This window comes from Oncorhynchus nerka, linkage group LG28, assembly GCF_034236695.1.
Source record: "Oncorhynchus nerka isolate Pitt River linkage group LG28, Oner_Uvic_2.0, whole genome shotgun sequence".
NCBI classification, from domain to species: domain Eukaryota; kingdom Metazoa; phylum Chordata; class Actinopteri; order Salmoniformes; family Salmonidae; genus Oncorhynchus; species Oncorhynchus nerka.
The window spans coordinates 52,231,496-52,292,242 of record NC_088423.1 but is presented as its reverse complement, the minus strand read 5'-3'; the positions used below and the strand labels follow the sequence as shown (position 1 = coordinate 52,292,242).

The window sequence follows — 60,747 nt, the reverse complement described above, 5'->3', positions numbered from 1 at the left end:
CAACAGGCCCTCCGATTTGACATACTCAACTCTATTGGAGGGGTAGTTGTTGAACCAGGTGAGGCAATCACTTGAGAAACCAATGCTGTTGAGTCTGCCAATAAGAATGTTGTGCGTGACAGAGTCGAAAGCCTTAGCCAGGTCGATGAATACGGCTGCACAGTAATGTCTCTTATTGATGGTGGTTATGATATCGTTTAGGACCTTGAGCGTGGCTGAGGTGCACCCATGACCAGCTCTGAAACCAGATTGCGTAGCGGAGAAGGTACTGTGAGATTCAAAATGGTTGGAAATCTGTTTGTTAACTTGGCTTTCAAAGACCTTAGAAAGGCAGGGTAGAATAGATATAGGTCTGTAGCAGTTTGGGTCTAGAGTGTCTCCCCCTTTGAAGAGGGGGATGACCGCGGCATCTTTCCGGCTGTTGACCCGGGGTAGGGGTAGCCAGGTGGAAAGCATGGCCAGCCGTAGAAAAATGCTTATTGAAGTTCTTAATTATTGTGGATTTATCGGTGGTAACAGTGTTTCCTAGCCTCAGTGCAGTGGGCAGCTGGGAGGAGGTGCTCTTATTCTCCATGGACTTTACAGTGTCCCAGAACTTTTTTGAGTTTGTGCTACAGGATGCAAATTTCTGCTTGAAAAAGCTAGCCTTAGCTTTCCTAACTGCCTGTGTATATTTGTTCCCAACTTCTATCATAGCGTTGCCCTCTTTGCGTACAGCAAACCCCATCCCCCTCTCCCTGCCTCCTTCAACTAGTTGGCTGTGGTCAGAGAGAGGTCGTAAATTCCTGAGGAGAGGATCTCCTCATGCACACAGTATAGAGACAGAGTGAATTTTCATAGAGAACAAAGGAATTTCTTCCACCTCACAGAACTTGAGGTCCGAACAAATTTCATGTTCCGGACAAGGTATAAAAGATCGGTGAAGAATCCAGCTACGAACTGGTCCATTTGTTACATTTTGGGGAAGCTCATGGGAGACGTTGTGGCCACATTACCATAAGGCTGTTTATATAATAGCCTCAGATATGAGGTTTACATCTAATTGTTGTATAAGATGAATGAGTGAGTATGATACTGGTTGTAAAATTGTGTAATGTGATTTTGGACTGTTTAATGAAGGAAATTCCCTTTTGAGTTGAACTAAATCAGAGGACCGCCTATGAGCCCAGTTAGGGTCAGGCATCCTGGGACAGCCCCTTTTCTGCAATTCCGAATAAAACCCAACTTTGAGAAATTCTCAAGTAGACCATGTTTCTCTCAATCACGGGAGTACAAAGGCTGTAGACCATTGCTGAATATTTTAACATGTGGTTAAACTCTTAGACTATCGATACCAACAGAATAAGAACAAGTCTTTGATATTAATTACTAGTCTGCAGCTAGGAATTCGGTATCATTGAACGCGAAGAATGACAACCAACCTCCATTCTATTACGAATGAAGGAATGTCACTCTAAACAATCCACTCTAACCACAACAGAGAGAGAGAGCGAGGGAGAGAGACAATTCTACAAAAGAAACAAACTTTTCACCAGCGATCAAGATGACACACTGAGCGTATATATATATATATATGTTGATTGCAAATGAGTGAGCGTTCATGTGCAAAGGATTATCATTTCAATTGTTATAATTATCAACTCTGTAGTGACTTCTCAGCTGACCCCCACTCCCCATTGTGTGCACCAAGCCGCGATGCCGGTTTAGCCCACTAGGGCACGTTCTCCTATCATTCCTTGTAACCATATTTACTTTGTTGTTTTGTTTATGCATTTCTGTGAATTACTTAGTTATTAATAAATACATTATTTAAGACAATTGATGTATGGATGACCCATAGTGAAGAGTGGGTTCGTGCAGATAACCAACAATTTACAACATTTGGAATGAGACTAACGTGAGGTAAAATAAATAATTCATTAAATCAGAAGACTATTGATCAGATATGAAAATATCTGAAAAGTTATATTGGGAAATTATAACTTTGTTATCTGAATATTTTCCTTGGTGCCCTGACTTCCTAGTTAATTACGGTTACATGATTAATCAGTCTAATCACGTAATACTAATTACAGAGAATCTTTGATAAAAACTAAGTCTTCAATTTAATGATAGTAAAGACACAACACTTCCCTGAAAAGTTGCATATCACGGGGGCTGTTCAATGCTAATGCAGACCGCCACAGGATGTTTTTGTGCTGGTCAAGGGCAGTCAGGTCTGGAGAGAACCAGGGGCTATATCTGTTCCTGGTTCTAAATGTTTTGAAGGGGGCATGCTTATTTAAGAATAACCAGGCATCCTCCACTGACGCTACTGACGGGATGAGGTCAACATTCATCCAAGACACCCAGGCCAGATCGATTAGAAAGGCCTGCTCGCTGAAGTGTTTTAGGGAGCCTTTGACAGTGATGAGGGGTGGTTGTTTGACCACAGACCCATTACGGATGCATCAATGAGGCAGTGATCGCTGAGATCTTGGTTGAAAACAGCAGAGGTGTATTTTGAGGGCAAGTTAGTTAGGATGATATCTATGAGGGTCCCTGTGTTTACGGATTTGGGGTTGTACCTGGTGGGTTCATTGATAATTTGTGTGTGATTGAGGGCATCAAGCTTAGATTGTAGGATGGCCGGGGTGTTAAGCACGTCATAGTTTAGGTCACCTCAGAAGATAGATGGGGGGCAATCAATTCACATATGGTGTCCAGGTCATAGCTGGGAGCAGAGGGTGGTCTATAGCAAGCGGAAACAGTGAGAGACTTTTTTCAGGAAAGATGGATTTTTAAAAGTAGAAGTTTGAATTGTTTGGGTACAGACCTGGATAATAAGACAGAACTCTGTAGGGTATCTCTGCAATAGATTGCAACACCGCCCCATTTGGCAGTTCTATCTTGTCAGAAAATGTTATAGTAAGGGATGGAAATTTCAGGGGTTTTGGTGGACTTCCTAAGCCATGATTCAGACACGGCTAGGACATCCGGCTAGGCAGAGCGTGCTAAAGCAGTGAATAAAACTAGCTTAGGGAGGAGGCTTCTAATGTTAACATGCATGAAACCAAGGCTTTTACGATTACAGAAGTCAACAAATGAGAGCACATGGGGAGTAGGAGTGGAGCTAGGCACTGCAGGGCCTGGATTAACCTCTACATCACCAGAGGAACAGAGGAGGAGTAGGATGAGGGTACGGCTAAAGTTTTCTGGGCGTGAGAGAATAGATTCAAGGCATAATGTACAGACAGAGGTATGGTAGGATGTGAGTACATTGGAGGTAAACCTAGGCATTGAGTAATGATGAGAGTGATATTGTCTCTAGAGACGTTTAAGCCAGGTGATGTCACCGCATATGTGGGAGGTGGAACTAAATGGTAGGTTAAGGCATTTGAGCAGGGCTAGAGGCTCTACAGTGAAATAAGACAATAATCACTAACCAGGACAGTAATGTTGATATTAGGGAGAGGCATGTGTAGCCGGGTGATCAATAGGGGTCCAGTGAGTGGTTGGGCTGGCTGGAGCTACGGCAATTCAGGCAGCTAGCAGGCAGGGGCTACAAGCTAGCAGACCAGGGCTACAAGCTAGCAGACCGGGACTAGCAAGCTAGCAGAAGGGCCTTAGAGGGACGTCTCGACGGAGTAAAGTCTGTTTTGGCCTCCGCGTTGGTGACGTTGATAGACCAGTTGTGATGGATTAGTATGATTCTGAGTAGCAGAGGGGTCCAAGTCCAATTGGCGAAATATGTATTGTTGCCCAAGAAATTGGCCGATGGATCTCTACAGCTAACAGTCCAATATGCTTGGGTGGTCGCGATGTAGAGGCCAGTTGAGTACCCCTTCGAGCAGATTAAGTCGTAGTCCAGTCGTGAAAGATTGGCGGGGTTCCATGCCCCGTACCGGCAGTAGAACGGGTCCGGGTATTGTATCCCAGGAGTGGCTGATGGGCCTCTTTAGTAAGCCGGGAGAAAGGGCCTAGCATGGGCTAGCTCCAGGCTAATTGGTGCTTGCTCCGGGACCGATGTTAACCAGTACTCGGATAGCAGCTAGCTAGCTATGAAGATCCAGGTGAAAATGTCCAGAGCTTGCGGTAGGAATTACATTTACATTACATTTAAGTCATTTAGCAGACGCTCTTATCCAGAGCGACTTACAAATTGGTGCGTTCACCTTAAGACATCCAGTGGAACAGCCACTTTACAATAGTGCATCTAAATATTTTAAGGGGGGTGAGAAGGATTACTTTATCCTCTCCTAGGTATTCCTGAAAGAGGTGGGGTTTCAGGTGTCTCCGGAAGGTGGTGATTGACTCCGCTGTCCTGGCGTCGTGAGGGAGTTTGTTCCACCATTGGGGGGCCAGAGCAGCGAACAGTTTTGACTGGGCTGCGCAGGAACTGTACTTCCTCAGTGGTAGGGAGGCGAGCAGGCCAGAGGTGGATGAACGCAGTGCCCTTGTTTGGGTGTAGGGCCTGATCAGAGCCTGGAGGTACTGAGGTGCCGTTCCCCTCACAGCTCCGTAGGCAAGCACCATGGTCTTGTAGCGGATGCGAGCTTCAACTGGAAGCCAGTGGAGAGAGCGGAGGAGCGGGGTGACGTGAGAGAACTTGGGAAGGTTGAACACCAGACGGGCTGCGGCGTTCTGGATGAGTTGTAGGGGTTTAATGGCACAGGCAGGGAGCCCAGCCAACAGCGAGTTGCAGTAATCCAGACGGGAGATGACAAGTGCCTGGATTAGGACCTGCGCTGCTTCCTGTGTGAGGCAGGGTCGTACTCTGCGGATGTTGTAGAGCATGAACCTACAAGAACGGGCCACCGCCTTGATGTTAGTTGAGAACGACAGGGTGTTGTCCAGGATCACGCCAAGGTTCTTAGCGCTCTGGGAGGAGGACACAATGGAGTTGTCAACCGTGATGGCGAGATCATGGAATGGGCAGTCCTTCCCGGGAGGAAGAGCAGCTCCGTCTTGCCGAGGTTCAGCTTGAGGTGGTGATCCGTCATCCACACTGATATGTCTGCCAGACATGCAGAGATGCGATTCGCCACCTGGTCATCAGAAGGGGGAAAGGAGAAGATTAATTGTGTGTCGTCTGCATAGCAATGATAGGAGAGACCATGTGAGGTTATGACAGAGCCAAGTGACTTGGTGTATAGCGAGAATAGGAGAGGGCCTAGAACAGAGCCCTGGGGACGCCAGTGGTGAGAGCGCGTGGTGAGGAGACAGATTCTCGCCACGCCACCTGGTAGGAGCGACCTGTCAGGTAGGACGCAATCAAGCGTGGGCCGCGCCGGAGATGCCCAACTCGGAGAGGGTGGAGAGGAGGATCTGATGGTTCACAGTATCGAAGGCAGCCGATAGGTCTAGAAGGATGAGAGCAGAGGAGAGAGAGTTAGCTTTAGCAGTGCGGAGGGCCTCCGTGATACAGAGAAGAGCAGTCTCAGTTGAATGACTAGTCTTGAAACCTGACTGATTTGGATCAAGAAGGTCATTCTGAGAGAGATAGCGGGAGAGCTGGCCAAGGACGGCACGTTCAAGAGTTTTGGAGAGAAAAGAAAGAAGGGATACTGGTCTGTAGTTGTTGACATCGGAGGGATCGAGTGTAGGTTTTTTCAGAAGGGGTGCAACTCTCGCTCTCTTGAAGACAGAAGGGACGTAGCCAGCGGTCAGGGATGAGTTGATGAGCAATCCGGGGATATGGAGAGAAAATAGGTCCAGTATGCTCTGGTTTGACATGCGTTGTACAAACTGGCGAGAGCGTTCTGAGCTAAAGGTTAGCTGATGACCGCTAGCAGTAATTAGCTGAATGCTAGCTAGTAGCTAGTGAGCTGGCTAGCTTCTGTTGGGACATTCCGGATTCGAGGTGAATAAATAATAATAATAGAAAAACAGATCCACACCATATTGAGTGAGGCGGGTTGCAGGAGGGTGTTTTGAAGTTGAGTTTTAGAAAATATATTTTTCAAGAAGTGTTTTCATGCTAATCGCGAGCTAGTAGCACTAGGTAGCACTGAAATTATAGCTAGCCAGTCAGCCTGCCTGAAGTTTTAGACCTTCAACTGTTGTTTTGCCTAAAAATACAAAAACATGTTTGACATCAGTACTTCTCGATAATAAGTCACCTTTAAATAGCTTAAAGCATAGCCATGCCATGTTTCAGTGGTTGTAAAAGTTAATTGACATGTTTTTTCATGCAGGCTGTAAAAAAGTCACAAGACGGCGCCGGTGTTTGTGGCTAAGGAACTTTAGCAAGCTAACTAGTTACTAATTTAGTAATCCAGCCATTTAAATACCAGCATATATATATATATATATACTAGCTACATATATAAAATACTCCCTTGGCCTAATCAGACTTACAATATTAGCAACACATAGACCTAAGTTACTTGCTGTCAAGGTGTGTAAGAATCCCTGGCACTGTGCTGCCGTACCATCATACTCCCTGGGAAGGTAGAGCCGTACCCCCCCGGAATTCCCTCCGGATGGAAAGGGTGGAGACAACCCCGGTTGTGCTGGTCGAGGCACTGGAGAGACCTCCTGTCTCTCCCAGCGGTCCGTGGTCTGGACAACACGATCCATCATGGCACCAAGATGATGTAGCATGGCCGAATGTTCCTGGACGCGTTCTTCGACTCCTCTAACCGGGGTACCTGTTCCTGCTGACTCTATATTCTCTGTGATTAATTCTGTCAAGGTGTGTCTTTAGGCGAAGTCAGGTGCAGGAGAGCAGAGTATGATAAATAAAGCACACTTTATTAAAGTTCCAAAACGGGAGCACAACAAACCAAACGCGCTCAAAAACATGGAACAATAAAGTAAAGCGCTAAAGAGCATCGTATGACATGGAAACAATTACACACAAAACATGATGGGAAACAGAGGGTTAAATACAATTCGATTGATTGGGGAAATGAAAACTAAGACAAATGGATATATGAAAAATGCCCGAACAAGGAGAGGAGCCGACTTCGGTGGAAGTCCTGACACTTGCACTGCTGTCTCAGTGTCTGAGCCTCCAACATAGCTGCAGAGCCATAAACAGATCCATCCTCTGTGTTAGCTAGCTGATCAACTTTATGATTAAGTAATAATACTATTTAAAAAGAATCAACCTTGTTAACGTGGACTGAAGAGCATCAACTCCAGGATTATCGGAGAGCAGAAGGAGAGTGCAGTCATTTAGGGTCTCTTTGCTGTGGATAAGGAAGTCTTTCTCGCCATTTTCAATTATGGTGTTGTTGCTTCAAACTGACTGTACACCGATTAATGAAATCTGGTTGAAAGGAGGAGCTAGAGAAATTGGCTTGTAAACTTAGCATATTAAAGAATGCATTAATTTAGCGTGTGTAGGTGTATATTTAGCAGCTGTAGGCGTTAATTTGATGCTTGCAGGACCGCTTGTTTAGCAGTTGGACCACGTTGGACCACGCCTGCAAGCACATTTGCGCATTCTTATTTGACTCAGCCTTCTGGCAACAATATGCATCTGACTCCGGTAGGGCTAAAGAAATCAACGTAGCGATAGCAAAATTCATAGCGGCAGATATGAGCCCCTTCTCTGTGGCAGAGAATGCGGGGTTCAGAAACCTGTGGTCGAGCCGCGCTTCACGATTCCTTCCCGTACACATTTTCCCCAGACATTATTACCTGCCTTATACAAAAGAACACCTTGAGAGCGAGTTTTCAGAAACACAGTCTGTTGCTCTAACAACAGACAGTTGGAAGTCTAGAGCTACAGAGAGCTACCTTACTGTAACGGATCATTTCATTACGGCAGAGTGGGAGATAAAAAGCCATGTCCTTCAAACACGTCCCCTTGAGAGGAGTCACACCAGTGTAAACTTGGGGGTAAAGTTATTAATCTAAGCAATGTCAATTAATCCAATCTCTCGCCTCCCAGCGAAGATCAGGAAGGTGGTATTCTTCTTTCATAAAAGCACAACTGCTGCACATGTTTTCAAGACAAAACAGGAGATGCCAAACCACAAACTAATCCAATATGTCCCTACAAGATGGAATTCAAGCCATGACATGTTTGAGAGATAGCTTGAGTAGAAAGTTGTGGTGTATTCTACACTGACTGATCAAGCTGTGAGGAAGAATATCAAAGATATTGTAACTTTGTCTGAAAATGACTCAAGACTAGCAGAGGAAGTTATCCAAGTGTGCAAACCTCTCTAAACAATCACAACACTAATATGCACTGAGAGCATCCCATTAGTTTCCATGGTCCTGCCTATGAAATCAATGGTGGCATCTGATGAAGATGAACCCACAGTTGTCAAGGGATGACAAGACTGCTATCAGATTAAACCTGGAGCCTAGATATGCTGACCCTGGTGTCCAAGACTTCTTACACAAGAGCCCCGCTTTGAACCTCCGGTTCAAGTCCCTGCTGCTCCTGGATGCTGCTGCTCGTCTGAGAGTCTACATTGAACTCACAGCAGAGATTGTGAACAATATACAACAGGTATTTTATAATGTGACATTTTTTATTTGATTAATTAGTGATTTAAGCCACAGATACCACAGGAGCCAACCCCTCTTCAGAGACAGCAGACGACAAGGGTTCTCCTCCAGAAAAGAAGTCTGCCATGGCTGAGCTTTTTGGGGAGTTGTTCACGACCCAGGAGCAGGGAACCAAATCAAAGGTCAAGGTCATAGAGGAGGAGGTGACCTCATACAGGGACGTGGACTGTATTCCCCTGGATGCTGATTCACTTACATGGTGGAAGACCAAATAGTTAATATATCCTCGTGTTGCCATGTTAGCAAGGCGCTACCTGGCTGTGCCTGGGACCTCTGTCCCTAGCGAGAGGGTATTCTCCTAAGCGGCTGACATTGTCACAGTAAGCCGATCTGTGCTCACTACAGATAATGTGGATAGACTCATCTTCGTAAAGAAAAACTTGAAAATCTGATAAAAAAATTTTTTCAAGTAACTAGTCTCAAGGGGTCCTATTTTGTTTAAGGCACTGCTATGTGACTTCATTTTGATATATGGTGTTGGACTATGCACTCTTGTTGAAGTTCTGTTTTAAATGACTATTTAATTTCATGTTATATGGCAGGCACTGCTGTTTTTTTGTTGTCCCTTTGTTTCCATATGCTACTGGGAATTCAAGCTAGTTTACTATTATAAGTGAAATGGAAAATCTAAATACAAATGACATATTTCTCAGGCATTTATTTTGTCGACGTATCGAAACCGTACTGAACCATGACACCACTGTACCGTGAGTTTTGTGAACCGTTTCACCCCTAGTGAATATGTATGTTATTGCCTCTGCAGTATAATATTCTTAGGGTTTTATTAGTGTACTTTGTTTTAAAGACGAGATGGGTCCGTACCAAAAAAGGTATCTATTATATGTATAAAGTATATTCTGACTTTATTTACCCAGCACTTAATCTATTATTTTACACTATTTATGAATGTAACGTTTGTTTTTGTGTCATATACAGTACCAGTCAAAAGTTTATACACTCATGAAAGTTTATTTTTATTTTTTATTTTTTTTTACTATTTTCTACATTGTAGTATAATAGTGAAGACATCAAAACTATGTAATAACACATGGAATCACGTAGTAATCAAAAAAGTGTTAAACAAATCAAAATATATTTTATTTGAGAAGGCCTAACAAACAGCAAAAGCACTAGCCTATGTCAATCTACTATCCCCCATAGTCCTAATATTAAAGAGAATCTATGTGCTTTATATTATGAAGGTTGAGAAATATAGTAGGCCTAGCTTATAGAAAGCTGATGGGATCTTTCTCTTTTTAATAGAGGCCATCACACTGTTTTCAAAAACGCGATTGCATAGCCTAAAGAGATGTTGCTCAACATGAGCTCATGGACTCTCGGAGTGTTTGATTAGATTTTGGAATACATTTGCATTGATGTTAGAGTGAGTAGAGGGACAATAGAGTGCTGAGTACCAGGCAGTTAGCAAATTTGGTAGGTTGCTAATGACCAGCAGCAGCATCAGAGTTTGGAGAAGCCTAATTACCATGACTAAACGGTCACATGGAATTTGACTGCCATCATGACATACCACTGGTGTGGCGTTAATACGGCCACCGTAACAGCCCTAGTTCACAACAGTGTAGCCTACTGTTGAGAGTGAACCAGAGCTACGCTACGCAAACACAGGGGAGACGTTGCCTTGGTGGTTGAGTCAAATTTAGTAACTCAGACAAAACATTTAATTAATGCTTCAAAACCTAGTCATTGTGTCAGTAAATTGGCCAAGACATAAAAATTGAGAAAAAAATAATAATTTGTGAGCCATACTGGTCAAAATGTTTTGATGTTTTTTCACCATGGCAGTCAAACTGGAAATGTTTGTTTTATACAAATGTCTGTTTTGTTCTACTTTGTTGACACTGACTGCTTACTGTACTATATAACAATGTCAGTTTTGTCTAGCTGAATGCTATTGTGTATCACACCGAGATTTTTAGATACTGATTTCAACAGTAGGTAAAAGTTTACTGGGAAAAGTCATTACTGTAGTACACAGAAAAATGATATGCACATTTGTATGTACAGTTGAAGTCGGAAGTTTACATACACTTAGGTTGGAGTCATTAAAAGTTGTTTTTCAACCACTCCACAAATTTCTTGTTAACAACCTATAGTTTTGGCAAGTCAGTTAGGACATCTACTTTGTGCATGACACAATTCATTTATCCAACAATTGTTTACAGCCAGATATTTAACTTATAATTCACTGTTTCACAATTCCATTGGGTCAGAAGTTTGCATACACTAAGTTGACTGTGCCTTCAAACAGCTTGGAAAATTCCAGAAAATTATGTCACGGCTTTAGAAGCTTCTGATAGGCTAATTGACATCATTTGAGTCAATTGGAGATGTACCTGTGGATATATTTCAAGGCCTACCTTCAAACTCAGTGCCTCTTTACTTGACATCATGGGAAAATCAAATGAAATCAGCCAAGACCTCAGAAAAACAATTGTAGACATCCACAAGTCTGATTCATCCTTGGAAGCAATTTCCAAACACCCGAAGGTACCACATTCATTTGTACAAACAATAGTACACAAGTATAAACACCATGGAACCACGCAGCCGTCATACCGCTCAGGAAGGAGACGCATTCTGTCTCCTAGAGATGAACATACTTTGCGAAAAGTTGCAGTCAATCCCAGAACAACAGCAAAGGACCTTGTGAAGATGCTGGAGGAAACAGGTACAAAAGTATCTATATCCACAGTAAAACGTGTCCTATATCGACATAACCTGAAAGGCCGCTCAGCAAGGAAGAAGCCACTGCTCCAAACAGCAATAAAAAAAAAGCCAGACTACAGTTTGCAACTGCACATGTGGACAAAGATACTTTTTGTAGAAATGTCCTCTGGTCTGATGAAACAAAAATAGAACTGTTTGCCCATAATGACCATCGTTATGTTTGGAGGAAAAAGGGGGAGGCGTGCAAGCCAAAAAACACCATCCCAACCATGAAGCATGGGGGTGGCAGCATCATGTTGTGGGGGTGCTTTGGAGGAGGAGGGAATGGTGCACTTCACAAAATAGATGGCATCATGAGACAGGAAATTATGTGGATATATTGAAGCAACATCTCAAGACATCAGTCAGGAAGTTAAAGCTTGGTCGCAAATGGGTCTTCCAAATGGACAATGACCCCAAGCATACTTCCAAAGTTGTGGCAAAATGGCTTAAGGACAACAAAGTCAAGGTATTGATGTGGCCATCAAATCCCTGACCTCAAACCTATAGAACATTTGTGGGCAGAACTGAAAAAGCATGTGCGAGCAAGGAGGCCTACAAACCTGACTCAGTTATACCAGCTCTGTCAGGAGGAATGGGCCCAAATTCACCCAACTTATTATGGGAAGCTTGTGGAAGGCTACCCAAAACGTTTGACCCAAGTTAAACAAACAATTTAAAAGCAACGCTACCAAATACTAATTGAGTGTATGTGAACTTTTGACCTACTGGGAATGTGATGAAAGAAATAAAAGCTGATATAAATAATTCTCGGCAATTATTCTGACATTTCACATTCTTAAAATAAAGTGGTGATCCTACCTGACCTAAGACAGGGAATTCTTACTACGATTAAATGTCAGGAATTGTGAAAATGTAGTTTAGATGTATTTGGCTAAGTTGTATGTAACTTTCGACTTCAACTGTATACAGTACATTTCTTTTTGTAACAATGTGTTACATGTAAACAGAATTCACATTTACATGTCCATTTTTTACATATAAAGTCATATAGTGAACAGAATTTGCCACAAAATAATATCCATGCAATTAAAAAAAAAAAAAAAACCTGCAACAATGAAAATACCTGCAACAATGAAAAAACCTGCGGTAGTCCTGTAAAAACAATAAATTGTACCTCCTCACAGTACGTAACACTACAAATTCCCATCTTCTTGGTGGACATCCTGTCGCTCTTGTTGGTCTGGCCAGAGATTTTTGACCACATCACATCTGATGTTTTCCCTTGTGATGCACCGGGGGGGAAATCTCCTTGCGTGGCACATCCATCCCCTGCAATAATTGCCTGTGATGTCCTCACAAGCAGCATTCATGGCATCTAACAGAGACATCTGATCTTGTGCCTGATAGTCATATACTTTCCACCTCCATGCTGAAAAAAACCTCTTCTTTCGGATTCAGGAATGGGGAGTGTGGTGGATGAACTCCATTGTTATCTTTTCATGTGGAGCAAACCATTCCCTAACAATGTTGATTCGGTGGAAGCTGACATTATCCCACACAATTACATGATTTGGCAAATCTGGTCTAACTTCATTTAACCTCTTTCGTATTCTGGTATTAGTTCTCTGTAAAGTGCATTTAGGAAGGTCAAGAGAAGTTGGGTGTTATAGGGCCCAATGTGTGGAAAATGTGTGCTCACACCATTCTCAGAAATGGCAGCACACATTGTAGTACTGCCCACACGTTGGCCTGGTGTGCCCATTTTGATTCGGTGTCCAATGAGATTACAGCCACGTCTCCTGCCTTTGGCCAGATTGAACCCAGCCTCGTCCACAAAAACAAGAATGTGGGTCATTTCATGTCCTTCCAGCTCCATTATTCTCTATATAGTAACACAGAAACAAAATATAGAGTTAGTTTTACATAGTCTATTCTAGAATCAGACAGTTTAGTAAAGTAGAAATGCTTTCTGTTCTTATGGGTATCTACAACTTGAAGAAGTATATACAGGCATCATTGAAGTACAGGAAAACTCCCTGTACAATATACCATGTGCACACCAATGGTTTACCTGGACATACTTGTACCGCAGCTCCTTCAATCGGTCACTATTCCTCTCAAATGGCACCTTGTCGAGTTGTTTCATAGTGAGTCGATTTTTTTCTCAAAACTGTCTAGTGGAAATGCTGACAGAATTGATATTTGCAAAGCTATTGTTGTCATTTATGATTGCACTTTGGATCTTTCTTAGCCTGATTGAATTGTTGGCTATGACCATGTTGCAAATTTCTTGTTGATGGCTGAATACTGCTGCTCTGCCACCAGCATGAGGTCGTTGTGCAGTCCCATATATATGACATGTATAATTCACAATTAGATACTGTTGCAGATAGTATATTGTATTCAAATTGTGCGGTATTACTGTATATTCCTCATACATGATTTTCAGACTTGTGTGTACCTTTACAATAGTTGCTGTATTGTTGTGAATTAAATGCTGTAACAAAAGTAAAGAACGAGTACATATTTATCTGTTTTCACTACGGAATGTTTGCACAATTGATGACACTGTGGACCTGTTTACATTAGGCTGTACTCTCCGACCAGCCTCTTCCATTGTAAGACCATGGTTTATGATATGGAACAATTGTGACTCTGATTTCATCAGGGACTCTTATTATTTGCCTCTACCTCTTCCTCTATTATGTCTTCCTCTGACACCACCACCACGCATTCTTACACATCTTCTTATTTCTCTTCCACGAGCATGTAGCTGCTGTTCAGGGTTGTGATGTTCTGCCATGTTCAAAAATGGTAGTGATTGTGCTGTGGGCAAGCTCCATATATATGCTTCCAAACTTGATTGGTTGATTGTTAAGATTGTGATTCCTATTTCATTACTATGTCACCTGGCAGGTGCCAATTTAGCAGACATCACAAACATTCCATGTCATAGATATTTATGGAATATACATGTATGTCTGACAGATTTTGATAATTGAATGGATCATTTTGTGATGGCTCACACGATGAAAGAATGTTTAGAAGTTGTGAAGAGTATGACAATTTCACTGAGAATCAACTCATCAGTTTTGATCAGCAAGCCATGTGCATGTAGGTATTGTGCAAATTGTAGACAATTGTACTTACTCTTTTGCCCACGTGCCGAAACATACGCAATTTACTTAAATTAATAAGAAATTCAAATCTGGTGTAAACAAGAAACAAATTGTTCAGAATTTTGAAATTTGAGAATTTGAGAATTGAGCCAAAGCGATTTGAGAAAAACTGTAATACTTCTAACATTTTTCAACATGATTGCAAGGTTTGCATTTGATTACATGCCCTGTACCTTACTCTGCATATGTTGGCAAATGACCACACTATGGTTTGACTGAAAGTATTACCTGGTACACTGAGTCCTGGTACATGGGATGAGACATAGAACAAATCGACAAGAGGTTGCTTGCCATAAAACCACCAGTAAATGTCACAAGACCTCCACGCTCAATACGTTCACGCCAATTCTGGAAAGCCTCAGACACTTCCTCTTGTTTTACAGTCTTCCTTGCTTAAAATGAATTATACCGTGGCAGTATCTAGAACACTTACTGCTCCTTGTACAAGGAAGCTGCTGTTTCCTGATAGAGTTCCCCTCCTGCCATTGATGAAGCTGAAATGCTCCTCAAGATATTTATTTGTTGGTCGTTTTGAAAAATTGTATGAGAAGTGTCATGTTTCTTTCAACATCTACATACTTCTACAAACTGCATCATCAGTAAGAAATTGGGATCCTTTAAGGTGTCAGTGCCTTCATGTTTGAGAGCCACAATGGGAACTTTCTGAAACTCTTCCATGGCACAACCTCAGGAGGCTGAAGAAATTCGGCTTGTCACCAAAAGCACTCACAAACTTCTACAGATGCACAATCGAGAGCATCCTGTCGGGCTGTATCACCGCCTGGTACGGCAACTGCTCCGCCCACAACCGTAAGGTCCCAGAGGGTAGTGAGGTCTGCACAACGCATCACCGGGGGCAAACTACCTGCCCTCCAGGACACCTACACCACCCGATGTCACAGGAAGGCCATAAAGATCATCAAGGACAACAACCACCCGAGCCACTGCCTGTTCACCCCGCTATCATCCAGAAGGCGAGGTCAGTACAGGTGCATCCAAGCAGGGACCGAGAGACTGAAAAACAGCTTCTATCTCAAGGCCATCAGACTGTTAAACAGCCACCACTAACATTGAGTGGCTGCTGCCAACACACTGACTCAACTCCAGCCACTTTAATAATGGGAATTGATGGGAAATGATGTAAAATATATCACTAGCCACTTTAAACAATGCTACCTAATATAATGTTTACATACCCTACATTATTCATCTCATATGTATATGTATATACTGTACTCTATATCATCTACTGCATCTTTATGTAATACATGTATCACTAGCCACTTTAACTATGCCACTTTGTTTACATACTCATCTCATATGTATATACTGCACTCAATACCATCTACTGTATCTTGCCTATGCCGCTCTGTACCATCACTCACTCATATATCTTTATGTACATATTCTTATCCCCTTACACTTGTGTCTATAAGGTAGTAGTTTTGGAATTGTTAGCTAGATTACTTGTTGGTTATTACTGCATTGTCGGAACTAGAAGCACAAGCATTTCGCTACACTCGCATTAACATCTGCTAACCATGTGTATGTGACAAATCAAATTTGATTTGATTTGAATGGTTGAGATGCCCTGTCTTTACCAACATGCACCAAGGCTTGTCACAGTTGTTTATGCCAGTAGTTCCAACCAGCAAAGTAAAAGCTTTGTAGAAAGAATGCTGAGAGACTATAAGCTAACAACAAAGTGTGCAATGAAAAATTATGTGAGAATGCCAACACCAAGGGAGGCTTCTCTCCTTGGAGAATCAGGCTTAGTGAATGACCAGCCTTGCCGATTTCATCTGAGAGCAATAGTGCATGGCAATCACATTCATGCAAAATCTAGCACCACACTATCAAAACAGGTCAAACATGCAGTTGTCACAAACGAATGGTCAGTGGTTCTGATAAGGAGTTTTGCAGGCGTGGGTCATAGCTGTGACGTGGGGTATGTATTCAATGACCCCTTTAATACAAACAACTACACAGCAGAAGACAGAGACACAGGGGCTACTGCTTCAGGAATAAAAAGAGAGCGGTGTCTCCAACAATGTGCAGTTAATAAAATGCTCAGACATCCGCACAACCTGTGTCAACATAAAAGACATCCCGGGTCTTGAGAGCAACTTGTTATGTATTCAGCCCAACAGATGGGAGGTAGATAAGGGTTGGGAATTTGAGGGTTATACTACATTAAAGCCAGGTTAATAGTTTGTTCTGACTGTGCAGTACGCAATAAGTTGGTGCTAGGGGGGGGGGGGCTGTAGGTGGGGGTAGGAAAGGTGACAGGGGTGGATAATGGCAGTTTTAGATGGCAGTTGTGTAAGCATAGCACACTCATCCTTTTTATAAACAGCTTTGTTACTGAGGGCATGGCCTGACACTTCAAGACTTTCAAATACAAAATGGTTGAGACTCTTCACAAAACTTGGTATAATAATGACATAGTATTTGCCTCTAGGGTCGATGGCCTCACCATGATGGATCATATGGCATTTTGGCCTGCTGAACCAATTTCCGTGAAACTTCAGCATCTATAGACCAGGATCTTATTAATACGTTCCAAAAACTAAGATGATATTAAATGTCATGGTCGCTGTGAGCCAATGAATTTGAGTGAATGCGTGGCCTGACACCTCAAGTCTTTCAAAATGGTTGAGAATTTTCACAAAACATGGTAAAACAATTATATAGGAGCCCAAATGTAAAAGTTCATATGATGGTAATATTGGAGGCATATATTCTGCCGTTCATACATACATGTGTCATCGTCCATGGTTTTCAAACACGATATGTTCTATGAGGCATGCGTTGTGAATAAGGTTAGTGTCCTTTTCTGGTAATACATACTGAGTTCAAATCTGTTTTTTTTTCCTTCAGATTTTCACAAAACTTTTAATAACAATTACATAGAGAGGTCACAAATGATCCCAAATGCTAAATATTAATAAGATGTCAATATAGGAAGTATATTCTGCAATTCATGCATGCGCTTCCATGGTTTTCGAGCCTCAGACTTGCCTGAGGTGCTCATCTAGCAATTACATACAGACCCATGGTGGGCCAGGTTTGAATCATGTCACTGCTGCTTTCAGAAAGGGATCCATTGACAGTGAGGGATTGTTGATGTTGTGCCTAAACCAAGTTTGATGACAAAATAATAAATGGCTTAAAATAAGGGTGTTATAAGAAAGCAAAAAGGGTAAAAGAACCCTGGGTCATCACTGCTTGTAGCTTTATTTATAGTTTTTTTTGTTGGATAATTTATTTGTTCACAAACACTTAATTGCCTACACATAAATACGGTCACTCACTTCACGGTGGTGGGCTTGGGACAGGGAGTTGAACTACGCAGTGACCCAGACCCTCCACTGTCGGAGACAACACACTCCTATTCATATGTTTTGTATATGTAATTTATTTAGAGTATTTGGAAAATATATACTGTATATAATAATGTTGTTCTATAAATTGTAACTTTGTTAAAATGAAAATTAATAAACTGAAATTGCTATTTGTCTCCCGAGTGGCGCAGCGGTTGAAGGCACTACATCCCAGTGCTAGAGGTGTCACTACAGACCCTGGTTCAATTCCAGCTGGATCACAACTGGTTGTGATCGGGAGTCCCATGGGTGGTGCACAGCGTTATCCGGGTTAGGGGAGGGTTTGGCCGGAGTAGGCCGCCATTGTAAAATAAGAATGTGTTCTTAACTTACTTGCCTAGTTAAATAAAGGAAACATTTTTGAATGTTTTCATTTTTTTTTAAATAATCTGGTGTACAAGGTGTACAGTCCCTCACAAATGTCCAGTTTATGTGTGTGGACACAATACATGAGTCAAACATGCTTTTGAAAATAAAAAAGGATACACTGTACACCTGGCGACCGTGTCAGCATGCATTGACATTATACAGGATTATTAAAAATACTGCATGAATTTTCCATGAATTCATCTAGTCCTAGAAATAATTGTACATTGCCTCTGCCTATTAACTTAATTTGACCTTTCCCTGCACGAATTTGCTTTGTCTTGCAGAAATCAATTAATCCTGCAGGATCTGCCTCTGCAGTGTTCACTGCAGGAATTTGTCTTGAACGGCAGAAATGTACCTTGTCCTGCAGGAATATTTTTTTTAAACCTGCAGGACAATACAAAGTCCGGCAGAAGCATAGGAACACTTGACAGTTATCAACTTTTGACCTGCATCTCACCTGTACAATTCATTCACAGAGGCTCAAATTCTTGCAGATTTCCTGTGGGACATTTTTGTAGGGGTCAAATTGCAAGCTCTCCCGAGTGGTGCAGTGGTCTAAGACACTGCATCGCAGTGCTAGTTGTGCTACTAGAGATCCTGGTTAGAGTCCAGGCTCTGTCGCAGCTTTCTGCGACCGGGAGACCCATGGGGCGCCGCCCAATTGGTCCAGCATTGTCTGGGTTTGGGGAGGGTTTGGCCAGCAGGGATGTTCTTGTCTCATCGTGCTCTAATGACTCCTGTGCCGGGCTGGGTGCAATGCATGCTGACACGGTCACCAGGTGTACGGTGTTTCCTCCAGCACATTGGTGTGGCTGGCTTCCGGGTTAAGTGGACATTGTGCCAAGAAGCAGTGTGGCTCAGCTGGGTTGTGTTTTGGAGGATGCACGACTCTCGACCACCGCCTCTCCTGAGTCCGTACGGGAGTTGCATCGATGGAACAAGACTGTAACTACCAATTGGATTTAAAAAAAATGCTAAATTACATTTGTACATTGGTTTCCTTACCCTGCAAGCAGTCGATGGACAAGGTTAAGACAGCAATCCATGCTTTAGTTTTGTGTAGCATTTACATTTTAGTCATTTAGCAGATGCTCTTATCGAGGACAATTAGGGTTAAGTAACACAAAACCAATGCAAGTGGATTTCCCTGATATATTATCACCTTCCATGTCCAATCATCCGAAAGTGTCAAAATGTATTGTGTAGCTCAATAAAGTTTTGTTGACATAGTTTTTTTTGCTATGCTGTAAATGCTAAAAAGCTGGAGACAGCTACCAAGTAAACAAAACCCAAGCATGGATTGCTGTCTTATCTTGTTCATCGACTGCTTCCAGAGTAAGGAAACCAATGTGTAATTCGTGTGAACTATCCCTTTAAGTCCACATCCCAGGCCATTCATTGTGGAAATACACTGATATGCAAAACCCCCAAATGAATGAAAAAGATAAGCACCAAATAAGATCTGGAAATGATATGGTGTTATTCTTTTCCCGTTGGTGTTGAGGCATAGAGCTGGCTCTCTACACATGTAAATAGCATCGGGTGTGTATTCATCTTCGGAAAAGCATCAGCTGGCGCACACCCCAATAAGTTAGTAGAGCTGCTTACTAATGGTGAGAAAACTGTAGGCTATAAAATTTGTAAGTCGCTCTGGATAAGAGCGTCTGCTAAATGACTTAAATGTAAATGTAATAAAAATAATGAGAGTCGCAAAATCTATATATAATCTCCCAGTAATTTATTGGGTAAACCACCAATGTTTTGGCATCATCTTGTATTCATCTTGACAATTTATCTCGGATTTTTCTGTGTAACGTCCTTTAACACCGTTTATATCAACCTTTGTCAGATGTTTTCAGACATCAAAAGTAGTGTAATGTCAAGAAGAGGCCACTTCACATGCCAACAATTATAACATCATGCTTATATGCCTCAATCTGGAAATGATTTGATGCTCACTTTTGAATTCTGAAAACATCAGACAAGCTTTAGATTTTTAAATGTCATTTTTTTTAGTGTTTTAGTCTTTTTTTTTGTTGCAGTGGTGGGACGCAAGAGGGTCGTGGAGGTGGAGGGGTGTTATAGCACTGTTGTTTGGTCAGCGGTGTATCTGTTGTGTACATAGTGTGATGGAGTTACATTATTCATTACTGTAACTGACAACAATGTCATGAGAAATGGGCATTATGTTAATGAGAAGCCCTTAGCAAATGTTGCTAACAATGGCAGAATGACTCAGCAAAGCAATTGACATGATCAATTCATGCTCTTTCTAATCTATTATACTGTAAAAGTTGAATTAATAATTTTGCTCAAACCTGAAGTATTACACAGTTACGTAATGAACATCTAAAATGGGTAATGTGTACGAGGACCATTATCAAATTTAAACTTGTCATATATTTGGTCTAAAATATGACTAGTTTATGTGAATACCCAGAAATGTTAACTCTTTGCATATGTACCACTTTATACAATATTTAATTGGTTTTAATTAAATGTGTTAGTTATTTCTATAAATTAAATGCATCTAAAGTACATTTTATAAATAAGATTTAAGGCCAAAAAAAGTTAAAGAACCAGAAATCAAGCATAGTGAGCTTTAATGTGATAGTAAATTATTAAGACATTTTAGAGGCTATATAGCTGAATTTATCACAGACATGGTTTCAGTTGGTTTCACGAGAATCACCCTGCTGTGCCCCAACATCTCAGTAACCACCACCTACTGCTGCTCGTTGTTGCCATGGATACAGTGCCCTCTCTCTGTGGGTATGGAGGGATGGGGTGGAGGAGAGGAGAGGAAAGAAGTGACTCTGGCTGCTGCCTCTGCGTCATATTTATACCAGCAGAGAGCTAGCCGGCTCCCTTCCTCATCATCTGCGCGCTCCACTACATCTCTCTCTTTTTGTCTCTTTTTCTGACTATCTATTTTTCTCTGCAGTTGACTTGGTGGATGTTTTAGTGAACAGGCTCTGGTGTTTCCACAGCCACAGACAGAGGACAGGAGGAGATAAAAGGGGGGGGGGAAAGGTAAGCATGGCTGGCGCGTGTGTGTGTGTCGTGAGGTGCCGAGTAGACAGACAGACAAAGAGGAGAGGTAAGCATTATTTTGTGACCTCACCTAAAATGGACTGGGACTGGGGGATTAGGCTAGCTATGCCAATGTCATTATTGTGTGTTTGTGTGTGTGTGTAAAATGTCATGTTCATAATGAGTGTTTGTTTACCTCCAGAGAACATGTTCTTCACAAGAGGTGAAGTGTGACCGTTCTCATTCGGGTGTGTTTGTGTGTGTGTGTGTGTGTGTGTGTTTGTGCAAGTACCTGACTCCTCCTGTGACATTGCTGTTGCTGCGTGCCTTCTGACAGGGAAAGATAGACCTACACCATCTTTGTTTTTCGGGAAAAACTGCTTTAGAGAGTGAGCCCCAGTGCGAGAGACACTGCCTGTTTGTGCAGTCAGCGAAGTGTATATCTCTAGCCTCAACGCCTTTCTGGCGTAGAAACAAAAGCCATTTCCCCAAAGCTGGAGTGGAGACAGACACACAGACATACACAAACAGAAACAAACACACACACTCCTCTCTCTCTCTCTCTCTCTCTGTGAAATGACTCATATCTGCCTTTGTTCTCAGTGCACCCTTTTAAAAGCAGAGTTCTACTGTCAGCTGAGATAATTCAGTTTTGACTGGAGAGAGAGAGAGAGCGAGAGAGACTACAAATAGGAAAGGCCTTAGGGAGGGTGTTAATAGTTCCTCAGAAATGTGTCTAACAGTATGTATGACATTCAGCTCTGATGGCTCTGAAACAGCACGTAATAGCATTTAGGGAATGTCGTGTCCCACTTGTTATTTTTGTAAATTGGTTGTTTTGTTTCCTCAACGTATTGATCCTGACAGACGGATAACAAAGAGGTTGTTAAGAGAAGGAGGTTGTTAAGAGGAGGAGGTTGTTAAGAGGAGGAGGTTGTTAAGAGAAGCCCCGCTCCTACTGTGTGTGGTCTGTCTGTCTGTCTGTCTGTCTGTCTGTCTGTTTGTCTTGGTTTTGATGTATTAGGATCCTCATTAGCCGATGCCAATGGTGACAACTAGTCTTACTGGGGTCTGACATAACGAAAAATAAATTACAGGCAAAAGATTTGACAGTTTACATACATGTAAAAACATTAACATGTAATGTGTGTCAGTTACACATACATGTCAGTACATACACACAACAAGTAGGTCACATAGGGGAGAGGCGTTGTACCGTGAGGTGTTGCTTTATTTGTCTTTTGAAACCAGGTTTGCTGTTCAGTTGCGCTATATAAGAAGGGAAGGGAGTTCCATGCACTCATGGCTCTGTATAATACTATACGTTTCCTTGAATTTATTCTGGTGGCATGTCTGGTGGGGTAAGTGTGTGTCAGTGCTGTGTGTAAGTTCATTATGCAAACATAGTGTACAAACATAGTGATGAGGTGGACTGTAAGATTATTGAGTTAGAGAGAAGACGCTTGATGGAGAGAGGTGGAGAGGGGAAAAGAGGGGAGGAGAAAGAGAGAAGTGAGCTAGGGTGAGGGACAGCTAAGAAGGCTCATACTGGAGGGTGACGTGTGTGTGTGTGTGTGTGTGTGTGTGTGTGTGTGTGTGTGTGTGTGTGTGTGTGTGTGTGTATGTGTGTGTGTGTGTGTGTGTGTGTGTGTGTTTCATGGGTCTCCAGTGTCCCAGCGCCCCAGGTGGGCTTTGCATTTTTAATCGATGCTGTCTGTAGTGATTAACACTGCTGTTATACACACAGATACAAAACAGAGGGAGGACAAGGGTGAGAGGGGGGGGGAGTTGGGGGGTTTTGAGGTTATTTCTATTTTCACCATTTACAAAGTTGAACAAATTAGCTTTACAAAAGGATGCTCAAATCAATGAGCTGCACATTTAGCAGTGGAGGCTGCCCAGAGGAGGAAGGGGAGGTCCATCCTCCTCAGTGAAATTAATAAAGTTAAAAATAGTGAAACATTGAAAAGCTTTCCTTTTTAGATAAAACTAATACTAAATATATTCACATCACCAAATAATGTATTAAAACACACTGTTTTGCAATGAAGGTCAACAGTAGCCTCAGCAGCACTATGTAGGGTAGCACCATGGTGTAGCCAGAGGACAGCTAGGTAAGCTTTTGGTTTTATGAATTTATTGCCACCAGGGCCCGCTGGTGTAACTGCTATCAAATCAAATCCAATTTTATTGGTCCCACTCACATGGTTAGCAGATGTTATTGCGAGTGTAGCGAAATGCTTGTGCTTCTAGTTCCGACAGTGCAGCAATATCTAATAAGTAATCTAACAATTCCACAACAATTACCTAATACAGACAAATCTAAATAAAGGAATGGAATAATATATAAATATTTGGATGAGCAATGACAGAGCGGCATAGGCAAGATGCAATAGATGGTAAAAAAATACAGTTTACATTTGAAGTCGGAAGTTTACATACACCTTAGCCAAATACATTTAAACAGTTTTTCACAATTCCTGACATTTAATCCTGGTAAAAAAAATCCCTGTCTTAGGTCAGTTAGGATCACAACTTCCTTTTAAGAATGTGAAATGTCAGAATAATTGTAGAGAGTGATTTATTTCAGCTTTTAATTCTTCCATCACATTCCCAGTGGGTCAGAAGTTTACATACACTCAATTAGTATTTGGTAGCATTGCCATTAAATTGTTTAACTTGGGTCAAACGTTTCGGGTAGCCTTCCACAAGCTTCCCTCTCCTGACAGAGCTGGTGTAACTGAGTCAGGATTGTAGGCCTCCTTGCTCGCACACGCTTTTTCAGTTCTGCCCACACATTATCTATACTTTGACTTTGTTGTCCTTAAGCCATTTTATCACAACTTTGGAAGTATGCTTGGAAGACCCATTTGCGACCAAGCTTTAACTTCCTGACTGATGTCTTGAGATGTTGCTTCAATATATCCACATAATTTTCCTGTCTCATGATGCCATCTATTTTGTGAAGTGCACCAGCCCCTCCTGCAGCAAAGCACCCCCACAACATGATGCTCATGATTCTTCGGCTTGCAAGCCTCCCCCTTTTTCCTCCAAACATAACGATGGTCGTTATGGGCAAAGAGTTCTATTTTTGTTTCATCAGACCAGAGAACATTTCTTCAAAAAGTACGATTTTTGTCCCCATGTGCAGTTGCACACCGTAGTCTGGCTTTTTTAATGGTGGTTTTGGAGAAGTGGCTTATTCCTTTCTGAGCGGCCTTTCAGGTTATGTCGATATAGGACTTGTTTTACTGTGGATATAGATACTTTTGTACCTGTTTCCTTCAGCATCTTCACAATGTCATTTTGCTGTTGTTCTGGGATTGATTGCAACTTTTTGCAAAGTATGTTCATCTGTAGGAGACAGAAGGCATCTCCTTCCTGAGCGGTATGATGTCTGCATGGTCCCATGGTGTTTATACTTGCGTGCTATTGTTTGTACAGATGAACGTGGTACCTTCATGCGTTTGGAAATTGCTCCCAAGGATGAACCAGACTCGTCGAGGTCTACAATTTTACAGTGAAATAAGTTCTACAATTTTACAGTAAAGTGAAATAATCTGTCTGTAAATTATTGTTGGAAAAACGACTTGTGTCATGCACAAAGTAGATGTCTTAACCGACTTGCCAAAACTATAGTTTGTTAACAAGAAATTTGTGGAGTGGTTGAAAAACGAGTTTTAATGACTCCAACCTAAGTGTATGTAAACGTCCGACTTCAACTGTATATATATGATATGAGTAATACAAGATACGTAAACATGAGTAAAGTTGCATTATTAAAGTGACTAGTGATCCATTTATTAAAGTGGCCAATGATTTCAAGTTTGTAGGTAGGCAGCAGCCTCTCTGTGTTAGTGATGGCTGTTTAACAATCTAAACTCACAAAACGCATGATTGTAGCAGGTTTACTAATGCGTTAGTTCTAGTAGCTATGTTGACTATGACATTGGCTAATATGGTGACAATGATGTAGGCTGTGTGTTGCGGTTAGCGGTCATAATTTGAAGGTTTGCCTTGGAAAGTTTTTTTTACCTGGTCACAGACAGCTAATGTGTTGTGCACTGAAGTCCACATGCGAAGGAAAAAGGTGAGAGGAGGAGAGTGAGTAGATAGTTGCGAAAAGGAATTATATATACAACGAGTGAAGTGAGCATGATGTTTTATGTGGCTACTATAAAAGTGAACTGTGTTTGCATGTGATCTGGGGTGTATTCATTCTGCCAATTCTGTTGAATTGATGCAGGCAAGCGTGTGCAAGGCTGTATTGAATGTGTCACTGTCTGTCACCTTGATTGCAAAACATTATCTCGACCTGTGCACCTATGTTGTAAACTTTCATTCATAGGCTAGGTTGTAGCAATCTCATGATGGGTACGGGGAGAATTAGAGTATCATGTAGTAGCCTAAACCTATCAATGTTACGTTGAGCTGAGTGAATGGAATATGAATTTTTTATTTATTTATTTCACCTTTATTTAACCAGGTAAGCAAGTTGAGAACAAGTTCTCATTTACAATTGCGACCTGGCCAAGATAAAGCAAAGCAGTTCGACACATACAACGACACAGAGTTACACATGGAGTAAAACAAACATACAGTCAATAATACAGTAAAAAAAAACAAGTCTATATACAATGTGAGCAAATTAGGTGAGAAGGGAGGTAAAGGCAAAAAAGGCCATGGTGGCAAAGTAAATACAATATAGCAAGTAAAACACTGGAATGGTAGTTTTGCAATGGAAGAATGTGCAAAGTAGAAATAAAAATAATGGGGTGCAAAGGAGCAAAATAAATAAATAAATTAAATACAGTTGGGAAAGAGGTAGTTGTTTGGGCTAAATTATAGGTGGGCTATGTACAGGTGCAGTAATCTGTAAGATGCTCTGACAGTTGGTGCTTAAAGCTAGTGAGGGAGATAAGTGTTTCCAATTTAAGAGATTTTTGTAGTTCGTTCCAGTCATTGGCAGCAGAGAACTGGAAGGAGAGGCGGCCAAAGAAAGAATTGGTTTTGGGGGTGACTAGAGAGATATACCTGCTGGAGCGTGTGCTACAGGTGGGAGATGCTATGGTGACCAGCGAGCTGAGATAAGGGGGACTTTACCTAGCAGGGTCTTGTAGATGACATGGAGCCAGTGGGTTTGGCGACGAGTATGAAGCGAGGGCCAGCCAACGAGAGCGTACAGGTCGCAATGGTGGGTAGTATATGGGGCTTTGGTGACAAAACGGATTGCACTGTGATAGACTGCATCCAATTTGTTGAGTAGGGTATTGGAGGCTATTTTGTAAATGACATCGCCAAAGTCGAGGATTGGTAGGATGGTCAATTTTACAAGGGTATGTTTGGCAGCATGAGTGAAGGATGCTTTGTTGCGAAATAGGAAGCCAATTCTAGATTTAACTTTGGATTGGAGATGTTTGATATGGGTCTGGAAGGAGAGTTTACAGTCTAACCAGACACCTAAGTATTTGTAGTTGTCCACGTATTCTAAGTCAGAGCCGTCCAGAGTAGTGATGTTGGACAGGCGGGTAGGTGCAGGTAGCGATCGGTTGAAGAGCATGCATTTAGTTTTACTTGTATTTAAGAGCAATTGGAGGCCACGGAAGGAGAGTTGTATGGCATTGAAGCTTGCCTGGAGGGTTGTTAACACAGTGTCCAAAGAAGGGCCGGAAGTATACAGAATGGTGTCGTCTGCGTAGAGGTGGATCAGAGACTCACCAGCAGCAAGAGCGACCTCATTGATGTATGCAGAGAAGAGAGTCGGTCCAAGAATTGAACCCTGTGGCACCCCCATAGAGACTGCCAGAGGTCCGGACAGCAGACCCTCCGATTTGACACACTGAACTCTATCAGAGAAGTAGTTGGTGAACCAGGCGAGGCAATCATTTGAGAAACCAAGGCTGTCGAGTCTGCCGATGAGGATGCGGTGGTTGACAGAGTCGAAAGCCTTGGCCAGATCAATGAATACGGCTGCACAGTAATGTTTCTTATCGATGGCGGTTAAGATATCGTTTAGGACCTTGAGCGTGGCTGAGGTGCACCCATGACCAGCTCTGAAACCAGATTGCATAGCAGAGAAGGTATGGTGAGATTCGAAATGGTCGGTAATCTGTTTGTTGACTTGGCTTTCGAAGACCTTAGAAAAGCATGGTAGGATAGATATAGGTCTGTAACAGTTTGGGTCAAGAGTGTCCCCCCCTTTGAAGAGGGGGATGACCGCAGCTGCTTTCCAATCTTTGGGAATCTCAGATGACACGAAAGAGAGGTTGAATGACAGGCATCCAATATACTTTATTAGAAATAATGCCATGCTCAAAAAATTATCATCCACCCTCCTCTTAAACGGCACTGACATTTAGATCACCAATTACATACCAGAGCAGGCAATGGCCGTTCAATGTTTGCGAAGCATAGCCTCTGCACATCATACGTTTTGTAAAACAGAAGATTTCCCTCTCTGTTGCCCCGTGCAAGCATATCTGTTGCCCTGTATACGCATAATTACTGATATCTTTGCCACAATAAGCGATTTCAAGAGAGCTATGGTTTGTGTGTGTCTCCCCCCTCTCATATTTATCTCTGCCCATGAGGATTGCAATTCAATTAGCATATTAATAAACCAACCAGAGTACTATATTTCCTACTTCCTGATTGTTAAATAGAGCTAGAAAGAGAGAGCTCCGATCCTGTTGTACTTCTCATTATATGTCCTGTTCTTCTATCCCCTTTTTCTCACTTTCCTCTGCTTCTTGCTCTCTCTCTGCATGTGTATCCTTGCATATGGAGGGAGGACTGGAGGCGGCTGTTTCCAGCAGAGCAGAGACCTACAACATGTGAGAAGATGTCTGTTGGAGGCTGCGCTTGCCCTGGTAAGTCTCACCATTTCTCGCTCTCTGTCTCTCTGCTCTCTCACTCTCTATTGCTCTCTCTGTCTTCTGTCTCTCTCTCGTGTGCCTTTTCTGCTGTAAAGGTCAAGTCCAGCAACTGGTTTACAGTGTGTTCCTCACTCAATATTCAGTGTACTTTATTTCTCAGCAAGACTGCACAACGGCTACTAGTGCTCACTAGCTATTACTAGCGCACATCTCCTACATACACTGATACATCTTTCCCCCATGTTGAATGACACAAAGTTTTCTTGCTCGGACAAGTTTGGGTCAGTGGAATGCTCCTGTACCCTCAGAACAACATTGTTCCTTATGGAGGTGTGTCTGGTTTGTGTGAGTGTGTGTTTGTGCGCATGCACGCACATTTGATTGTCACTCTCTCTCTGGCAGCTTCGTCTATTTGTTGCTTACTAAGTGGTTACTAACTGTAACTTAGTCTGAGCTTGATTGATATCTTCATCAATACCCTTTGTCTCTATTCTTTACCTTTCTCTGATTGTCACAAGAGGTCACTGTGTGCGTGCGAGAGAGAGAGAGAGAGAGAGAGAGAGAGAGAGAGAGAGAGAGAGAGAAAGTGTGTACATATGGGCTTTATTTGTTGAGTGAAACGGTCAGTCTGACATTTTGTACAGTTCGCCTCAATCTCTTATCTGTATCAGTATCTTATCCTGGTCAGTTTCCTGTGCAAATTCAAGTATGTCCAAGTCTGAATCACTCTATTCAGAACAAGCATGAGGCCTACCAGGGTTGGAGAGTCAATGTCAGTCCCATCAGGAACAAAATCTTCTTAATTCAATGTTCATTAATTGCCTAATGGAATATGCTCTAACACTCCTGCCTGTCAAATCAACACATCCATTGGCGGGGACAATTTGCTATCTTACAGCAGGGTCATGATCAATAGTCACCAAATGGAAGAAAGTCGACTGAAACAGAGACTACCTGAACGTAACATTAACAAATACTCATCCTAAAAACAAATGCTAATTTCCGATTGCCATTACAAAACATTTTCCATTGTGTGCCCTATTAATGAGCATGACCCAGATCTGTGTAGATGAAAGCCTGTTGGCCAGTGAAGCACACAGCAGAGTCCATCATCAGCTCTGCCTAACCTTTTACAGGAAACACTGAGAGTGCAGGGTTTGAGTGGTATGGTTTGTTAATGAGACTATAGTGAGCCCTCTTTTGAATGAGGTCTGTCTGTGTTAGAACCGGGACCGTCTGAGTTTCAATATGAATTCCCCATGGGGCATTACATTTTACATTACAGTCATTCAGATGCTCTTATCCAGAGCAACTTCCAGCATCAATTAGGGTTAAGTGCCTTGCTCAAGGGCACATTAATATATTTTCCCCTTTTCGTCTCGGGCATTTGAACCAGCGACCTTTCAGTTACTGGTTACAACACTGTTAACTGCTAGGCTACCTGCCACGTTCAAGGATGTAAATTCGATCAGTATTCCAGTCGAATAAAACTAAATTATGTAAAGCATTCTGATTTGACACAGATGGTTTGATGGAGTGAAGTTAGGAGGTATTCAGGAGGATCACAAGAGGGCACCAAATCATGTTTCCTACTTGTCATGATTTCTAAAATGTTTGTGTATAGTGCCCCCTATAGATAATGTGTCTATTGTACAGGAAACACAATGGCACAGTGAAGTGCATAGGGATTTACTGGCTTTAACGGGCTGTTCTGGCATACAAGCACATTGTACCGCTGTTTCCAAGAACTCTCACGGACACACAGCACACACGCAGGCACACACACACACCCACACAGGAACACACACACGCACACCCACACACACATTGTTGTCTCTATTGAGCCTGATAGCAGCAGCCCCACCGTAGTGCAGCTGTGTATGCGTGTGAGTTCATATGTCTACAGTATTCTGCTTTCCAGCATCGTGCTGCTGTGACTAGATCTGTTTTCCTGTGGGCTTTTATCCACCAATAACATATCGCACTGTCAGTTATTTTGGGCTCCTGAGTGGTGCAGCAGTCTAAGGTACTGCATCTCAGTACAAGAGGCATCACTACAGTCCCTGGTTCGAATCCAGGCTGTGTCATATCCGGCTGTGATTGGGTGCACAATTGGCCCAGCGTCGCCCAGGTTTGGCCTGGGTAGGCCGTCATTGTAAATAAGAATTTGTTCTTAACTGACTTGCCTAGTTAAATAAAGGTTCAATTAAAAAATAAAATCTTATTCGGCTCCACGGTCAACAGAAAGGACAAGCTGTTTTTCAGCTGGTTTATTAGAGGGGGGATGCTGTTTCACAAATCTCCTCTCTTGCCCTCTTTTGTTCCCTCACACTCTCCTTCTCCATCTCTCGTTCTTTCTTTCTTTCTCTCAATCTCTCTCTATCTCTCTCAATCTCTCCCTCTACAGAAGGCAACAGTTAGTTAGGCATGACTGAGCACATGCCTCTCACAGGGGACAAAAATCAGGCCTGGAATTAGGCTAGTAGTTGAATTCTCATTCCTGTTTCCATTATACAAAATGCTACTTTCTTATGCCCTTTACATTCCCCTTCCTTTATTCCCACCTTCCATCCCTCCTAACTTTCTTTTTTTCCAAGGGAATGTTTGCCACATAGTGTCTCCCATGGCTTTGTTCTGTGTATGAGTCCACTGCCAGTAAATCCATATATCACCTCTGTCTCTGACAACATAATGGTGATGGGGTGCGCTCCAGGTCAGGAGCTCGTAGTGTAGTGGTGAAGTGAGCCACGCTCATTCATAAGCAGTGGTATAAAGTACTTAAGTAGTACTTTAAAATATGATTACTTAAGTAGTTTTTTGGGGTATCTGTACTTTACTTCAGTATTTATATTTTTGACAACTTTTACTTTTACTTCACAACATTCCTAAAGAAAATGATGTACTTTTTACTCCATACATTTTGCCTGACACCCAAAAGTACTAGTTACAATTTGAATACTTTGCAGTACAGGAAAAATTTCCAATTCACACACTCATCAAGAGAACGTCCCTGGTCATCCCTACTGCCTCACATCTGGTGGACTCACGATACATCAATTCTTCCTTTGTAAATTATGTCTAAGTGTTGGGAGTGTGCCCCTGGCTGTCAAAAAAAGTTATAAAAAAGGAAATTGTGCCATCTGGATTACTAAATATAAGGAATTTGATGTATAGCATTTACTTTTACTTTGTACTTTTACTCAAGTATGAAAATGTTCCACCACTGTACTTAAAGTACATTTAAAATCAGATACTTTCAGACTTTTACTCAAGTAGTATTTTACTGGGTCACTTTTACTTGAGTCATTTTATATTAAGGTATCTTTACTTTTACTCAAGTATGACATTTCCAACTTTGTTCATAAGTAACTCAAAGATGGCACCGGAGGGGATGGTTGCCGTCTTATCGGCTCTTAACCAACCATGCTATTTTGTTAGTTTTTTCCCGTTGTTTGTAACTTGTTTTGTACATAATGTTGCTGCTACCATCTCTTATGATCGAAAAGAGCTTCTGGACATCAGAACTGGGATTACTCACCTCAGATTAGACAAAGCGTTTTTCTTCAATGAGTCGGACGGGAGGGATATACTACAGACACCTGACCAGTCCCAGATCTCCGTAATTCGCTGGAGAAGGAAACTGAGATTTCGCAGGGATCAGGGTGCCTTGTAAAGAACAGGTGACAAGTGGCTAATCTGCCTTTGCCTTCAGTCCTGCTAGCTAACGTTCAATCGCTGGGAAAAAAATGGGACGAACTGAAAGCATGTATGTCCTACCAATGGGACATTAAAAACTGTAATATCTTATGTTTCACCGAGTTGTGGCTGAATGTCGACATTAAGAACATACAGCTGGCAGGTTATATACTCTAGCGGAAGGATAGAACAGCAGCCTCTGATAAGACACGGGGTGGGGGCCTAAGTACAGTGGGGAGAACAAGTATTTGATACACTGCCGATTTTGCAGGTTTTTCTACTTACAAAGCATGTAGAGGTCTGTAATTCTTTCATAGGTACACTTCAACTGTGAGAGACGGAATCTAAAACAAAAATCCAGAAAATCACATTGTATGATTTTTAAGTAATTCATTTGCATTTTATTGCATGACATAAGTATTTGATACATCAGAAAAGCAGAACTTAATATTTGGTACAGAAACCTTGTTTGCAATTACAGAGATCATACGTTTCCTGTACTTCTTGACCAGGTTTGCACACACTGCAGCAGGGATTTGGCCCACTCCTCCATACAGACCTTCTCCAGATCCTTCAGGTTTCGGGGCTGTCGCTGGGCAATACGGACTTTCAGCTCCCTCCAAAGATGTTGTATTGGGTTCAGGTCTGGAGACTGGTTAGGCCACTCCAGGACCTTGAGATGCTTATTACGGAGCCACTCCTTAGTTGCCCTGGCTGTGTGTTTCAGGTCGTTGTCATGCTGGAAGACCCAGCCACGACCCATCTTCAATGCTCTTACTGAGGGAAGAGATCTCGTGATACATGACCCCATCCATCCTCCCCTCAAAACGGTGCAGTCGTCCTGTCCCCTTTGCAGAAAAGCGTCCCCAAAGAATGATGTTTCCACCTCCATGCTTCACGGTTGGGATGGTGTTCTTGGGGTTGTACTCATCCTTCTTCTTTCTCCAAACACGGCGAGTGGAGTTTAGACCAAAAAGCTCTATTTTTGTCTCATCAGACCACGCGACCTTCTCCCATTCCTCCTCTGGATCATCCAGATGGTCATTGGAAAACTTCAGACGGGCCTGAACATGCGCTGGCTTGAGCAGGGGGAACTTGCTTGCGCTGCAGCATTTTAATCCATGACGGCGTAGTGTGTTACTAATGGTTTTCTTTGAGACTGTGGTCCCAGCTCTCTTAAGGTCATTGACCAGGTCCTGCCGTGTAGTTCTGGGCTGATCCCTCACCTTCTTCATGATCATTGATGCCCCACGAGGTGAGATCTTGCATGGAGCCCCAGCCTGAGGGTGATTGACCGTCATCTTGAACTTCTTGCATTTTCTAATAATTGCGCCAACAGTTGTTGCCTTCTCACCATACATACAACCACAGACCGATGATGGCACTAAAACCGCACACAATGAGCTGCATACCGCCATAAGCAAACAGGAAAACGCTCATCCAGAGGCGGCGCTCCTAGGGGCCGGGGACGTTAATGCAGGGAAACTTAAATCAGTTTTAGCTAATTTCTATCAGCATGTTAAATTCTAGACCACCTTTACTCCACACACAGAGACGCGTACAAGCTCTCCCTCACCCTCCATTTGGCAAATCTGACCATTATTATATACTCCTGATTCCTGCTTACAAGCAAAAATTAAAGAAGGAAGCACCAGTGATTCAGTCAAAAAAAAGAGGTCAGATGAAGCAGATGCTAAACTACAGGACTGTTTTGCTAGCACAGACTGGAATATGTTCTTCCAATGGCATTGAGGAGTAAACTACATCAGTCACTGGCTTTATCAATAAGTGCATTGAGGACGTCGTCCCCACAGTGACTGTATGTACATACCCCAACCAGAAGACATGGATTACAGGCAACATTTGCACTGAGCTAAAGGGTAGATGTCCCGCTTTCAAGGAGCGGGACAATAATCCGGAAGGTCATAAGAAATCCAGCTATAACCTCTGACGAACCATCAAACGGGCAAAGCGTCAATACAGGACTAAGATCGAATTGTACTACACCGGTTCCGACACTCGTCGGATATGGCAGGGCTTGCAAACTATTTTAAGGACTATAAAGGGAAGCACAGCCGAGAGCTGCCCAGTGACACGAGCCTACCAGATGAGCTAAATTACTTCTATGCTCGCTTCGAAGCAAGTAACACTGAAACATGCATGAGAGCACCAGCTGTTCCAGACAACTGTGATCACGCATTACACAGCCGATGTGAGTAAGACCTTAAACAGGTCAACATTCACAAGGCATAGAGCCAGATGGATTGCCAGGACATGTACACTGAACATGCGCTGACCAACTGGCAAGTGTCTTCACTGACATTTTCAAGCTTTCCATGTATGAGTCCGTAATACCAACATGTTTCAAGCAGACCACCATTGTCCCTGTGCCCAAGAACACTAAGGTAACCTGCCTAAATTACTTCTGGCCCGCAACACTCACGTGTGCAGCCATGAAATGCTTTGAAAGGCTGGTCATGGCTCACATCAACTCCATTATCCCACAAACCCTAGACCCACCCCAATTTGCATACCGCCCACAGATCCACAGATGATGTCATCTCTATTGCACTCCACACTGTCCTTTCACACCTGGACAAAAGGAAAACCTATGTGAGAATGATATTCATTTGACTCCAGCTCAGAGTCCAACACCATAGTGCCCTCAAAGCTCATCACTAAGCTAAGGACCCTGGGACTTCCTGACGGGCCGCCCCCAGGTGATAAGGGTAGGTAACAACACATCCTCAATACGGGGGCCCCTCAGGGATGCGTTCTCAGTCCCTTCCTTTACTCCCTGTTCACTCATGACTGCACGGCCATGCACGACTCCAACACAATCATTAAGTTTGCTGATGACGAAACAGTGGTAGGCCTGATCACCGAAGACAATGAGACAGCCTATAGGGAGGAGGTCAGAGACCTGACCTTGTGGTGCAAGGACAACAACCTCTCCCTCAACGTGATCAAGACAAAGGAGATGATTGTGGACTATAGGAAAAGGAGGTCCGAGCACGCACCAATTCTCATTGACGGGGCTGTAGTGGAGCTTCAAGTTCCTTGGTGTTCACATCACCAACAAACTAACCTGGTCCAAGCACACCAAGACAGTTGTGAAGAGGGTACGACAAAACCTATTCCCCCTCAGGAGACTCAAAAGATTTGGCATGGGTCCTCAGATCCTCAAATGATTTTACAGCTGCACCATCGAGACCATCCTGAAGGGTTGCATCACTGCCTGGTATGGCAACCGTTCAGCCTCTGACCGCAAGGCACTACAGAGGGTAGTGCGTACGGCCCAGTAGATCACCGGGTTCAAGCTTTCTGCCATCCTGGACCTCTATACCAGGCGGTGTCAGAGAAAAGCCCTAAAAATGGTCAAAGACTCCAGCCACCCTGGTCAGAGACTGTTCTCTCTGCTACCGCACGGCAAGCGGTAACGGAGCACCAAGTCTAGGTCCAAGAGGCTTCTAAACAGCTTCTACCCCCATGCCATAAGACTCCTGAACAGCAAATCAAATAGCTACCCATACTATTTATGTTTCCCCACCTCCCAAACCCTCTTTTTACGCTGCTGCTACTCTCTTTCTTAAAACTGCATTGTTTGTTAAGGGCTGGTAAGTAGGAATTTCACTGTAACGTCCACACGGCGCATGTGACAAATAAAATTTGATTATATTTGGTTTGACCTCCAGCACTATCTGAGGTGTTATCAGCTCATCACTCAGAGCTGTCGTGTCAGGCCTCTAGTGTAGGAGTACTACTTTGTGTGCCTTGAGCTGTTGCCAGGTTTTGTCCTAAAGGTATCACCAATGTTGACCAATTACCCAATTTATTAGATGCATATTTATGAGCTGAACTTCTTTGATCAGTCAGTGTGTGATAAGGTGCTACACTCAAACTTTTTCTCTGCATCAATTTTGTAAGCTAGTACTGACTGAATGAGAGGCAGTGAATGTGATTGTTTTAAAAAGGCTAGCTAGATACTGACTGTATTATTTATTTTAATACACCCACAATTCATAGCAAATGTTTAGAGATTTACTACAAAGCTATTAGTTTGTGAATAGGAGGGAGGGTGTTGTAAAGGCAGATTACGTTTCGATTAAACACGATTGGGGGAGCCCATTCTGCAGAGGGAATGTTTACGCAAGCAGGGAGGAGAGACGTAAGAGCAGAGACGGGGGCCATTGTTCGCGTCTGGTTAGGAACAAAGGGTTTGGCTCCGTCTCTAGCTGGCTAGATCCCCACTTTTCAACATCTGGGTTGCTTAAAAAAAACGCGACTTTATAAGTGCAAAAATAACGAAACCGAGGACGTACTCATTCGCTTTTACTTTTGTTTTGCTTTTCGTTTTGTTTCGGAGAGGAAAACGGAAATAACGACTACGCTGAAGGTGCTCCAAATTGGGACGGCTAGCATCCAAGCTAGCCTGCTAACACCGAGCAGTGCTTTTACTGTTGTGAAGAACACCGCGTTTCGGTGAATCATTCTGTGCAGGTATGGTGGATAAAAGTTAGCAATTTACTAGACTAGTTACTAACTTGCCTTGTTACAGTCTAAGTAGACATTTTATTATAAGGCACATTTCAAGTGTGGTCCGTGCAGCTAACTAACGTTATAGCTAGCTTGTTTAGCATTGGCTAACCCCAGTTAGCTAATCACTGCCACACTGGTCAAGACAATCTTGCTGCTGTTTTAGCTAGCTTGTCATCAGCATCAGTCAAACCTTTTGTTCAGCTGATCTCATTCTTAATATTAATCAAGACAATGAATGAGGAATTCGCCATGTAGTTGGCTGCTATAGGTTCTCAGCTCTGTGACTTCCATTGTCTTTAATGCTAACGATATAATTATGCTGCATTTCTGTTTTATTTTTGAAACCTCAAATCAATGGACGATTTTAGGGGATTCAATTATGGTTCTAACCATGGTGGTTTAATATTATGTACTGTGACCCCGTATTCCATAGCAAACATGGATGGTGGATTTCCAATGAGGTTTTACCCAAAAGGCTCAGACTTCTCTGTTTCGATCTCTACGCGGGCCGTCACCTGTGTCTCACTGGGCCATGCATGGCTCCGGCGGACCTTCCTGGACTTGGGGCCAAGTCCAGGTTCTGGGTCACGTTGCTTTTTAGCGCGCATTTACATAACAATGGCTACATGTTAACTTGAACACCTTACAGAACAAAAAGTATGTAGTGTCACACTCCTGATGGAAACATAATTACACTTGAGCTTTCATTTAAGAAACACTGGCAACCCACTAGTGTGGGGTTAAATCTCAGTGGAAAAGCACCAGGGGAGTGATAATCCACCATATCCAATCATATCTGTAGGGCTAGGGAAATTGTCATGTAGGCCCAACGTAACAGATATAGGATCAGTTTATCCTCCCCAAATCCCATTGAAGAGAACATTCAAAGCAGACCTTAGATCCATTTCTGTAGTAGGGTCAACACACACACACACACACACACAGGCTATCATCTGGAAAAGAGGGGAGAGGTCTGTCACCCCTTCTATATATGGGCCATATGAGAGAGCGTTTTACACACCTAATACGTATATACTCAAATCAAATTTTACTTGTCACATGTGCCGAATACAACCTTACAATGAATTGCGTACTTACTGTTTTCTAGTCGAGGCTCATCCCATATAACCACTGCTGTACACCTTTTCTATTCGTGTACTGTCCATAATGTGTATATACACCATCGTATACATATATTTTCCGGACTCTGACATTGCTCTTTCTAATATTTTGATATTTCTTAGTTCCTTTCTTACTTTTTGGGGGATTTGCATGTATTGTCATATAGGTGCATCACTCCTAACATTTTTGGCCGATATCTGATATTTTCCTTGCCAAAAAAAACAATAACGATAATATTTTAAGAATTCTAGTACAGTTAAATAGTTAGACTGCTGCATCCATGTGTGTTAAGGCACTGCATCTCAGCGCAAGAGGCACCACTACAGTCCCTGGTTCGAATCCAGGCTGTATTGTTTACTAGGGATTATTTACTAGGATTAAATGTCAGGAATTGTGAACAACTGAGTTTAAATGTATTTGGCTAAAGTGTATGTAAACTTCTGAATTCAACTGTATGTAGCTTGGTGTCATCTAAAATAACCCTAATTTATAAGATAAGCTACAATAGTGGACTTTGCGGTTAGCCTTCAAAATAAAAGTATGGCATAATTCTACTATTTGTATTCATTTGCATTGCTGTCAATGACATACTTTTAATGTGAAGGCAATCCGCAAATTCCACTATTGTGCCTAATCCTTACTGTGACTAGCGTCCCAACACATAATCCGGTCCGGTCGAGCCTCACTAGCCAGATGAAGCTAGCTGGCTGCTTATAACATTATTTTTGTGCAACAGGGTTGATTGAGTAGCTGGCTAGCTATTTATTTTCAAGTTCAATTTTAATAGGCGAACAACAAGTGGCAACCTAGCTAATACATCTGCCACGCTGATCCTCAACACTGGAGCTCCCCAGGGGTGCGTGCTCATTACCCTCCTGTACTCCCTGTTCACCCACGACCTCATGGCCAGGCACAACTCCAACACCATCATTAAGTTTGCAGACGACCCCAACAGTGGTAGGCCTGCTCAACTGCGAGACAGCCTATAGGGAGGAGGTCCGAGACCTGGCTGTGTGGTGCCAGAATAACAACCTATCCCTCAACGTAATCAAGACTAAGGAGATGATTGTGGGCTACAGGAAAAGGAGGACCGAGCACGCCCCCATTCTTATCCACGGGGCTGCCATTTCCAGCAACAAGTCATGTACAACATTAACAATGTTTACGCTGTAATTCTGATCAATTTGATGTTATTTTAATGGGCAAAAATGTGCTTTTATTTAAAAAACAAGGACATTTCTAAGTGACCCCAAACTTTTGAACAGTAGTGTATATATCATTATTCCTTTACTTAGATTTGTGTGTATTAGGTAGTTGTGTAATTGTTAGATATTGCTGCACTGTCGGAACTAGAAGTGCAAGCATTTCGCTACACATAACATCTGTTCACCGTGTGTGTGACCGATTTTTAAGGTTTGATTTGAAGAATGAAGCTATATACAGGGAGTAGCAGTACCATTTCAATGTGCAGGGGGGTGAGGTGTTTGAAGTAGATATGTACATAAAGGCAGGGTAAAGTGACTAGGCATCAGAATTAGGGTTGGCTATTTTCCTCCCTCCTGGGTGAGGATCAACGAGAGCCCCCCCTCTCTCCCACCAGAGAGGAAGGGGAGAGTGGGCTGGTCCTGTGACTTTAACGACCGGTCATAAAGTCTATCTGAACTGCAATATGAAGAAGTCAAACATCCTTTGTGTGTAGAGACTCTGCCCCAAAGCTTTAACATCAAAAGGTTGGACATTGAAACAATATTTCTAATGTAAATAATGTGGGGATCTAAACAATAATCATGTCAAATCAGTTTTGTGATATCATTTAGGTCGAAAATGACCCGCCACTGTTTAACAGTGGAGAGAACCCCCTAAATTATATTTTTTCAACTTGAAATTTGATGACTTTCCCTAGAGTGACCCCCAACATTAGAAAAGGTGAAACATCGCCTTTGTTCATATTTCCATGAAAGCTGTATACCACCAGGGTACAAAGATTGTATTAGGGTCATTTTTGACCCGGCAGTTAAAATCATTTACACACAAACACACACACTGAGAAATTGAGATTGTGTGCTACTGATTGAACTCAGACAAAACTAAAACGTAATTGTGCATGTGCAGCATCTCCCCTCCACAACCCCACACGACTCAAGTTCACATACAAAATAAAAACAATTTCAGACAAAATAAACATTTATTGAAAGCATTGTTTACTCATGGGGAATACAGTCAGACTGCAGATGAGTTCCCCACCCAGTTCCCTCTTTGCTGAAGCTGTGAGTGCACGTTTCAGTGCCCCGCAAGTCGTAGTATTGATTTTTTTTTTGTATGTCCAGGAGGAACAAGAGAACAATGATTTAGAAAAGGAGGTATCTGAAGAAGATGGGGGAAGAATAACCCAGAGCATTATGCATCTTCAGATGAAGAAGAAATCTCCCACGCCGAAAGATACATTTTTGTCAAAGAACAGTAAAATAACATGGTCCTTGTCACCATATAACAACCAGCGCAGGATGGCAGCACAAAATGTCAAGGATGACCACAGGACATGCAGTTGCCCAGGACTTAGCCTCAACATTCTACATGTGCATCACATCAGCCATGGAAAAAATCACCCTGGAGATGACCAATTTGGAGGGTTTCTGTAAATATGGAGTCACCTGGAACAGGATGGATGAGATTGACCTGCGTACCTACATATGGCTGCTTATCTTAGTGGGTGTGTATGGGTCCCGAGGTCGAGGCCACATGTAGTCTCTGGGATGCAGAGAGTGGAAGGGCTATTTTTCTGTGCCACGATGCCACTAGAAGTCTCTCACTATCTCAAGAATGCTACGATTTGATAACCGTGAGTCAAGACCTGCAAGATGTGTGAGACAAACTAGTGGCCATAAGAGAGGTCTGGGAGAAGTGGGTGGAGCCTCTGCCATACCTCTACAACCTTGGGCCTGAAGTAAGTGGATGAGCAACTGGTTCCATTCAAAGGTTAAAAAATAATAATAATCATCTGTAATTTAAGATTTTTTACTTTTATTTTGTATTGCTGTAATATCATTGAGTAATCTCTTTTGTCTAAAGGTCGCTGTCCTTTCCGGCAGTATATGGCCAGCAAAGTATGGCATCAAGATATGGGTGGCCTGTGACGCACAATCCAGCTACGCTTGGAAGATGGAAGTCTACACAGGGAAGCCGACCAGTGGAGGCCCGGAGAAGAACCAGGGGGTGCGGGTTGTGCTTGATGTGACAGATGGACTGAGGGGGCACAATGTTGTGTGTGCCAATTTCTTCACTTCTTATGAACTCGGCCAGCAGCTCCTGAAGAGGAAGATCGCCATGGTTGGCACAGTTAGAAAGAACAAGCCCGAGCTCCCCTCTGTACTACTCGCAATATGGGGAGGGATGCCTTCTCATCAAAGTTTGCCTTCACCACCAGTAGTTTCTTACCCCCCAAAGAGAAATACGAATGTGGTCCTCCTGAGCACACTGCACAAAATGGCTAAGATAAGTGATTGTGAGGACAGGAAGCTAGCCATCATCCTGGACTACAACCACAACAAAATTGGCATGGACATCCTGGACAAGGTGATTGGAACTTACAGCTGCAGAGGGGGATGACTTTCCGCTGGCCCCTGGTCATCTTCCATAACATCATTGATGTGTCCTCATACAATGCCTTTGTGAAATGGAACAAGATCAACCCTACCTGGATGCCTGATAAGTGGAACAAGAGGGTGTTCCTGGAGCAGCTGGGAAAGTAACCCCACACATGCAGCGTCTACATCGCTTGTGAAAGCTGTTCAGGGGGCTGAATCTTGTCCTGATCAAGCTGAGGCAGGCAAGAGGAGATGCCCCCCAAAGGAGGACTGTTAAACAAATACTATGTGTGAGCATGAGAGATTCATCTGCAAAGTCCATGCACACACACTTGCATACTGTCCTACATGTGCTAATTAGAGTTGATTTGATTTGAAATGTATGTTTACACCTATGCAGTACCTTTTTAGAAATAATAAACTTATACTTTAGTAAGGAAAACAATGATGGGTATGTCGTAATAAAAATTTGTGTTGTACACTGATTTAAATGCAGTCTTTCTGCATTGTGAAGAGGGAAAACCCAGATATTCACAGTTTGTGATGAATGACAGGTCGTTTCTTCACGCAAAATAGATTTGAGGTTTAAAATTCTATTTTTAGAGGTTTAGTGAAAGCGGGTCATTTTTACACTTAAGACAAGGGGAGTATACAGAATGTGGAGACAACAGAAGGGTTGGAGAGAGGCAAGCGGAGGACCGGTGCATGCATATTGCGCAAGAGACGGAGGCTAAGTTGACGCTTATTGTGCATAACCCACCTTCCATTAGCAAAATATAAGGCTAATACTGCATTGAATGTATTACCTGAAAGCGGTAGGCTAGGACATCCTATCTATATGCCTTTATCAATCTTGAACAGGATTGTCTATTTCGGGTGCAATTAGAATAGAATTTAAAACGGCAGCTGCAATAAAATAAAATCTTTACTATTTAAGGTGACCCCTGAAAGCCAGATGGAGATGTGTGAATTACACACGCGTTCGGTCCTTATATTCATGTAGAAAAGGCTATGCTGCAGCAAATGTAGGGCCATCCTGTCATAAGAAAACAAGTTACCATGACAGGTCTACATGCATTTTGAACTGCACTCCGTACTGAGATGGGTTGTATGTCCCCACCCTGAGCGTTGATTGATCATGCAGAGAGAAGGCAGGAGAGTAGCCAGATTTAGACATAATTTAACAGTTCCATTTCACACATGCTGTTCATACAAATAATTTATTTATCCTGGGAAAAGAGTGGTTTTGGTATGGTAAATATCAGGTTCCCGCCATTCAACCCTAAGCAGAATGCATGATAAGAGTACGAATAAGGAACGGAGTAGCAGCAGCATATGATGAGTGAACATTTGTGTACAGTCGTGGCCATAAGTTTTGAATGACACAAATATGAATTTTCACAGTCTGCTGCCTCGGTTTGTATAATGGCAATTTGCATATACTCCAGAATGTTATGTAGAGATCAGATGAATTACAATTCATTGCAAGGTCCCCCTTTGTCATGGAAATTAACTGAATCCCAAATAAACATTTCCATTGCATTTCAACCCTGCCACAGGACCAGCTGACATGTCAGTGATTCTCTCGTTAACACAGGTGTGAGTGTTGACAAGGACAAGGCTGGATATCACTCTGTCATGCTGATTGAGTTCGAATAACTGACTGGAAGCTTCAAAGGGAGGGTGGTGCTTGGAATCATTGTTCTTCCTCTGTCGACCATGGTTACCTGCAAGGAAAAACGTGCCGTCAACATTGCTTTGCACAAAAAGGGCTTCACAGGCAAGGACATTGCTGCCAGTAAGATTGCACCTATATCAACCATTTATCGGATCATCAAGAACTTCAAGGAGAGCGGTTCAATTGTTGTTAAGAAGGCTTCAGGGCACCCAAGAAAATCCATCAAGCGCCAGGACCGTCTCCTAAAGTTGATACAGCTGCAGAATCGGGGCACCACCAGTACAGAGCTTGCTCAGGAGTGGCAGCAGGCAGGTGTGAGTGCATCTGCACGCACAGTGAGGCGAAGACTTTTGGAGGATGGCCTGGTGTCAAGAAGGGCAGCAAAGAAGCCACTTCTCTTCAGGAAAAACATCAGGGACAGACTGATATTCTGCAAAAGGTACAGGGATTGGACTCCTGAGGACCGGGGGAAAGCTTGAAAAAGCTTGTCCGGAGAAGACGAGGAGAGCGATACCATCGGTCCTGTGTCATGCCAACAGTAACGCATCCTGAGACCATTCATGTGTGGGGTTGCTTCTCAGCCAAGGGAGTGGGCTCACTCACAATTTTGCCTAAGATCAGAGCCATGAATAAAGAATGGTACCAACACATCCTCTGAGAGCAACTTCTCCCAACCATCCAGGAACAGTTTGGTGACGAACAATGCCTTTTCCAGCATGATAGAGCTCCTTGCCATAAGGCAAAGTGATGACTAAGTAGCTCGGGGAACAAAACATCGATATTTTGGGTCCATGGTCAGGAAACTCCCCAGACCTTAATCCCATTGAGAACTTGTGGTCAATCCTCAAGAGGCGGGTGGACAAACACAAACCCACAAATTCTGACAAACTCCAGACATTGATTATGCAAGAATGGGCTGCCATCAGTCAGGATGTGGCCCAGAAGTGAATTGACAGCATGCCAGGGCGGATTGCAAAGGTCTTGAAAAAGAAGGGTCAACACTGCAAATATTGACTCTTTGCATTAACTTCATGTATTTGTCAATAAAAGTCTTTGACACTTATGAAATGCTTGTAATTATACTTCAGTATTCCATAGTAACGTCTGACAAAAATATCTAAAGACACTGAAGCAGCAAACTTTGTGGAAAATAATATTTGCGTCATTCTCAACTTTTGGCCACGACTGTATATGTGTGTGTATATATATTACTACCGGTCAAAAGTTTGGGGTCACTTCGAAATTTCCTTGTTTTTGCAAGAGAAGCACATTTTTGCCAATTAAAATAACATCAAATTGATCAGAAATAAAGTGTAGACAAGTTGTAAATGACTATTGTAGCTGGAAACGGCAGATAATTAAAATAGTAATGGAATATCTACATAGGTTTACAAAGGCCCATTATCAGCAACCATCAGTCCTGTGTTCCAATGGCACGTTTTGTTAGCTAATCCCAGTTTATAATTTTAAAAGGTGAATTGATCATTAGAAACCCCTTTTTCAATTATGTTAGCACAGCTGAAAGCTGGTGTGGTGCTGATTTAAAGATTCAATACAACTGGCCTTCTTTTGACTAGTTGAGTATCTGGAGCATCAGCATTTGTGGGTTAGATTACAGGCTCAAAATGGCCAAAAACAAACAACTTTCTTCTGAAACTCATTAGTCTATTCTTGTTCTGAGAAATGAAAGTAATTCCATGCGAGAAATTGCCAAGAACCTGAAGATCTTGTTCAACGCTGTGTACTACTCCCTTAACAGAACAGTGCAAACTGGCTCTAACCAGAATACATTTACATTTAAGTCATTTAGCAGACGTAGAAAGAGGGAGGGCCCTGTGCACAACTGAGCAAGAGGACAAGTACATTACTGTATCTAGTTTGAGAAACAGACACTTCACAAGTCCTCAACTGGCAGCTTCATTAAACAGTACCTGCAAAACACCAGTCTCAATGTCAACAGTGAAGAGGCGACTCCGGGATGCTGGCCTTCTAGGCAGAGTTCCTCTGTCCAGTGTCTGCCATCTTTTCTTTTTATTGGCCAGTCTGAGATATGGCTTTTTCGTTGCAACTCTGCCTAGAAGGCCAGCATCTTGATGTTGAGACTGGTGTTTTGTGGGTGCCATTTATTGAAGCTGCCAGTTAAGGACTTGTGCGGTGTCTGTTTCTCTTACGAGACACTAGTACTTGTCCTCTTGCTCAATTGCAAAATGGTTGTCATTACTTTTCCTCTTGCTCAATTGCAAAATGGTTTTCTAATGATCAATTAGCCTTTTAAAATTATGAACTTGGATTAGCTAACACAACGTGCCATTGGAACACAAAAATTATGGTTGCTGATAATGGGCCTCTGTACGCCGATGACGCCGATGTAGATAATCCATTAAAAAAATAATGGTCATTTACAACATTAACAATGTCTACACTGTATTCTGATCCATTTGATGTTAATTTAGTGGACAAAAAAATGTGCTTTTCTTTCAAGAACAAGGACATTTCTAAGTGACCCCGAACTCATGAACGTGTGTATATACACTGCTCAAAACAATAAAGGGAACACTAAAATAACACATCCTAGATCTGAATGAATGAAATATTCTTATAAAATACTTTTTTCTTTGCATAGTTGAATGTGCTGACAACAAAATCACACAAATTATCAATGGAAATCAAATTTATCAACCCATGGAGGTCTGGATTTGGAGTCACACTCAAAATTAAAGTGGAAAACCACAATACAGGCTGATCCAACTTTGATGTAATGTCCTTAAAACAAGTCAAAATGAGGCTCAGTAGTGTGTGTGGCCTCCACGTGCCTGTATGACCTCCCTACAACGCCTGGGCATGCTCCTGATGAGGTGGCGGATGGTCTCCTGAGGGATCTCCTCCCAGACTTGGACTAAAGCATCCGCCAACTCCTGGACAGTCTGTGGTGCAACGTGGCGTTGGTGGATGGAGCGAGACATGATGTCCCAGATGTGCTCAATTGGATTCAGGTCTGGGGAACGGGTGGGCCAGTCCATAGCATCAATGCCTTCCTCTTGCAGGAACTGCTGACACACTTGGGTGCCCCACACTGAGGTCTAGCATTGTCTTGCATTAGGAAGAGCACATGGAGGGCTGTGCGGCCCCCCAAAGAAATGCCACCCCACACCATGACTGACCCACCGCCAAACCGGTCATGCTGGAGGATGTTGCAGGCAGCAGAACGTTCTCCACGGCGTTTCCAGACTCTGTCACGTCTGTCACGCGCTCAGTGTGAACCTGCTTTCATCTGTGAAGAGCACAGGGCGCCAGTGGCGAATTTGCCAATCTTGGTGTTCTCTGGCAAATGCCAAACGTCCTGCACGGTGTTGGGCTGTAAGCACAACCCCCACCTGTGGACGTCGGGCCCTCATACCACCCTCATGGAATCTGTTTCTGACCGTTTGAGCAGACACATGCACATTTGTAGCCTGTTGGAGGTGATTTTGCAGGGCTCTGGCAGTGCTCCTCCTCCTCCTTGCACAAAGGCGGAGGTAGCGGTCCTGCTGCTGGGTTGTTGCCCTCCTACGGCCTCCTTCACGTCTCCTGATGTACTGGCCTGTCTCCTGGTAGCGCCTCCATGCTCTGGACACTACGCTGACAGACACAGCAAACCTTCTTGCCACAGCTCGCATTGATGTCCCATCCTGGATGAGCTGCACTACCTGAGCCACTTGTGTGGGTTGTAGACTCCGTCTCATGCTACCACTAGAGTGAAAGCACCGCCAGCATTCAAAAGTGACCAAAACATCAGCCAGGAAGCATAGGAACTGAGAAGTGGTCTGTGGTCGCCACCTGCAGAACCACTCCTTTATTGGGGGTGTCTTGCTAATTGCCTATAATTTCCACCTGTTGTCTATTCCATTTGCACAACAGCATGTGAAATTTATTGTCAATCAGTGTTGCTTCCTAAGTGGACAGTTTGATTTCACAGAAGTGTGATTGACTTGGAGTTACATTGTGTTGTTTAAGTATTCCCTTTATTTTTTTGAGCAGCGTATATGTGTGTGTGTGTGTGTGTGTGTGTGTATATATATATATATATATATATATATATATATATATATATATATATATATATATATATATATATATATATATTGTGTGTGTTTTTATGCTTGAGTGTGCATATTCAGTGCAAGATAGGGTCAATGCAATGTAACTATTTAGCAGTCTTATGGCTCAATCGTGGGGCGTGTTGGTGCGAGGCTACAATTCATTGGTCGATTTTGTTGTTGCTGAGCGATTTGGTGCTCTGTACACAATCTCCTTTTTCCTCTCTCTCTCTCTCCCCAGGCTGTTCATCTAAGTCGTTCAAGCTGTACTCCCCCAAGGAGCCCGGCCCTAACGGCAGTGCCTTCCCCCCCTTCCACCCCGGCACCATGCTGGACAGAGACGTGGGGTAGGACACACACAACTTCCACTTAGCTCATACTGTTAGTACTGTAGGTTGGTACTATTAGTACCTATATCATTATTATAATACATTTTCACTCTCGCCTGTCTGTCTACAGGCCAACACCAATGTACCCCCCGTCATACCTAGAGCCTGGCATGGGGTGAGTACACCGACTGAGCATACATCACAGATTCAACCCTCAGGCCTCCAAAAAGTGTTGGAGAAAAACTTTCAACCGGAAAATAAAGTTGTGTACTGACCCTGCTCTGTCCTGTTGCAGGAGACCTACACCATACGGCAACCAGACAGACTACAGGATATTTGAGCTCAACAAGCGGCTACAGAACTGGACAGAGGTGAAAGCCCAACACACACACACACACAAACTCAATTATTCCGGTTGTCAGTCTTACTGTGCTCTTGTAAGTCTCTGACAACTTGTGATGGCAGATTTATTAATTTATTGTGTGTTGTAGGACTGTGACAATCTCTGGTGGGATGCCTTCACCACAGAGTTCTTTGAAGATGATGCCATGCTGACCATCACCTTTTGTCTGGAGGACGGGCCCAAACGATACAGTAAGACACTTAGACTTTCAGGGAGGCTTTAAAATGGGATCGTATAGATTTCACCCTGTTACACATTATGGTTACAGTCTTTATTTTACACAAGAATATTAGGGCCAAGTGAAGAGAAAAAAAATATGAATGGTGATTGGTGAGGCTATTGTGTGTGGAGAATATTTAAAAAATCATATTTGGAATAAAGTCAAAATACAAATTCATGAATAAAGTCGCAATATTTGGAGAATTAAGTCACCGTCTCCAGAATAAAGTATTTATTTAATAGGCTACAGCAGGATATTCTTCTCAGCCATAATCACACTGACATGAGACTGCTGGGATTAGCTGGTACACAAGTGTATGGGAATACATATCAGGAACTCTCATTCTTCACCCCTCGCCATGTCAAGTATCAACCCTGCACTAGTCAAGTGTCACTCTTCCTCACCCCTGCATTAGTCAAGCCTCACTTCTCCTTCTCTCCCTTGCACTCATTTGTTCACAATGAGCTTTTACATTGGCCAAAAAAATATACCAAGAGCTGACAACACATGGAGGTATAATATTTGGAAAATGTAGCTGGCAATTAAGAAATACCATAATTTGCTATGATTAAATTGATTTCCATTACAAAGTTACTAGCTATGGATGTTGTAGGCACTCCACTGGCTGCATTGGTCCACATGGGAAAATTGAAATGTGGTACGGAAGCAATCTTTCACCATTCAGTCAAGCCTGAATTCAAGCAATAAGACAGTTTAAATTATTTTGTATTATAACTGCCGTCCAAATGTTGTGAATTATATATATATATTCATGTCATAGTCACCAACTCCCATTACTCTTAAGTTACTTCAACCAGTGAATGCTAGTGATGTTTAGCTATGCAAGCTATTCTACCAGTCTGGGTAGCCTAGTGGTTAGAGCGTTGGACTAGTAACCGAAAGGTTGCAAGTTCAAATCCCCGAGCTGACAAGGTACAAATCTGTCGTTCTGCCCCTGAACAGGCAGTTAACCCACTGTTCCTAGGCCGTCATTGAAAATAAGAATTTGTTCTTAAAACCTGTTAGGGCTAGCCCTGATTACTGAGCCTTCTGGAGGAATTCGGTACCCATATAAAACATGATACATTTTTGTCAAAAGTTGCTAATATATGCATATAAAAACTATTATCGAATAGGAAACACTCTAAAGCTTCTAAAACCGTTTAAATTTTGTCTCTATGTAAAGCAGAAGTGTCAGGGCATGCATTCTCCCAAAGTCTCTCTTGTAATGGAAAAAGTTGCCACCACTTTGACGTCACATCGTATACGCACTTACCAAGCAGTTATAACCATGGGAACAGTTTCTAAGTCTTCAGCGCGAAGCCTGCTTTCGATGAGGCGTGTAACTGTGAGAATCGCGCGCTCACGAGACGTTCAGCGTGCCGAAAGGTCTCGGTCACGCAAAAAAAAAGTTTACCCAATGCGCGCTGTGAAGTTTTTCTCTCTTTTCCTCAGGATGGATTGAACAACGTGTGTGTGTCTGTTCGCCCTCACGATTGCTGTAGACCTTTATAACATGTTAAGGCTTAATTATGAACATAGTTTGACAAGTTTACTCGACATATAATGTATACTTTCGACGTTTTGGTGCGCATCCACTATAAATTTGCATACATTTCGACCGAAATGTGGCTAGTTTGAGAACCGAAAGACACAGACTTGAAAACTGAACGCTAACTTGGTGAGTATTAACCCTTCCAGGTCTTCTGATGGAAGAACAGCAACGGTAAGGGAATATTTATGTGTTAATTTTGGGTTTCTGTCGACTCCAAGATAGAGGAGTCATTATGCTAAATGGGAGCGCCGACTCCCTATTATAGCCTAGTGAACGCAAAATGGAACGTTAAAAATAAATGTAACACAGCGATTGCATTTAGAAGAAGTTTATCTTGCCATACATATGTAAAACATGCATATTTAGTCAAAGTTTATGATGTGTATTCCTTGTTAGCTGACGTTATCTGCCGGAGCTATTTCATTTCTCCTGACATTGCAGTAGCATTTTTTGAACGATCCATAATTGTAAACAGAGATTTATGGATATATATTGCAGATTATTGAAAAAAAAATGAATGTACTGTGTAACATGTTATATTACTGTCATCTGATGAAGATTTCAAAAGGTTAGTGAAATTATTTTTCTTTTAATCCTGCGTTTGTTGATTGCATATTTTTTCCTACTTGGCTATGCTAATGAGGTATGTCTGCAGTGGTGGTTGGACATAAATATGTGCTATGTTTTCGCCGTAAAACATTTTAGAAATCTGACTTGCTGGGTAGATAAACAACTTGTTTATCTTTCATTTGAGCCATTTTTCTTGCTAACCTGTGGAGGTTAAATATTTTTAGGATTATTTCTTGCGTTCCCTGCGCCACATTACAGGTCAGGGGGGGTGGGGGGGGTTCCCAAATGGGAATTAGTGGCCCCCCCAAATGGGAATTAGTGGCCCCAAGAGGTGTTCTTAACTGACTTGCCTAGTAAAATAAAGGTAAAATAAAAAAATAAATAAAAACAGTATCACCGATGTATGTTATATTGGACATTTCAAACATTCCCAGCTAATGAGAAAACAGTCATGGTATTTAATTGAAGAGAATTAAGAAGATTTAACAAGGCAACCTTGAGGCTAATTTGTATGTGCGCCAACGGCAGATTGAGGGATCTTTACACCCCTACCCCAGTAGAGGGCGTGGCCACTGAAACGTAATTCCGTGAGGGACTATGTAAACACAACCTATTACAATCTTAGAATTCTGGTACACCACCATAGCTTAATACAGCTAAATAACATGGGTTGGTTTAATCAATTAAAGAATTTCATGCCCATTTCAAACATATTTCCTAAATGTAAGCAAATGAATTGGGTATTACTAATTGATCCTGCTATGTAACTAGACCTACCCAATTTAGCTTTTGTGGCTAGCTATCCTGTAAATAAGTTCATAGCTAGCTAGCAAGTGAAGGACTCTAGTTTGTGTATGTAAACATAATTTCCCCAAGCTATTCTTGCTAGTACCTTTTGTAATAAATATATCACCTGGCTGTTTAAATGTACATGTATTTCGGCCAATAGTCATGGTCATTGTAGTTTTAAAAGAATGTGGTGTAATGCAAGGGTGAGAACTGAGAACTTATACCTGACCAATGCAGGGGTGAGGATTGAGATGGTGGGGTGATGCTTAACTAGTGCAGGGCTGATACTTGACTAGGGGAGGGGTGAGGTCTGAGGAGGAGGAATGATGAAATTCCTAATACACTGTATATATAAAAGTATGTGGACACCCCTTCAAATGAGTGGATTTGTCTATTTCAGCCACACTTGTTGCCGACAGGTGTATAAAATTGAGCACACAGCCATGTAATCTCCATAGACAAACATTGGCAGTAGAATGGCCTAACTGAAGAGCTCAGTGACTTTCAACGTGGCACCGTCATAGGATGCCACCGTGCCAACAAGTCAGTCAGTCAAACTGTAAGTGCTGTTATTGTGCAGTGGAAATGTGTAGGCGCAACAACAGCTCAGCCGCGAAGTGGTAAGCCACACAATCTAACCGAACTGGATTGCTGAAGCACATAGTGCGTAAAAATCGTATGTCCTCAGTTGCAACACACTACAAACTGCCTCTGGAAGCAACGTCTGCACAAGAACTGTTCGTTGGGAGCTTAATGAAATGGGTTTCCATGGCCGAGCAGCGACACACAAGCCTAAGATCACCATACCAAGTGTCGGCTGGAGTGGTGTAAAGCTCGCCGCCATTGGACTCTGGAGCAGTGGAAACATGTTCACTGGAGTGATGAATCACGCTTCACCATCTGGCAGTCCGACAGACAAATCTGGGTTTTGCGGATGCCAGGAGAAAGCTACCTGCACGAGTGCATAATGTCAACTGTAAAGTTGGGTGGAAGAGGAATAATGGTGTGTGGCTGTATTTCATGGTATGAGCTAGGCCCCCTAGTTCCAGTGAAGGGAAGTTTTAACACAACAGCAAACAATGGTATTCTAGAAGATTCTGTGCAACTTTGTTGTAACAGTTTGGGGAAGGCCCATTCCTGTTTCAGCATGACAATGCCCCCGTGCACAAAACGAGGTCCGTAAAGAAAATGTTTGTCGAGATTGGTGTGGAAGAACTTGACTGGCCTGCACAGAGCCCTGACCTCAACCCCATTGAATACCTTTGGGATGAATTGGAACACCAACTGCGAGCCAGGCCTAACCACCCAACATCAGTGCCCAAACCTCACTGTTTGTGGCTGAATGGAAGCAAGTCCCCACAGAAATGTTCCTACATCTAGTGGAAAGCCTTCCCAGCAAAGTGGGGACTAACTCCATATTAATGCCCATGATTTTGAAATGAGATGTTTGACGAGCAGGTGTCCACATACTTTTGGTAATGTATTCTGTATAATATTGTTGATTTCACTTTGCAATAGGCTCTCTCATCCAAGTCGGTTTGGTTCCTCCTTCTGAAAGACCCAATCTGCGCCACAAGGTCCTAATACTTATAATAATATTATGTGCTAAAAGAGTAAGGATATCCTCGTTTCTAAAGCCAATTCCAAATGATAATTTCACCAAATGATATATATAAACCCTGGATTGCTGATGCTATGTGTTGGCTATTATTGAGAGGCTTTGAAGCCACCTGTCGGCCATACTGGCCCTCCCCAGTAGGATCAGTCTTCCATAGGAATGAATGGGTTTCTACAGTGTTTCAATTAAATGTTTCAAGGACAAAATTACATGTATTTAAAAAAAAGTGGGGACAGTAACATTAGTAATAAAAAAAGACACCGTAAGGAAAATTGTAATGCTTTTATGTTTAGCTTACATAATATAACTAACATGTATTAAATATATTTCTATAGGTTCCAAATTGTAATTTTTTTCCCCAATGGTGGGTGAGTTCCAAGATGGAGGCATGGTTGCTTCAACACCCCCTGTGAGTCATGTTGTGTGTGTATATAAATCATTGGTTTCACCAGGTCATCTAACTCAGGCATTTCAACGGTGCACAGCAACAGGGAGGCATGCAATTAACCAAATCCCCTCTTTAATCTTGAAATATAACTGCCACTTTATTCTCAATGTTTACTTTTTTCTCAAAATGAAATTCCGAGTTCTAAATATTTGACTTTATTATCAACTTTGATATTTTATCTATGCAAAAATACTTATGTTAGTACAAAACTTTTTTTTTTTCACTCTTCACTTATCCCTAATACTTGTCTGTAGTATTTTATACAAAGGAATGTCATTAAATTATTCTTCTCCTTAGCTATCGGCCGGACATTGATCCCACGGTACTTCCGAAGTATCTTTGAAGGGGGCGCCACTGAGCTGTTCTACACATTGAAACACCCTAAAGAGTCATTCCACAGTAACTTTGTGTCTCTAGACTGTGACCAGTGCACCATGGTTACACAGAACGGCAAGCCCATGTTCACACAGGTACGTAAAATACACTTTCTCGTCCATTTGAACATACAGACCTTTGTACACATTTCATTCTCCATTTGCAAGCACACATTTAACTCTCAATTGCAAATATACATTGTGTTCTGCATTTCCAAATCCTCAAATGTCCCATCGACAGTTCCACAACCCAACAAATCCAAACACTAATTTCAGCCCCCCCCCCACACACACAAACAATGCTTTATTTTTTCCTCTCTCATCCTTTGTGTTTGACCTTTAACTTCTGTCCCCTCTAGGTGTGTGTGGAGGGTCGTTTATACCTGGAGTTCATGTTTGACGACATGATGAGGATCAAGACATGGCACTTTAGCATCAGACAACACAGAGAGGTCCTGCCTCGTAGCATACTAGCTATGCACGTGAGTCACACTTTAAATACTTTATTTGAATCCACAAATCACATTACAATCCAAAACAATTAATTTACATTTCAATGATCATTCACAATTTAAAAAATTGTGAAACAGTTATTGATTGATGCCGGTGTTACTGACCACCATTCAGTCATTGCTTCCCTGCTCTCCTCCCCCTCTTCCAAGGTGCAGGACCCTCAGATGCTGGACCAGCTGGCCAAAAACATCACAAGATGTGGTCTGTCCAACTCCACACTCAACTACCTTAGGGTAAGTCACCCCCAGTTAGTGCTTGAAGTAGAATGAAAAAGGAGGTTGTACGCACTTTAATTTGACCATACCGGGGTTCCTACCGAGCTGGAATTCTATTAGAGGTGCTGAAGTATTGGCAGTCTGACTGTCAATGTCTTTCTCTTTCTTCTAGCTGTGTGTGATCTTGGAGCCGATGCAGGAGTTGATGTCCAGACACAAGACCTACAGTCTGAGTCCCAGAGACTGTCTCAAGACCTGTCTCTTCCAAAAGTGGCAACGCATGGTGGCCCCACCAGGTAAACACACAGTCATCACACTCTCTGTATACAGACAACACACTTTTATATGGTGAACCAAACTTGGGTGATGAGTAACCTGATCAAGACACACACACACACACTGCAGATCTCAGTAACACCTCTCCCCTCTCTTTATATCCAGCTGAGCCGGCCAGACAAGCGCCCAACAAGCGGAGGAAAAGGAAGATGTCTGGTGGAAGCAACATGAGCGCTGGAGGAGGAAACAACAACAACAGCAAGAAGAAGAGTCCTGCCAACAACTTCCCCCTCTCCACACAGGTACCTGTAAGCATCCCATCTACATGACCTTGTGGGGAGCGGGGAACGATAGGGGTTTGAAGCGGGGAACGATAGGTGTTTGGAGGTGGGGTGGGGATAGAGTGACGGGGTGGGGTTGGGACAGGTAACATGGGAGTGTGGGGCCAGGAAAGATGGGGATGGGGGCTGGTATGATAAGGATATGAGTTCAAGGCAGGGTTGTTTGGGATAGGGGAATGCTGGATAGGGGTTGAGAGGAGGAATGGTGGAGATGGGGCTTTTGGTCTTAAAATCAGAGTGGGGAAAGTCGGCTATAGGTATTGGGGGATAGTGCAAGTGTATATTATGCTTATTATACCAAAGACTCCCTGTCTGACGTGAGCCAGTGCTGGGCAGTACCTGGTCCTCTGGGTCCGCACTCTCATTCAGTAGGTAGACATTACCCCTTACCGCTGGCCCAGGATCAGATACAATATCATCCCTCTAACTATTAAAGTTAGGAGTGAAGATATGCCATTCTGATCGTATATTGTGGTTAGGGATAGCGTCTACCTGGAGCGGGTGAGACATGCCGCTCAATCTGCTTTATCGTCCTACAACCTTAAAAGCCGCATCTACCTGAGCCTATCAAAACATAGAATTTACAGGCAGCTGAGCAGCTATTGATTGAGTGAGCCAATGAGACCCGAGGTGGAATGAAAACCCCCATGATGCAGCACTCAAGGATTAGGGATGCCCACCGCTGACCAACAGGGAAGGGCGATATTACCCAAATCCCTGGAACAGAGGCCGGCATTGGGCCTGTTGTAGATGTTGTTGATTATTTGGGCTGGGTGCCTGAAACCCAGAGTTATGTCTGATTGTAAGTGGGGTGAGCATGGATGGACAGTCACTGAAACATTAATTATCCTCATTTTCAGAGGTCCCAAAAAGCTTTACTTTAAAATGTCCATATAATTTTAGGCCTTCAAGGAACTAAAGGATATGTAAAATATTAATCAATAAAACACTTTATTTCCCATAAGTCTCATCTAGCCCAAAACTCACCATTACGAGTAACAACGGTAGTCCCAGCCCCATCCATCCCATTTTCTAAGTCTTTTGGGATCGTCCATGCTCGGTTCTCCCCCATGGTTGTGGGGATAATGTTCCGGCCCTTGCTGTCCCTCTCTAGGACGTGATGATGGTGGGCGAGCCCACTCTGATGGGAGGGGAGTTTGGAGACGAGGATGAGCGTCTGATCACGCGGCTGGAGAATGGCCAGTTCGACACGGCCAATGGAGGGGGGGGCCTGGAGGACGAGGACAGTTTCGGCAGCTCCCCTGCCCTGGGGGGTGCAAACTCACCCTGGAACAACAACAAGACCCCCAACAGCCAGGACAGCAAGAACAACGACTCTCAGTCCTCACAGTAGAGCCACAACCATAAACCCTAACTCAGCACCCAGATACGCAACTCATTTACCTGTAGAATGAATCGCTACTCATGCTCTCTCTCTCGCACATGCTCAGTGGTATTCAACCCCGGCCCTCTTCTCCTGGCTCCCCTCGCTTATCAGCGCTAGGCCTGACTCTGCTCTTTTAGTGTCTGTGCTTACCGGTCAGAGTGTTTGAGTCAGAGCTGGATTCTGCCTTTTATGATCACAGTGCTAGCCGTCACGGCCATATTGGCGGGTTCTTGTTCCAACCTCGGGTCTCTGGGTGTGTTGCCTTGACAACGTACCTCTGTTTCTGTTGTGCTCACCTCACAGGGAAGGAATACCTAGCTTTATTTATTATCTCTTAGATTTAGCAGAATAAAAAGTATTGTGTGCACTACAGAATAAATCCAACGTTCAGTTTTTAAAAACGAAATTATTTGTTTTGTAGGACCTGGTTGGAACAAAAACCTGTACACTGCCGGAGCTTGAGGACCGGAGTTGAGAACCACTACGCTAAACCTTAAACACACAACACACACACAAGCAACACATACACACATGCAAATCTCATACACACACAAGGGTACTGGAGAGCGGTCCTACTTCCCCACCTGGACCAGAGCGCCTGGCCATACAGAAGTGGGTTTCAATGTTCTATGTTTTTAATTTGATTTCAATTTTTTATTTTTATATCAATTTCTAAAAATGAAACAGACAAGCAAAAACAAAGTTTAAAAAAAACCACCCCTGAATATTCTTTGCACTTTTTTTCCACTAACTTCAATCTATTTTTCTTATGAATTGATGGTGTTTTGTTCTTTTTTATTATGGCTTATATGAAGAAATTGTAAAGATTCAGAAACCTGTGACTGGAGAGGAGAATCAACGGTATATAACTGTATAATTATTACTGTTAGATCATTTGTATTATTGTGATTGATTACTACTTCTATGTAATATTGTGTTGTCTATGTCTGAATCAGTATGTAGCCTGTCAGTGTCCGATATGGTCATAACGAAGCCCAGTGTTTCTGATCTGAAGGGAAAGGCCACCTCTTTAGTATTCAAGGCTGTGCCTTTAATGGCACCTATTCCCCATGTAGTGAACTATTTTTGACAAGGACCTATAGGGCTATGGGCAAAAGTAGTGCACTTAGAGGATAGGGTTGCATCCCAAGTGGCACCCTATCCTCTGTCTACTTATCTGCTCAGTACCTTGCGTCCACACCTCAGACAAGGTTTGTTTCTCTCCGATTTGCTACTTGAAACATTTGAAGACAATTTTGACAAGGCATTGTAAGATTTAAGATAAACATTTTGTGTTGTTTTCCCAAACATTTTATCACAATTTTTGAAAGCTACAGACCAAGAGTTTACTTTGCAAGACCTTTTTGAACATCGATCCCCAACATACTATTGGTTTGTATTAAGAATAATTTTGTGGGCTCCCCCCCCCCCCCCCTCTCATGTTTTATGTGTCTTTGTGCTTGTATATTTAAAGGTAGTTTCTGTATAATTGTAATTATATGTATTCTGCCTTAGGGTGTTGATCTAATGCATCTCTCTAAAGTAAAGATACAAAAATACAATCATTTTTGAACCGTTTGGAAAATACATTCAATGAGCTTGGCTATGAATTTGGGTTCAACATACAATTTATTGATTTTTTATGTCAATGGAGCCTGTCTGGCTTAAATTCACAAGCTCATGTACAATATCCATGTCTTTGCCTCCAATGTCAGATGTTGGTGGGCTGCTCTGGCTTTGTCATCTAAATGATACTTTACCTTGTAAATAACCCACACCAATGTCACTTTTATCAACATTCAGATGTATGAGAAGAGTAAAAAAAAGGGCAATAATTTCAAATGGTGTAGCATATGTTTCTCATAGTTATCTTCACATGATTTTCAGTCAAGTCAATACAGTGATGAATGAATCCTCTGTTTTCTCTGTGCATAGTTGGTGTAGATACTAAGTTTCACCACAAGGGGTCTTTCCTGATCTCCATGACAAGTCGAGCAGCCCCCCAAGTCTACAGGACCAACCCTCTCAAGCTCTCTAAATCCACCCAGACTTAACTGTATAATGTTTGACTATCCAATCATGTTTTCGAACATCCTTATCTTCTGGTCCAGCACTTCTGCAGTGGCTGAATAGAGCCTCAAATCACACCCTTTTCCCTAAATAGGGCATCACCGCCTGTGGTGTACTTAACTCAGCAAAAAAGGAAATGTCCTCTCACTGTCAACTGAGTTTATTTTCAGGAAACTTAACATGTGTAAATATTTGTATGAACATAAGATTCAACAACTGAGACATAAACGGAACAAGTTCCACAGACATGTGACTAACAGAAATTGAATAATGTGTCCCTGAACAAAGGGGGGGGGGGGGGAAATCAAATGTAAGTCAGTATTTGGTGTGGCCAGCAGCTGCATTAAGTACTGCAGTGCATCTCCTCCTTCCACCAAGGCACCTGCAAGTTCCTGGACATTTCTGGGGAGAATGGCCCTTGCCCTCACCCTCTGATCCAATAGGTCCCAGACGTGCTCAATGGGATTCAGATCTGGGTTCTTCGCTGGCCATGGCAGAACACTGACATTCTGGTCTTGCAGGAAATCGCGCACAGAACGAGCAGTATGGCTGGTGGCATTGTTATGCTGGAGGGTCATGTCAGGATGAGCCTGCAGGAAGGGTACCACACGAGGGAGGAGGATGTCGTCCCTTTAACGCACAGCAATGACAACAAGCTCAGTCCGATGATGCTGTGACACACCGCCCCAGACCATGACGGACCCTCCACCTCCAAATCGATCCCGCTTCAGAGTACAGGCCTCGGTGTAACGCTCATTCCTTCGACGATAAACGCAAATCTGACCATCACCCCTGGTGAGACAAAACCGCGACTCATCAGTAAAGAGCACTTTTTGCCAGTCCTGTCTGATCCAGCGACGGTGGGTTTGTGCCCATGGGTGACGTTGTTGCCTGTGATGTCTGGTGTAAGGCCTACAAGCCCTCAGTCCAGCCTCTCTCAGCCTATTGTGGACAGTCTATGAGGACTTATGGAGGGATTGTGCGTTCCTGGTGTAACTCGGGCAGTTGTTGCCATCCTGTACCTGTCCCGCAGGTGTGATGTTTGGATGTACCGATACTGTGCAGGTGTTACACATGGTCTGCCACTGCGAGGATGATCAGCTGTCTGTCCTGTCTCCCTGTAGCGCTGTCTTAGGCGTCTCACAGTACGGACATTGCAATTTATTGCCCTGTCCACATCTGCAGTCCTCATGCCTCCTTGAAGCATGCCTAAGACATGTTCACACAGATGAGCAGGGACCCTGGGCATCTTTCTTTTGGTGTTTTGCAGAGTCAGTAGAAAGGCACCTTTAGTGTCCTTAGTTTTCATAACTGTGACCTTAATTGCCTACCGTCTGTAAGCTGTTAGTGTCTTAACGGCCGTTCCACAGGTGCACATGTTAATTAATTGTTTATGGTTCATTGAACAAGCATAGGACACAGTGTTTAAACTCTTTACAATGAAGATCTGTCTAGTTATTTTGGTTTTTATGAATTATCTTTGAAAGACAGGGTCCTGAAAAATTGACGTTTCTTTATTTGCTGAGTTTATATAAGGAGTAGGGTGTGATTTGAGTCAGTGGTGTGAAGTACCCATACCTGTTCCCGTTAGCGGCTCATGTCATAGGGCTGTGTTGATATACAGTATATTATATTTTGCCTAGTTTCTGCCATTGATTTGTGTTAGGGTATCAATAAAGAATAATTTTCACTTAAGCGCAGTTGACTCAGGCTCTTCACTTGTTTTGTCTGTTATTAGGGGCAAATACTAACTTCTGCTTAAGTCACACATTGATGTCAATAGGAAGTTAGGATTTGCCCCAGACTTACCTGCTGGCTTTGGGTGGCAGAATAGGTGTTTTTGATAGTAGGCTGAAGCCTCTGAAGCTAGACGGACAGACTTTGGGTAAATTGTTCTCCATGTTAGCACAGAAATCTCCAAGACTAGAATGCAATTTCCGTTCTAAAATATCACCTCTGTTCCAGAAGACCGTTGATCCATTTTGGTGTCGTAGCAGATGTGATGTGGGAGATGACTAGGCTTGATAATGACTGACATTTCCATGGATGGGTGTAAGAATACTGGCTGATTCTCTCCTAGTCCAAGTGTATGATTCCCATTATGCTGAAACAGACTGCATAGCATTAGCAAGCCTTTGGGCTGTACATTTAGTGCAGATGAAAAAAAGATTAGGAATATAAAGCAGACGTTATCGTTTACATTTCACCTAAAGGCAGTCTTGGGAGGCTCTAGCTGAAATGTCAAAACGTCTCATTCATACTCTTGAACTCTTTATCCATTTTATACTGAATGTCCAAAACATTAGAAACACCTTCCTAATATTGAGTTGCACCCCATTTTGCCCCCAAAACAGCCTCAGTTCGTCAGGGCATGGACTCGACAAGGTGTCGAATGTTTTCCACAGAGATGCTGACTCATATGCTTCCCACAGTTGTGCCAAGTTGGCTGGAAGTCCTTTGGGTGGTGGACCATTCTTGATACACATGGGAAACCCAGCAGCGTTGCTGTTCTTGAAACACTCAAACCCAACAGCATTGCAGTTCTTGACAAAACCGGTGAACCTGGCACCTACTACCATACCCCGTTCAAAGGCACTTTTTCTTGCCCATTCACCCACTGAATGGCACATATACAATCTTTTGCAAGGCTTAAAAATCCTTATTTAACCTGTCTCCTCCCCTTCATCTACACTGATTGGTTTTCACAGGTGACATCAATAAAGGATCATAGCTTTCACTTGGTCAGTCTGTCATGGAAAGCGCAGGTGTTCCTAATGTTTTGTACACACTGTACATCACCTGTGTTTATGATGCAGACCAGACCGTGACAGTGCTGCCATCTTTCTTAGGAACAAGCCAACCCAGAGATCTGCCACGTCATACCACATTGCATGCAA

At 42.7% G+C, this 60,747-nt stretch overlaps 1 protein-coding gene across 6 annotated transcripts; it reads left to right on the top strand.

Annotated features, from left to right (window-relative positions):
- The first annotated feature begins 27,967 nt into the window (after positions 1-27,967).
- Positions 27,968-59,545, top strand: ldb1a (LIM domain binding 1a). 6 transcript variants are annotated; one of them, XM_029640994.2, is made up of 11 exons: positions 27,968-28,041; positions 46,984-47,089; positions 47,202-47,246; positions 47,367-47,442; positions 47,563-47,665; positions 52,972-53,144; positions 53,408-53,530; positions 53,711-53,794; positions 53,949-54,072; positions 54,218-54,360; positions 55,508-59,545. In XM_029640994.2, exons 1-11 carry the CDS (start codon positions 28,014-28,016, stop codon positions 55,745-55,747), a joined length of 1,245 nt encoding a protein of 414 aa, XP_029496854.1. In that variant the 5' UTR covers positions 27,968-28,013; the 3' UTR covers positions 55,748-59,545. The 6 variants fall into 6 exon arrangements, with proteins under 6 accessions (XP_029496854.1, XP_029496856.1, XP_029496855.1 ...); XM_029640996.2 differs by having other exon boundaries at positions 27,969-28,041; positions 54,218-54,354; XM_029640995.2 differs by having other exon boundaries at positions 27,970-28,041; positions 53,717-53,794.
- Positions 59,546-60,747: the final 1,202 nt, after the last annotated feature.

Coding starts and splice junctions, on each gene's coding strand:
- ldb1a (XM_029640994.2), top strand. CDS start 28,014: ATGTCTGTTGGAGGCTGCGCTTGCCCTG. Junction 47,666..52,971: donor GGACGGGCCCAAACGATACA/GTAAGACACTTA, acceptor TCTTCTCCTTAG/CTATCGGCCGGACATTGATC. Junction 53,145..53,407: donor GCAAGCCCATGTTCACACAG/GTACGTAAAATA, acceptor TGTCCCCTCTAG/GTGTGTGTGGAGGGTCGTTT.